Below are 53,030 nucleotides of genomic sequence, written 5' to 3'. Positions count from 1 at the left end.
GTGGAAAACAGTATGGAGATTCCTCAGAAAACTAAAACAGAATTACCATTTGATCCAGCAGTCCTACTTCTGGGCACCTATCCAGAAAAGCCATGACTTGAAAAGATACATGTACTCCAGTGTTCATTGCAGCACTCTATACAATAGCCAAGACATGGAAGCAACCTAAATGTCCATTAACAGAGGAGTGGATCAAGAAGATGGGATATTACTCAGCCATAGAAAGGAAAGGAATACTGGCATTTTTAGCAACATGGATGGACCTAGAAATGATTGTGCTAGGTGAAGTCAGTCAGATGGCGAGACACCAACATAAAATGCCACTTATATGTGGAATCTAAAAAAAGGATACAGTGAACTTCTTTGCAGAACACATACTGACTCACAGACTTTGAAAAACTTATGGTTTCCAAAGGAGACAGGTTGGGGGGTGGGGGATTGGGCTGGGGGTTTGGGATGGAAATGCTATAAAATTGGGTTGTGAAGATCATTGTACAACTATAAATGTAATAAAATTAATAGAGGTAAAAAATAAAAATAAAAGATTTGGTGCAAAAGTAAAAATAAAAATTGAAATTAAAAGATAAAACATAAAAATATTTTCCAGCCAATGGAGTTCCTTCTGTAGTGCCATGGAATTGGCAGCATCTTGGAAGCACTGGGGCACAAATTCTAGCCCTGCAGGCTGTGGCTTGGGTCACAACTGCCACTCAGTTCTGATCCCTGGCCCAGGAACTCCATATGATGAGGGGTGGCCAAAAAAGAAAGAAAAAATCCAGCCAAGTTGAAATCAAAATATGAAACCCAACAAAATTATAATTTTCTGATATTGTCTAACATTCAATCCAAGCTGAGCTGTTGAAGGGAGCATCCCATCTTCTGGGTTTATCTGACTGCTTCTTTGTTGTAGTGTTCTAGTTGGTTCTTCTATGCCCTTTATTTCCTAGAAATGGTTAATTAGGTGTTTTGGGTTTGATTCAACTCAAATTAAACATTTCAAGCAAGAAGATACCCTCAGTGATGTTGGCATGTTGCCTCACATCAGAAGACATGTTCTCCTATCAGTGATGGATTAGGTATTGGCCCCTTCATTGTGTTTTTTCCATCTGTGACCAAAGAGAAGTCTGTGTGGTTGCTGTATTATAGCACTATACAAATGTCAAGTGATGTGTATTATATTTTATTTTTGGCTGCGCCCAGGGCATGCAAAAGTTCCCAGGTCAGAGATTGAACCCAAGCCACAGCAGCAACAATGCCAGGTCCTTAACCACTAGGCTGCCATGGAACTCCCAAGTGATGTATTTTAAAGTCACAAAATTGATCAGAAAAAGAAAAGGCAGGTATGGGGTGGACGGAGGTTCCATCTCTGCTTTTATGTTCTGTTGTTGTATAAACCATTTAACACTCAAGTCCTCAGTTTTCCTATCTGTAAAATAAAGGGTTTGAAATAAAAGATCTCTAAGATTCCTTCTAGCTTTACACTTCTTTTTTAAAAGGAGGCTTAGGAGTTCTGTGACAGTGGGTTATGGATCTGGCGTTGTCACTGCATCAGCTTGGGTCAGCTGTGGTGCAGGTTCAGTGCCTGGCCCGGGGACTTCCATATGCCGCAGACATAGCAAAAAGAAAAAAGAAAAGAAAAGGAGTACTATTAATAATGGTCCTGGGAATCAACAAAATCCAGGACATTTTTAGGACAAAAGACAACATTCAGTTATCCCATCTGTAAGAGGTGCCAACACCTCGCAAAAAATATAGAAAGAAAGAAAAAATTTGCTTAGGAAAGTTGCAGCTTTATTTACCCAATGCTTGGATGTACAAAAATAAAATAAAAGTTTAATTGTAGTAAAATACATATTACAGAAAATTTATTATCTTGACAATTTTAAAGTGTAAGTTCAATAGGGTTGTGTATATTCACATTGTTGTGGAGTCATCACCCTGTCCATTACCAGAACTCTTTTATCTTGCAAATCTGAAACTCTGTACCCAGTAAACAACTCCACTTTTTCCCTTCCTCTCAGCCCTTGGTAACCACCATTCTACTTTCTGTTTTTACGCATTTGATTACTTTATATATCTCATATGAGTGAAATCATATAGTATTTGTCTTTTTGTGACTGGCTTATTTCAGTTATCATTATGCCTTCCAGGTTCATCCATATTACAGCATGTGTCAGAATTTCCTTCCTTTTTAAGGCTGAATAATATTCCGTTGTATGTCTATACCACATTTTGCTTAACCATTCATCTATCAGTGAACACTCGGGTTACTTCTGCCTTGACTTGTGAATAATGCTGCTAAGAACATGGGCTTATAGATATCTCTTAGAGACCCTACTTTCAATGATTTTTCCTGTATATCCAGAGTGGTTTTTGCTGAATCATATGGTAATTCTATTTTTAATTTTTTGACAAACTGCCTAACTTTTACATTTTCCATTCCCACTTACAGAGTACAAAAATTTCCATAGCTTCACACTCTTGTCAACTCTTGTTTTCTGTTTATTTGATAAAGCCATATTTTTTTTTTTGTCTTTTTTTGTTATTTCTTTGGGCCGCTCCCACGGCATATGGAGGTTCCCAGGCTAGGGGTCGAATTGGAGCTGTAGCCACTGGCCTATGCCAGAGCCATAGCAACGCAGGATCTGAGCCGTGTCTGCAACCTACACCACAGCTCATGGCAATGCCGGATCGTTAACCCACTGAGCAAGGGCAGGGACCGAACCCGCAACCTCATGGTTCCTAGTCGGATTTGTTAACCACTGCGCCACGACGGGAACTCCAAGCCATCTTAATGGATGGGAGATGTTACTTCACTGTGGTTTTGATTGGCATTTCCCCGATGATTAGTAATGTAGAATATTTTTTTCTTATGCCTGTTAGCCAATTGTTTATCTCCTTTGGAGGAATGTCTGTTCATGTCCTTGGCCTGTTTTTCAATCGAGTTATTTAGTTTTTTGTTGTAGATTTACATGAGTTCTTTGTATATTTTGAATAGTAACTCTGTATCAGATACATGGTTTGCAGATATTTTCTTCTATTCAGTGGTTTTCCTTCTTGTTCTGTTGATTGTGTCTTTTGATACACATACACTGAAATCTATAAAACTTAAACTACAATTTTTCCTCTCACCTTTGGCCCAAAGCTGCAGCCTGAGCATCTTAACTTCTCTCCCTTAAAAACGTGGCATTCCTATTTCACAGCTTCTCTGATGGCTCACATCTCAGAATAGGATTCTAAGTTGTTAGAGCTAACATAGACCTTAGAGGTCTCACCCAACCTCATTTTACTAGTGGGCAGACTGGGGCCCATTGTAGCAACAGACTTGGATCGAAAATGTGGGTCTTCTCCCTCTCACTCCAGGGCTCTTTCCCTTTCACCAGCGCTGTGATTCAACTCTCCAAGTCTGACCAGTTGCTTCAGTAAACTCCCTAGGAAACAAAACCAATTACAAGAAAAGATAACTGAGCTATTATGAGGGAATTTTATTCCATTGACGCTCTGCTGTGGGGAAGTATGTATGTATTTGTTATATGCAATCTGTTAAATAGTCAAAAGACTTTTTACATTCGAAAAGCAATTATGCATATTCTGGAATCGTGAGTGCCGTTTTTCTGATAGGCTGGGAGCTAGATTAAAGACCAGGAAAATGGGGCGGAGCACAGTGGGCTTCTCTGGGTGAAGTGTAACTCACCGTAGTTCCAAGAAATCAGCACTAAGCCTGTAGAGAGGACAGCCATTATTTCCTACCTGCCCAGCCTCCATCCCTCTTCTTCTGATCAAAGCACTGATTTTCTTTGGGATGCCACTCCTCCTCCACATTTAATTCATAGAGTCTGAATGGAACATCAAGGGTAAGCAAATGACCTGGTCCACCAACATCCATATGTTGCACCCCCCAGACAACAGTGACTGGTGAGGGGAGAAGCACTTGACCCTGAGTTGTACCAAGGAGACTCAGTCCTTAGACTTCTGTGGGGCTGTTTTGAAAGAGGCTCTCTTTCTCCTGGGACTGCTAAAGTGAGATTTCTGCCTAGAACTGCCCATAGTCATCCTAGATGCTACTATGCTAAAGTCTGCATGATGGTGGAGGCACATGGAAGAAGATGGGAGTGACAGCTGGAGAGATAGTTTTTATTTTTTTAAATTTGTTTATTTATTTATTTTGGTTTTTAGGGCTGCACCTGTGGCATATATAAGTTTCAGGGCTAGGCTTCAAATTGGAGCTACAGCTGCTGGCCTACGCCACAGCCACAGCAACAAAGGATCTGAGCCGTGTCTGCGACCTATACCACAGCTCACAGCAACCCTGGATCCTTAACCCACTGAGCGAGGCCAGGGATCGAACCCACAACCTCATGGTTCTTAGTTGGATTCGTTAACCACTGAGCCACGACAGGAACGCCTAATTTTTTAATTTTTTAAATTTTTTAGGGCCATACCTGCGGCGGCATATGTATGGAGGTTCCTAGGCTAAAGGTCGAATTGGAGCTGTAGCCACTGCTCTATACCACAGCCACAGCAATGCCAGATCCGAGCTGCATCTTCCACCTGCACCATAGCTCATGGCAAGACTGGATCCTTAACCCACTGAGCAAGGCCAGCGATCCAACCTGTGTCTTCATGCATGCTAGTCAGATTCGTTTCTGCTGAGCCACAATGAGAACTCCTGATATTAATTTTTTTAGGTGATAAAAAGTCAAGCTGGCAGGAACAATTCTGTAAGGAAAGTGTGTGAAACCATGTTAGTGGTAAGAAAACTGACTGTTAGGTTTAGGTTTCAGTGTAAGCAAATGTCTGGTAACACAGGAAACCATAACTTAAATTCTGTTTATAATTTGACAAGTTGCAAGACAAAGAATGAGAGGCATTAAAGGCTCTTTAAAAACATATTGTGCCAAGATGCTACCATTGCCACAACATATTAGGAAAGTATAGCAGGAAAAAGAAAACAATTAGCATGATTCATTCCACCCTTGTGTAGAACTACAGCGTGCTGGGTTTATTCCATTTGACCTTCAGGATCCACTCTCTGCTCTTGTCCGGACAGCAGATCTGTACTGACTCCATTAACTGTTCTTGTGTCTTTTGTCTTCTGGGTGGGATGCCTAACTGGGAGCCAGGACAAGAGATTAGAGGCAGAGAGGAGAGAGCCGCTGGGGTATTTATTTCCGAGTCCCTCCTATCAGGGTTTCTTCAGGGCAGCTGCTTCCCTAGGACAAAGGCCCTCTCCATGTCACTTTTGGACCTTTCCACCTTCTAGATTCTGATCACCATGGCCTCTCCTCAGTCCTAGGGACCTTAACAGCCCTTCATGGCAAGTCCTGAGTTTCCTCTTCTACCATGACCACATCTTTGTCCTAGCCCTTCTCTTTAACCCTCCTCAGATTGCCTGATGTGCATGTGCCAAGTCTTTGGGATCCTGTCTGGTACACTGTTGGAGACCACTGAACAGCTGAACTCTGCAGATGGCAAATATCTGCTCAGTTCTAAAGTACAGGGTCTCCTTCAAAGACAAAATAAGGGAGTTACGCATAAACTATGCTCTTCTATAAGCAGCTGCACTATGCCCTAGAGGGATGCACCAGTGCTAATAGTTTGCTTTGTTATTCACTAAGAGCAGCTTTGTCATTGCGTGTGCCTGTTCCTGCTCACTAATCAACATAGGGCACCGTCCTTAATAAAAGTCGTGCAGGCTAAAGCCCAGCGCCTTTGTTCCGCGGAACAGAGTACTTCTGGGTCCCCCACTTTCTAAATGTAGAAGAGTCTTATGTGTTTGGTTATACTGCACCATCCCTCTTTCAGGATTCCCCGTTGCCCTGCAGCACTGGACGCAGCGGTACATATAACATGTTCACTCTTGGAAAATTACATTTGGTTGTGATTGCTGAGCCTCAAGAGAAATACAAGCAAAGTAGGAAAAGTCTGAAGGAGGGGAACCAAAGCGGTCCAGGGGCTAGGAGTGAGCATTAGAACCATCTTGCTGGGGCAAATCAAAGCCTGATGCCTGGGTGAAAGATCTTTAAATGAATGCCTTTCAAATTAGATTATGGAATAAGCTATTGGTACTGGGAACCCGTCCTAACCTGGAGATATACTTTATTTTATTTTATTTTTTCACATCTGTAGCTGTATAATGATATACTTTAAATGAATAAAATGATGTATTACTTAATGTGGAGGATTGTACACTTGTCAAATTCATTACTTAAGTGATGGTATAATTTGAAAGTAAAAAGTCAATTCCAAAAATGGCTTAAATAAAGAAATTAAGGAATTTTAAGTCACTAAGGGAAACTTAAATTTTGAGGTTAACATTGACAGATGAGAAATGGAAATTGGCTGGCTGAAAGAGAGCTGACCAGGACATTCTTTTGTGTAATAATAAAATAAAACATGAACATAAATAAAACTTAGATTAGCTTTCCATTTTCCACTCCAGCTAACCTTTCTGAAAACAAACACCTTCAATAGTAGTATTACCTCTTGTTTTTGAATTCCAAACTGGAGTCTGTGGACCCAAGGGGTCTGTAAATAGGATTCCATTTCAATATATTTATCTCCTTTATAATCCTATGTATTTTTTTTTTAACATTTAAAAACATGATTCTGAGAAGTCCACAGCCTTTTTCAGACCATCAGAGGGGTGTGTGGCATAAGGAAGATTTAAGATTCCCTTGTGGGGGAGTTCCCGTTGTGCAGCGAAAACAAATCAAACTAGGAACCATGAGGTTGCAGGTTCAATCCCTGGCCTTGCTCAGGCGGTTAAGGATCCGGCATTGCCGTGAGCTGTGGTGTAGGTCACAGACTTGGCTCTTAGATATGGCGTTGCAGTGGCTGTGTTGTAGCCAGGAGGCTACAGCTCCAATTTGACCCTTAGCCTGGGAAACTCCATATGCCTCGGATGTGGCCCTAAAAAGCAAAACAACAACAACAACAACAAAGATTCCCTTGTGGACCCACCAGCAATCTGGGGTTCCCAAGGTGTTGCAGAGAACAGCATTGCCTTGCTTCATCATTGCAAGGATCCCGGTTACCAGGGCACTTCCCAGCCCTTGGAGAGGCAGGAAACCTCTCCATTTTGGTCTGGATGCAAAGGGCACAGAGCACTGAGTTGGTGCAGAATCTGGTAAGGAACACGCGGATAAGGAGTCTGGGCAGGCATGATGAAGCTGGGATGAGAGGCGGTATCTTTTAGGCAGAGCATTGGCAGCCACACCCCTTCCTTGGTTGCTGCTAACATAGACTCTCTCCTTGACTCCATTCCCTGATCTCATCCTGCAGCACTGGACACACGTCTGGACCGTCAGACCCGTGCTTGGGTTTCTTCATCTTTGCCCAGCTCTTTGGAAGGCTACACAGCCCTGAGCCAGCTTTCTTGGCTGGTCATTGCTTTGTCCTCAGCATGTAACCCTTCATGAAGCAGACTGACGACCCTGAGACTTTGGATCCCTCAGCTGGTGCTCATTGTCATGTGGCCCAGGGGCCAAAGCCTCTGCCAGTTTGAGGGCCACATCATATAGTTGTGCTGGATCCCTGCAAAAGAACACTGAGCAGAGGGGAGGAGTGGAGGCTGAAATCTCACCTCTGTTTTACTTGTGGCTTGTGCATCTCTTCTAATCACACAAAGATGTTGTACAGCAGAAGCCCTGAACCAGAACTACTGGTGGTACCACCATCTAATATTGAATCCTTCCCCAGATGTTTCATTGTGCAATTTAACCTTCATAGAATCATGGTCTTAGGCTTAGGGGGTGCTGAAGTTATAAATAGTTAATTGGTCTATCCTCAAACCCAAATACCATATCCAAATCCCTTCCTAATAAAGCATATGTTTGGGTTCTTCCATTACTCCTGTAGCAATCTCTCTCTCTCTATCTGTCCTTTCTGACTTATTGCCTGTAACATCCTCTTGGATTAACCAAGAAAGAAATCTAAGCCATCTTTAATCGTTTATCTGACTCATAATAAATATCACTGGTAGACACAATCAACAGAAAATAAAACTGACAACTGCTTGTACTGAAATACTTAAAAAATTTGTTTTTAGCTAAAGATTAAACAATAAAAACCTTCTTGACTAAATTAGGCCTGTAAAACTTGAGTCAGAACATTTGGACTTGATAGAAACAATGTCCATTGGATTTCCCATCATGGCTCAGTGGAAACGAATCTGACTAGTATCCATGAGGACGCAGGTTCGATCCCTGGCCTTGCTCAGTTGCCGTGAGCTGTGGTGTAGGTCACAGACACAGCTCGGATCTGGTGTTGCTGTGGCTATGGTGTAGGCCGGCCACTGCAGCTCTGATTTGGCCCCTAGCCTAGGAAACTCCATATGCTGCGAGTGCAGCACTAAAAAGGCAAAAAAAAAAAAAAAAGAACGTCCATAAAAGAAAATCCACAGTGGGTGTGTCAGCATTTTCAGTTACAAGAAACAGAAAGTTCAACCAAACTGACTAAATAGGTAGAGCGAGAGGGGATTTAATGACTGTAAAGTCTGTAAGCAGTTCTTTCAGATGTAGTTTGATCAAGGCTTGGGTTTCATTTCCATGGAGGCCTGCAGCTACTGCCCCTGTATGGTGGCTTAGCCCTGGGCCAGGCTCCCCTCATGGCAACAAAATGGCTGCCATGCCTCCTAGCTTCACATCTTCATATGACACGAGTCAATGAAAGAGAACTGCTTTCCCAGAACACCCCACCAAAAGTCTTTTTCTATCCTCCCTGGCCTGAATTAAGTCACACCCTACCCCCTGTAATAATAACAGTTCATTGGAATTGGGATTTTGCTGATGAGCCATGACCTAAACCATGGTCCCTGTTTAATCCAGAGGTAGAGTTAGCTTTCTTCAAATCCCCTGGATTGCCTGGTGGATATGTGGTTCCTAGACAAAAGTTGGTGTAGTCTTCAGGAATAAGGAAATGGATGGAGGCTGGAAGGACAAGCACAATGTCACTGAACATGGCAGAAACATTAGTAAAATTTGATATAGATCCTACAGAAGAGAAACTGAGAAATGAAATTTTAAAATGTAGGTGAAAAAGAACTGGTACTGGAGTTCCCATCATGGCACAGTGGTTAATGAATCTGACTAGGAACCATAAGATTGTAGGTTCAATCCCTGGCCTTGCTCAGTGAGTTAAGGATCCTGCATTGCCGTGAGCTGCGGTGCAGGTCACAGACGCTGCTTGAATCCTACGATGCTGTGGCTCTGGCGTAGGCCGGCAGCAATAGCTCTAATTGGGCCCCTAGCCTGGGAACCTCCATGTGCCGGGGGAATGGCCCTAGAAAAGGCAAAAAGAAAAAAAAGAAAAGAAAAGAAAAGAATTGATCCTGGTAAAAATATTTCAGTTGAATCAAGATAAAAGTGGATAAAAATGGAACTATTTCAAATAAGTGTCATAGAAAGATGATCAGGGACCTAAATTGATTTAGTGGTGTGTATTCCAGAACGCGCCTTCCTGCTGAGAATTCATCAGTATTAGTATCATTCATTTGAAATGTCAGTATTGCAAACCTCCCTGGGGACCAAATGGCAGGGATGGAAATGTTCTCTAGCCCTAGTGACTGCTGTCTCTTTGAGGTACCCATGAGCCATCTCAGTAATAATGCATTTTGAGTCTGGTACTAGCCATAAATACACTGGCTTATGATGTGTGGAAGTGAATTTTCTCACTGTTTTGAAATGGCAGTAAGTGCCTGTCTCCAGAGGTCTGTCCCTTAGACAGTGCCTCAAGGATAATTCATCTGCATGTCTCCCCACACTCTGGCAAATAATGTGGCTGGTCACATTCTTGGAATTCAAAGAGAAACGCTGGGGTTGTCTTCTGCAATTTTTCCCTCCCACCTCGGCTTAACTTTTCCCCTGGGCGTTTCTGTTCTAAGAACATTCCCTGTGACAGAGAAAACAGAAGCAAAATACAAACTGAGTTCTGCTTTCTCTTTGTCACCCACCAACATGACAACTTTGACCACAAAAAAATGTATCCCCTTTTTGCTTTGAATATGACTTTATGAAGCCCTTTACAGGCCTCAATTCATGTGAGGCTTTCACTTTCTCAAAAGCAAATTAGACATCTGTTCCACCTCTTAGTGTCCGTCAGTGGTTCTGCTCCATCCCCATCCATCTTTGGCTCACTTTTTCTTACCATCAAATAAACAAACACATATGTAACTATGATTTCTTTGAGTCCCTTCCGCTTTTTTACAGACTTGAGATTTCACAGGTAAAGCAAATGTTCTTAAGAAGAAAACCAGATTCTTGAGCATCTCTCTAAAGTCTCAAGCCATGTTTTTTGTTTTGTTTTGTTTTGTTTTTTAACGGTGAAAATCTGGAGAACACATCTAACAGTGTCCTGCCGTGTCTCTTACGATCGAAAACTTTGAAAAGACACAGTTGCTCTCTCCCAAGGCTCCTGTCACTTCCACTCTGCCACCCAATTCCTCCTTTTGGCCAAATTTAGGTTCAGAGTGGCAGTTCCCCTTATTACTTCCTCTCCTCTCTGGAAGACGAAATTGCCCACCAGCAATAATACTCGTTAAGCTCTATTGAGCCCTTGCTGTGTGAAAGGCGCCTTTCCCGTGAGGAGGCTGAGGCCCAGAGAAGCTAAGTATCTTGCTCAAGTTCGTCCTCCTGGCAGGTGGTGCAGCATGAACACCGGTGCCAGAGTCTGACGCCAGAGCCCATGTTCTGTCTCGGGTTACAAGAGCTTGCTTCCCGGTCTGGTTTGAGCTGCGTAGACCTCCAGCCGGCCGGGCCTGAGGAAGATCTCCCGTCAGCATCTCCCCTCCTCCCCGGCGCCTTTGTGACGCGGAGAGGCTGTGGTCCATTTCCTGCATCTGGTTGTGGGAGCTGTCTGTGGTAATTCCCACCGCAACATCCTTTCTGGATTTCTCCTCTCCTTCCACCCTCAGCTTTCAATCCTTGTGACCTGCAACCCAACACCCTCTTGGCTGTTGGGTTCCTTGGTTTACCCTCCTAAGGTTCCTTGGTTACCTCCCAGTATCTCTTCATCCGCTCCGCTCACAAGTAACACGGAGAGGCTTTTCTTAAACCCCTGCCCCCGCCACGGGCCATTTCGCATTCATTGCAGACTTGGCTGGGAGAAAGGGGATGGCGGCACACCTCTGGGGGCCGCTTGAGACTGGTGATGGGTTTCCAAGCAGAATGACTCTTTCCTCTGGATCCTCCTCTAAACAGTTCTGCTCTTTTTATTTTTTCTAAAGTTGGATCCGTTTGGGGAATTCCGTGCCTTTTGGGTTTTTTAAGTCTTTTTTTTTTTTCAATTAAATTTCTTTTTCTTTTTTTTGGCGGGGGGGGGCCTTTGTTTGTCTTTTCAGCGCCGCACCAACAGCTTATGGAGGTTCCCAGGCTAGGGGTCTAATCGGAGCTGTAGCTGCCGGCCTACGCCACAGCCACAGCCATGCCAGACCTGAGCCACGTCTGCGATCTACACCACAGCTCACGGCAACACCGGATCCTTAACCCATTGAGTGAGGCCAGGGATTGAACCCACAACCCACAATCCTGGTTCCTAGTTGGATTTGTTTCTGCTGTGCCACGACAGACACTCCTTTTTTTTTTTCAATTAAATTTCTGCCCAAGTCTGCTTTCCTTCCCACAATCACTGAGAGTACATCTGACGAGTAATTGTAAAAAAATGATAACCACCGTGAAAACAACTAACAAATCACTGAGCTCTTAATGTACATCATCAGGCCCTGTTCTAAGGGCTTATAGTATTAACTTATTTAGTTTGCTCAGAATAATTCTACAAAGGAGGTGCTATTATTCTTTTTTCTTGTTTTTGGCTGCCCTGTGGCATATGGAGTTCCTGGGCCAGGAATCAGATCCAAGCTGAAGTTGCGACCTATGTTGCAGCTGCAGCAAGGCCGGATCCTTAAGCCATTGTGCTGGGAGGGGATTCAACCTGGGTGCTGGCGCTGCAGAGACACAGCTAATTCCATTGAGCCACAGCAGGAAATCCAAGTAGGTATTATTAATATCAGCATTTTACAAATAGGCAAACAGGCATGGAGAGGCCACACAACTAACTGAGCAGCTCATTTCTACTGATAATCATCCAATTCGTGTCTAACATAGAACAAAGCCTATATAAATCTGTTTCTTTTACAAACTTTCTGTTAATTATTTTCCGCCAATCCGTAAGATTGAAGAAATCCTAAAATGGAAAAAGTAACATGTCAGGGGTTCTCTGGTGGCCTAGCAGATTAAGGCTCTGGCATTGTCACTGCTGTGGCTCAGGTCACTGATGTGGCATGGGTTCAATCCATGGCCCAGGAATTCCCACATGCCATGGCTGTGACAAAAAAGAAAAAAATTAAAAAGAACCTAAAATAAATGTTGCATCTGTCATTTTTCAAAAAAAAAAGAAAAATTATCATTTCACTGAAACAGTCTTAAATTCCAAATTGAATCCATAAACCACTATACACTTAGAAAGTATTATTTTCTTGTAAATAATTCCAATTATCATATTCATTAAATTTGTATAGAATTATAATTTCAGAATAGTTTAGACAGTAATTATAATCCAAAATACAAATGTCTATCACATATTTATCATAAGTAAATTCTCTCAATTCTTCTAGTTTGATTTGATATTATTTCACCTATACAATGCATTGCTTATTAATGTTTTCACCAACATTTTGACATGTTTCAAATATTTCAGTTCTTACTATACTATTACCAAGTTTTGGGCTAACATTTAACTCCTGTTCTTTTATGCGTTTCCAAGTCTAACTACTCCTAAAGTAGACTTACCAAAAACCTCACCTCAGAATATCAGACACTACTTTCTCTAAATTCACTTCTCTCATTTCACTTGAGTGAAATCCTTCTAGGGTAGCAGACTGTTGTTTTTGAGCTGTGCCACTTGAACTGCAGTCCTAGTTTCCCTGAGTCCAGCAGCTTTGGTCACAGTTGGAATAATGTCTTACTCCAGCAGGACTTGCTACTGTCACTGCTTTCTGCTCTTTCCAGGAAAAAGTTTATTTCACCTTTCCAATTCCCAGTACCTCCATTATTCCCCTTCCTCTCATCTTTTGCCCATCACCTTTTACGACTTCAAGAGTTGTTGTTGTTTTTGTGTTTTTCTTTTTCCCATTTGAAGAATGAGTCAGGTACAACTATAAATGTAATAAATTCATTGAGTAATTAAAAAAAATGAAAGTCAAAAAAAAAAAAAAAAAAGAATGAGTCTAACCTAACCCTAACCCTAACCCTAACCCTAACCCTAACCCTTCTGAGTCAGAAGTCTTGACTGCAAGCAACAGAAACTGATTGTGGCTCACTTGAGCAGGAGAGGAATTCTTGGAAGGATGGCAGATGAATGTGGATGTGATGGCTGGAGGTCCACATGTGCAAATTAGCACCAGGGGGAGGTGGGCAGCTGTAACCACAGCCATGGTCATGCTATGGGAACAGCTTGGTTGGAAGGCTGCAGAACTCTGTCTCTGGCACTACTGCCACTACTGCTCCAGACATCAGGGGCTGCTGCTGCCACCTCGGGAACAGTCAGCTTCTTTGCATCACTGACTCCAGTCCCATGGTTCACAGCATAGATTCAGATGGTTGGGCCTGGATCTTGCACTCATATCCAAGAAACAGTGCTCTGTTTACTACCAAGACCATACAAAAGAAGAGGTTTCCTAAACAGGAAGGGAGTTTGGATACTAAGCACCCCTCAATGACAGCCCAGGAAATATTGACTATTATAGAACCAAGGCCTAGGTACATAATCCTCTTTTCCCTAAACAAAAGAAGAGAGTCACTTTTGCTCTCAAAGAGATGAGGATCCCTTTCTCTTTAACAGGCAATACCAGCTGCCCAGAGTTTTCTGAAATATACTAATATACAATTAACTTGTGTATTTAAATTATATACATGTACAAAATTTATATATTTATTATATACTTATATGTTTTCATAGTGTGCTTACAATATAATAGTTGTGCAATATATAATCATCATATGATTAATGTATATTAAGGATCTTCTCAGCAACCATCTCTAGTATAGGATAAAGGGTAATTGTAATTTAAACAAGGAATCTATAACATCAAAATCTTCAAAATATTTAAAACATTTAAACAGGTGTGAAAGGGAGAGTTGAATAACATTGAAATATTTTTACTTTGAAAAGCTACGTATATATACATGAAATACTCAACTCTATACAAATTCAAGAGAGTTTGGTCAAAACTTCATGTTGTAGTTCCTGCTGTGGCTCAGTGGATTAAGGGTCTGTGTAGGGCATAGTTGCAGCTCAGTTTCAGTCCCTGCCCTGGGGACTTCCATATGCCATGCATGAAGCCAAAAAAGGAAAAAAAAAAAAAAATCAACCAAAACTATGTCACTCTGTCACTCAGCATAATGTTTTCAAGCACTAAAATGTTGGTAGTTGCTCTTATATCTCATCTTATTTAGGGGTAGGAAACAAGATGTTTTACATAAGATATGACTTACATACCAAACACATATAAATGTATGATTCAATGCCTTTTTAAAAGTGTGTTCACAGAGTTGTGCAGCCATCACACAATCAATTTTAGAACATTGTTATCCATTTCAAAAGGAAACACCATACCTATTAGTAGTCTCTGCCCAACTTTCCCCAGATCCCCAGGCCTAGGTAACCACTAATCTTTATTTCTATAGATTTGCCTATTCTGGTCATTTCCTATAAAGACAATCATATCTGCTCTTTCATAATTGACTTTTTTCACTTAATGTTTACAAGGTTCACTTGTGTTGTAGCAAGTGAACAAATTGGTGCTTCATTCTTTTTTATGGCTGAATAGCATTCCATTATGTATGGATATACCACATTTTGTGTATCCATCGTCTCTCAGTGGATATTTGTGTCTTCTCCACTTTTTGGCTATCATGAGTAACCGTGCTATGAACGTTTGTACAGAAGTTTTTTTTGTGGACATATGTTTCAATTTTGAGAGGGTAGCTAGGAATGAAAGTGCTGAGTCATATGATAACGCCATGTTTAACTTTTTGAGGAACTGCCAACCTTTCTGAAGTTTCTGCCCCAGTTTACATGCCTTTCAGTGGTGTATAAGGGTCCCAATTTCTCTCTATCTTCTGGGTACTTGTTATCTGTCTTTTTAATTTTAGCTATCTTTGTGGGTGTGAAGTGGTATCTCATTGTGGTTATGAGTTTTCCCTGATGACAAACGAAGTTGAGTATCTTTGTATGTGCTTATAGGCCATTTGTCTATCTTCTGAAGAAATGTGTTCATATCCATTGACCATTTTTTAATTGGGTTATTGTCTTTTTATTATTGAACTGTAAGAATGTTTTATATTGTTAGTCTGTTCTCGATGACTTAGAGCCTTCTTGTGGGCATCAATGACTGAGATTCACTGTGATACGCAGGAGGATATGGACCCACGAAAGTCCATCTTCCCTGTTTAAAGGCAAAAGGATGCTATCGGAGAGAACTAAAAAGCAGTTATAGAGCATGTCCATATATATATATATGTATGTATATGTATATCTTTTTTTTTTTTTTTTTGTCTTTTTGCTATTTCTTGGGCCACTCCCACGGCATATGGAGGTTCCCAGGCTAGGGGTCCAATCGGAGCTGTAGCCACCGGCCTACACCAGAGCCACAGCAACACGGGATCCGAGCCACGTCTGCAATCTACACCACAGCTCACGGCAACGCCGGATCCTTAACCCACTGAGCAAGGGCAGGGACCGAACCCGCAACCTCATGGTTCCTAGTCGGATTCGTTAACCACTGCGCCACGACGGGAACTCCTTTTTTTTTTTTTTTTTTTGATGTATATCTTTTTTCTTCCTCTCTCTGCCGTCACTCCTTCAAAATATTTATGATTGATTACTCTAGGTAGAGGCACAGGGTGTCTCAGCTTATCCCATGAATGAGGTGCCTGGACTGTGAGATAGCTTTCTGCTGTGTGTTGGGTGATTTAGTTACCAGGAATCTGATTTCTGGAAGAATTAGTGGTATTTTATATAAGTAGAGTTTGTACATAGAATTGGGGCAAGTTTTGAGGAAGTGAGTCTTTAGTGAAATCCCCAATAAGATAGTGACAATAACTTGGCAGAGAAGAGTAGCTTCCTTGTAGGAGGGAATTTGCAAGAGGTGTATGGGAATTGCCTCCTTGGTGGGAATGATCTTGGTAACTGTGGCAAGAAGCCATGAAGAGGACAAGTCTCCCTCAGAATGGCGAAGGGTCTAAATTCAGCCGTGGGCTCATTGCCAGGCTGATAATAATTGGTCTGATAGGTCAATCTTCCTCTGGTTTAATAGTGTGTGAGGGAAAAAAAAAAAAAAAAAAAAAAGATCGCTCCTCCTTGTTTCCCTCTTACCAGCCTCCCCTGACTCTGTCGACCCGCCCTGTGCCTGGCTTGTGGCTAAACTGCCCAACTGCCAGTTAAAACCCACACTTCCCAGCATGCCTTGCACCACCCAGAAGCCCAGTCCCCACCATTCATTCTGCTCCCCACCTGAAAGCAGCTCTAGCAAATAACCTTCCAGATTCAGGGCCTCTCGCTCTCCGGGGGCCTCTCCCCACTACCTCCCTCGACTGTGGCTGAGCCTGCTACCGCTTGACAGCAAACCACACTTGACAGAGCAACAGGAAGGAGCACGGGGCCCACTGCCCTCAGCCTCTATGCGATCAACAAGGTTGTGCTCCTTCTCCACAGCCAGTGCTTCGGAGTCTTCCACCCTTCTGGCCTCCCTCCCAGGGTCTCGGGAGTCCCAGGGGACCCCTCTGTTGGTCTTACCCTTAACATGTAGAGCTTCTGGGAATAGGTGGATGTGAAATGAATTGAGGGGCTTTTGACCTGTGCCTTCCGGCAGTGTGCACCTTGCCCCACTGCCAAGGCCTCTCTGGGCTCGGGCAACAACCCCTCCTCCCCCACACACCCGCTCCAGTGCTGAGGACCCTGCTTCTGCCGCGGACCTCCAGCCTGCCGTCTTCCCTGTATTCCCACCACCACCTTTTTGTTTCTTTTGCTTCCCCAAGCAGCCAGAACCTTGCCTTGTGGTTATGCTTTTCATTCTACTGCCATTCTAGAATGCCCCAGTTGTTGGGAAACACGGCCAGGCTGTGGGACAAGCCAGCTTCAACTCCTGCTATAAGTCCACGATTCTGAAATCCCAAAAGCTCTGAAAACCAAAGGCTTTTTCAGTGTGTTTGACATAAACTCAGTTGGCTGCAAAACCTGGCGTGAACTGACAAAGAGCCTATTTTGTTCACTTTATCTTTTGCCCATTCAATGTGAATATTTATGTTTATTGCCAAAATATTATTAATATCTTGTTTTGGGGGTATAGTTCTAAATCCCATTGGAGGAAATATGTAGTATACGGTATAGGTACCATGTGACCATGAAAAATTGTGATTTTTTGTTCATTCGTTTGTTTTGCTTTTGTCTTTTTTAGGGCCCCACTCATGGCATATGGAGGTTCCCAGGCTAGGGGTCTAATTAGAGCTGTAGCTGCTGGCCACAGCCACAGCCACAGCCACAGCAGATCCGAGCCACGTCTGCGACCCACACCACAGCTCATGCAACACCGGATCCTTAACCCACTGAGCGAGGCCAGGGATTGAACCTGCAACCTCATGGTTCCTACTCAGATTTGTTTCCACTGCGCCACAATGGGAACTCTGAAAAATTGTGATTTTTGAAATATTTCTGGTCCTCAAATTTTAGGATAAGAAATTTTGGACCTGTACTATAATGCCACACAAAAGAGAACTGGATAGGCGTTCCCTGGTGGCTCCGTTGGTTAAGGATCCAGTGTTGTCACTGCTGTGGCTCTGGTTACTACTACAGTGTGGGTTCAGTCCCTGGCCCGAGAACTTCCGCATGGTTTGGGCGCAGCCAAAAAAAAAGAAAAAAAGAACGGGGTAATTAACTCTACCCATCCAAGTGACAGAATCACATAGAGCTAATCAAAATCATCCATGAAAATTTAGGAATATAGGAAATGTATTGTTGTCAATTATGGATTAAACTTACAAAAGAGCAGGTGGGATTCGACACCAACATTATTTTTAAAGAAGCATATTGGACATGCGTAAAAAAGCTTGGCCTGCAATACACCGTAATGTTCATGGTGAGTCGTCTCTATATTGTGGGTCGGTGGTCAATTTTCTTCTTTTTAGCCTTTTCAGCATCTCTGTGATACTTTTATAAGCAGAAACTTAAACAAACAAACAAAACAAAACAAAAAAAACACAGTAACTGTTACTAGAAACACGTCGGGACTAACACTTTCTTTTGTGTGGCCTTGGGCAAAAGCTGTAATCAATCTGAGCCGGACTTTCCCTTCTGTAAATTGAGACCGTTAGTACCTCCTTAATGGAGTTGTTGAGGGACAAGGTATGGACCTAGATGGATGGTGGCTATGACTGTGGGCCTTGTGTCAAGGTGCCTTTCTCCTCCACCAGGCCTGGGTTGCCCACTGCTGTTGCGCAGGAGTGCAGACTGAGTCCTCCACGCGTTGCCCGCTGTTCTACAGGGGGGTCCCTGGAAACAAGGATGACCCCCAGTCCCTTCCAGTCTGTCTTTCCTTCTCCCTGTCACATTGCTGTAATATCTGCTACATGCAGAGGCTTTCCCAATTTGCCAAGGCTCCCCACTGTGAAGACTTCACCCCGTCTCTACTCATCTCTTCCTCACCCATTCTGCCAAGGAAATATATTTATATAGCACATCACATTTTTACCAAAAACAAACAAACAAACAAACAAACAAACAAAAAACGCATTCCTTCTCCTTCTCTTCAGTTATTTTTAATTTTTTTAAATTGAGGTATAGTTGATTTACAATGTTGTGTTTGTTTCAGGTGTACAGTAAAGTGATTCAGTTACGCATATATATTTTGGATTCTTTTCCACTATAGATTATTACAGTATATCCAGTAGAGGTCCCTGGGCTATACAGTAGGTCCTTGCTGCTTATCTATTTTATATACAGTAGGGTGTATATGTTAAACCCAAACTCCTAATTTATCCCTCCCCCACCGTTTCCCCTTTGGTAACCGTAAGTTTATTTTCTATGCATGAATGCATGACCTTCGTTCTTCAAAGAGCATTTGTCCCTCCCTGTGCTTATATTCATACACCTAGTCACTAATTAACTAACACGTGACAACACATGACTCTGCTGAAACTTTTCTTTTGAAGAGCACTCATTCACTCATTCATGTAGTCCACACAAATGTATGAGCACCCAGTATGTGTCAGGTTCTGTTCCGGGCACTGGGATACAGCAGTTAATAAGCAAATTTCTTTCCCTTGAGAGGACAGAGTCTAGTTGGGGAGGCAGACCATTAGCAAATAAAGATAGAATAAGATCGGCCAGTGACGTGAATAAAAAAAAATATTCTGAAGAAAACGGAAAGTAAGGGAAAGGTATTGGGGATGTGTGCCATTGTAGATGGCACTGACATTATACTTCTCTGAGCATCTGCTTCTCTTTGTACATCAGATCTTTTGTCATAGGTTGATACAGCCAGGATTTCCAGGCCTCTTTGAGGAGGTGACATTTGAGCAGCGGCCTCAAGGAAGTTAGGGAGTGAGCTGTTTGGCTGCCTGGGGAAGAGGAAGAGCATTCCAGACCTAGGAAAGAGAAATGGCAAAAGCCCTGAAACCGAAGCCTGCTTGGTTTAAAGGAGCTGCAAGGAGGACTTCACGCTTTGAGTGGGATAAGCAAGGAGGAAAGCAGTAGGCTATGAAATCCGAGGGAACAGGGAGGGGACCAGATCATGCAAGGTCTTGAGTCCATGATGTGGACTTGGATTTATGTTTGTCAGTTATGAAAAATGAGTTCCCATTGACCAATAAGTGACCTTGCCCAAGTCCTCAACCACCCCAATGGCTCTAGAGCAAATGACACTTTAACTTTCATTCATTTAAGAAACCTTTGCTGGGTACCTCCTAGGTGCGAGACTAGGTATTGCTAAGGATACATACAAATGTGGACAGACTATAGTCGCAGCCAGCCAGGACTCACTGCCCCGGGGAAGAGCAGACCTGTGACATGGGACCGAGGATGCCCTTTGGACGGCACTGGACAGAACCACGGACAAAGTCCTGTGAAGATGCCATCATTGCTCCTAGGTCCCTTCTTCTTGACCTGGCCTTATCTCATCATCTCATTCATCATCTCCCTTATCTCTTCTTCAGTCTTTGATTTCATTCCCAGCCCCATCTCTTGAGGATGAAGTTCAGATGCCGCCTCTTCCAGAAAGCTCTCCTGACATCCCCACCATCCGTGCCCTCTTCCTCTTCTGACTCTCCCAGGACAGCATTCCTGTTTCTCCGTGATTCCTTTCCAGTCTGCCCTGAACTAGCCATGGCTGGTTGTGTGCACCCCTCTCCCTCGATGTCCCACTGCTGGCCACACCATGGCACTGACATTATACTTCTCTGAGCATCTGCTTCTCTTTGTACAGCATGAGATCTTTTGTCATAGGTTTGATACAGCCAGGATTTCCAGAGAAAGAAGAGGCATTGTCCCCACAGACATCAGGCCATGAGGGAGGCCATGGGCTCATCCTCCTGGGAGAGCTTTGTGAACTGCTTAAATCCCTACCTACTTGAACAACAAGGAGCAAGAGGAGCAGACCTCAGGATGTGAGACCCACCCCCTGGCCCAGGTGGCTAGAGAAGAGGACCAAACATGCCAGGAAGGACCTTTGGCCAAGCCAGGCTCACTTGCCCTCAGTCTTTGACCCCTGAGCTTTTCCAGGGCTGGCATCAGGAGGGGTTGAGTGGTACCAGTGTGGGTGGTAACTTTTTCTCTTTCCGTTTTTGATTTTTGCTTCTTAAAAAACTACATTCCAAATGAGGGAAATGAAACTACTGAAGACTCTCCCCCAGCAGCCAGCTGACATGGGGCAAGAGAACAATTCCTAAGTTAAGGCCCCAAAGGAAATCCCCTCCCTGTCATGTGCCAAGGCTGGGAGAAGCAGGGGTGGCCCTAGTTCACTGCTCGGGCGGGCCCCAGTGGCCAAGGTGAAGGGCCAGGATGGAGGGGCTGCGCGGTCCATGGCCCGGAACAGAGAACCCGAGGCAGAGCGGGAAACACAGGTGACAGTGAGACGACCAAGATCTCGGGCCTGGCGTGAGCGGCCGCCTCCAGAGGACCCTGTTGCTCTTCTCCCCCAGACCCATCTGTGGAAGGAAGCTGGCCCCCGTTTCTCCCCCTGGATCCTTTGCACACTTTGCCCTGACTCAAATGTGTCTCCCTTCACAGACTCCGCCACAGGTCTCTCCACCCCTCAGTCTTGAATAGTATCTGGTTATCATCTGAAAAAGCAGTGGGAGGGGAGCACAGAAGCCCAAGTTCCTTTGATCTCTTTGGGACACTGAGAAGTTCTACCAGTGACAAACTATTATACAGCTTAGTTTAAGAAAGAAAGGGTGGGTGGAGCCCTTAGAAACAATATCTAGAGAATCATCAACAAGGTAGGTTTATTGCCTTCCTTTCTTCTCTCCTTCTCTTCCCTCCTTCCTTCTTCGAGCAAATATTTACGGAGCCCCTTTCTGTGCATTGGGCGGATGCTTTTTGGAATAACCCATGACACTTCTCTGAAGAAGTTTATCGTGTAGTTGAGGAAACAAGACAGAAATCCTAAAAGTTAGATCACCATGGAAGAGACGTCATGAGACCAGTGGATATTGGGCACCCTTGGGACTGTGTGTTCAGTGGAAGCGATGGAAGCTTCACAGAGGAGGGGAACTCAAAATGTGCCTTCAAGATGGGGTCGGGTGGGAGTGGGAGCTGGGAGGTTGTTGTTCCAAGCAAGGACACCTTAGGAGCCCTGAACCTGCTGAGGAGGGAGTACCGAGTGGGGAGCATTTGTTCTGTGTTCAGGGTTGAGACTCACTGTGGACCATGTGTTGAGCTATGGGAAGTAACAGTGAAGAGAGGCTGGAGACAAAATCTGGCCAAATGAGGCATCTGGACTTTCTCCTCCAGCTGGAAACTGCCCAGCTCCTTGCTGTCACCTCTGATCTCCTCCGAGAACCTGTGTGCTGCTAGACACTGAACTTGTCTTTGTTTTGGTTGAGCTTAGGACAGGGACAAACGCTACCACACATGGAGCAGTTTCAAAGAAATAGGCATATAGGAGTGTCCGTCGTGGCTCAGTGGTTAACGAATCTGACTAGGAACCATGAGGTTGCGGGTTCGATCCTTGGCCTGCTCAGTGGCTTAAGGATTCAGCGTTGCCGTGAGCTGTGGTGTGGGTCGCAGACGAGGCTCGGATCCCGCGTTGCTGTGGCTCTGGCATAGGCTGGCAGCTACAGCTCCAATTCGACCCCTAGCCTGGGAACCTCCATATGCCGCAGGAGCGTCCCAAGAAAATGGCGAAAAGACAAAAAAAAAAAAAATAGGCATATAGTACCCCCAGCGCTCACCACCACATTGAGGGATGTCTTGGCCAAGCCCGCTTGTCCCCTCTGCCTTGAGCAGCATGGTTGGAAGGGGCCCCAGAGCACCCAACCATGCTGGAGAATCCTGAGCAATGCCGTCAGGGTTACAAGCTGCCATGAAAAACCTTCTGTTTCCAGCTGCAAATCAGCATTGGTTTCGACTGGGAGTCTCAGGTCCTCCCTGCTGAGCCAGCTTGCTACTAGCCTAGAAGGAGAACTATTGGTGTTGTCTGCCAACCAACTGGCTTGTCTCCACACATCCTCGGGATCATTGGTTTTCTAAGTTCTTCTGAGAGGTGGCAGCTGCCTTTCTCAAAAGAAATTCTGTAGAGAACCTCAATGTATAAAATATTTAAAAGTGGAATTGCTGGGGATAAGGAGGGGAGGAAAATTCCAGAGTCCCACAAGACAGTCCTTAGGCGCCCTGAATCTGCTGGTTTTAAAAACTGCTGATCCAGGTAAGAGGCAGTGACAAGTCATGAAAGGGCTGTGAGTAGGGAGTGAGATGATTCAAAATACATTTTAGAAAGATGCCCAGGGCCACTAGGTGGTGCCTACTTTGGAGGCAGGGATCCAATCCCAGTTGAAGGAGGCTATGGAAATGATCCAGACATGAGTTGATAAGGTCTAGATCCAGGACAGTAGCAGCAGGATGAAGAGAAGGTTTAAAATCGGCTGGGATGGATAACCAATTGCATACGAGGGCTGGAGTCTCCAAGGGCTGGACTGCTGGGATGGAGGCATGCCATAAATAGTGACAGTCAAATAGGCTAAAGGATGAGTTCAGTTTGGGACACATTGCGTTTCTGCTACGCTGGGACATTAACCAGGACAATTAAAAATATAAGACTCGATTGTCTCTCTTGGGAGAGAATGTTGGAGCTAGAAATGACAATTTGGGAATAATGAACATACTGGTAGACACAAAAGACATGGAAGTAGAAAATGTGCACGCCAGGAGAACAAGGACGAAAAGACAACCTTGGTTTGTGACAATCTATTAGTTTTGTCATTGGTGTTATCATTATTACCATTATGAATGAATATTTTAGGGAGCAGAGGCAACTTACTGGATGTTTGGGGCATGTCCTTCCACTTGCTCCTGTTCTCTTAGGATTGACATGAGGGCAATAATAATGCAATACAGAATCACAGATCCCCAGGCTACAAGAGATGCGAGCCAGCCCTCCAGGACACTTCAGCTCTCCAGATCTGATGGGACAGAGCAGAACTGGAGATCCTGGCTCTGACTCCCCAGTGCTTGTTTGCATTACTCATTCTGCATTCGGCCAACACGGCAAATCTTTTGCTCCTCTACTAGATGGTAAGTTTTCGGAGAACAGGAGCTGTAAGAAAATGCATAAGGAGCTCTTAGCATAGGGCCTGGCACCCCTTTGATGGTGGCTATTATGAATTCAATTATTATTTTGAATTCTTGGCAAGAGCTAGCAGGGAATTTTGTGCACATCAGGTACCCAAAAATTCATCCTTGCTGCCTATGATCAAGACGTTCATGGCACCCTGACAGTCCAGCACAGAGCAATTTCCATTTCTTCTTCTTTTTATAATGGGCTGGAGTCCAATAAAGACTGGCTGGATGACTCTCTGCCAATTGGGAACCTTGTATCCTACCCATTCTCATAATCTGCTCCAGTTTGACCCTTGGGTATAACCTTGAAAAAGAGTTTCTGGGTCAGCAAAGCTCATAGGCAAAGGCCCCCCAGCTCTGCAAGAAAGTCCGGGGAGCCTTGGTTAGCACTGCTGGGAGACCATGAAAATATCTGACCCCTTTCGCAACCAATCCAGCAGGTAGTCCCGAGGCCACTGCCTCCCGCGCGCCCGCCCCCTCCCATCCCCCTCGCCACCCACCCGCGGCGGCAGTTCCCTCTGAGATGCCTGCTCTCGGTGAGTGCTGAGTCGCTGAGCAGCTTGTTCTCCATGTGACTTCAGTTTCCGTCAGTTCCTTCCGCAAGTGCGAAAATAATCTGATGCCCCAGAGAGAGCAGGCAGCCCAGCCCCGCGTTCGGCTGCTCTCGAGGAGGAGGAGGAGGAGGAGGAGGAGGAGGAGGAGGAGGCGGGAGCCCCGGGAGAGGATGCGCCCCGCGGAGCCGCCTGGGCCTGCGGGAGCCGTGAGTATTTCCCGCAGGGCAGCCTCGTGGTCCGGCGGCCGCGGCCCCTCCGGAGGCGGGCGGCTCAGGCGAGGTGGGGAGGCGGGAGGTCAGCACCCGTGGCCCACAGCTCGGGGCTGACGGGGAAGTTGTGGGTTGCTGCATCCAAGCTCCAGCAATTCTGTGCTTGGTTTGAGAGCTCCAGCTCTGGGTGGAGGTGCTAATACCTTCCTCTAGGAGACTTAGAGCTGAAAACGGTGGCGTGGTGTAGCAGAAACACGGAGGGCTTCAGAGTCAGACCTGGGTTTGATCCCTGTGGCTGGTGGGGAGTATGCCTGAGCCTCAGTCTCTTTATCTGTGAAATGGGAACAGTGATGTCCTTGGATGTAGTGAGGCTACGCTGTGAACTTTCAGCCTGTCTCTCCTGCCCCACAACGTGGATCCCACAACCACAGTTTCATAGATGAAGACCCTGAGACACCACCACCAACATGTATTTATGGATATCTTCCATGTGTAGGCGAGTCAGAGTTCAAGGTGTTGGGTGGGAGTAGAGCTGTGAAACAGACAGGCAAAGCCCCCTCCCCACAGGGCGTGTGTCCTTGAGAGGTTCCCTAGGGTTCTGCTGCTTGAATCCCACAGCCTGGAGACTAGACTCCAGGCTTCTCTGACCCCCTTGACCAGCGCTTTTCTGCAGCCCCTCCCAGCGTCTCCAGGTGGGCTGGATTCCGCATATATTCCTCCTGCACCCAGGAGCTGACAGAAGTAAGGAGGCACCCGAGCAGGCTGTGTGCTGCACTCAGGATGCGCTGCCAGGTCACTGCCCGCTGAGGGGGGTGGCCACGTGCCCAACTGTGGCGGGAACTCCAGGAGGCTGAGCCGGGTACTAGGAATGGAGCCCCTGGCTAGGGCTGGCCTGGGGTGGTGCACTTCCAGCGGGAGTGAAGGGATTCCCCTGGAGGTTTCTTTCATGCTGGGTGCAGCCTATTAGGAGTCTGGGCGGTAGAATCATTCAGAGTTTAAAGAGCCAGCCTTCCAAGATCTGTGCCCCCTTCACCTATTACTGGCTGTGCTGTACACACCTTTCTGTGGATGTTGATGGTTTACTTGGCTTTATAGTCCTGAGACTTACTTATTTTCCTCACACACCCCATAGGTGTGTACATGTATGTTTGGGAGTTCCTAGAGGGGGTTATAGAAGCATGGGCCCCGGGGTTGGGGGAGGACCTTGACTCTTTAGGTTAAACGAAAACCAAAACCTGCTTCACAAAAAGGTGTTTTCATCTAATGGGTGCTCTCGTGGGAACTTCATGAAAACCCTGATCCCACAGAGTCCTTAAACTCTGCACCCAAGAGCAGGAGCCTTCTTCCAAACAGCCAGCTCCTGGTGTCTTTGTCCTGGGGGCTCATGTTAGGAGTGCATTGACCTGGCTGTCTCTAGTCTTTTGAGTCTTTCAAAGAGTGCTGCTGGTACCGATCATAACCTGTGTTCTGGCTGCAGTGTGCATCCATATCACAAAAGGTGAGCTAGACTCTTGGATGGAGCTGTAGATGTACCTCACATCATGCTGAGATTCACACTGTAACCACATCCATTAGAGGAGGGTGGACTTTCACCCATGACTGGAAAAACTTATCATTCTTAGGACACGCTTGTGTGTTCAGATATGCTCACTGATGTATCTACACATTGGTGACAAGTAATTTTCTTTATTATGCTCATTCCTCCCCCCACCAAACTATTCTTCTCAGTCTCATCATCAAACAGATGTCATGTGTTCAATATGTAGTGGTTTCTGAGGTAGGTTAGATGATGATCTCTGAAAGCTCAGAGAGGTGAGAAGGAGGGGAAAGGACATTGATATTTAGATCTTATCAAGCCTCACAAGCAACTATCAACTTGAGTTTAAGGGTCTTTTAATTGCAAATCACAAAAACCCAACTCAGCTTGGTTTCAGTGGAAGGGGGAAAATAAAGAGGATTTATTCTTTCAAATAACCAAAAAGTCAGTGGGAAATAGCTTCAGGCATGGCTGGATCTGGGTGCTCAAACATTACCTGGAATCCATCCATCTCCATTTCATAATTTTGCTTTCCTTTATGTAGGCTTCATTATCAGGCAGATCCTAAAGTTGTTGGCAAAGCTGGCTGCTGGAAACTCTAAGCTTAATTCCCATCAGTTTGGCATCTGAAGCAGGAAGAGAAAGGCTCTTTTCTAATAGCTCTAACAAAAATCCTTAGATTGATACTCATGGGCGTGGCATCTGTGATGTACCCATTATAAAGCAAGCACTGTGGTTAAGGAATTAGGAGGCTCTGATGAGCCCAGCTGTATTCATTAGCCTCCTCTTGGATCCATGGACTCTTTAAGAAAGGAAGGGGGTTGTTTGCACAACAATATAAATGTACTTAACACTAATCATTTCTATACTCAAACTTGGTTAAGGTGGTAAATTTTACATTAGTGTATTTTACCACAAATACAAATTTTTTTAAAAAACAAGAGGCGTTTCCATTGTGGCTCAGTGGAAAAGAACCTGACTAGCACCCATGAGGATGCGGGGTCAATCCCTGGCCTCGCTCAGTGGGTCAAGGATCTGGCATTGCCATGAGCCATGGTGTAGGTCGCAGACGCTGCTCAGATCTGGCGTTACTGTGGTTGTGGCTGTGGCGTAGGCTGGCACCTTCAGCTCCAATTCGAGCCCTAGCCTGGGAATTTCCATATGCCGCAGATGCAGCCCTAAAAAATAAAATAAAATAAAAGGAAGAAAGAAAAGAAAGGAAGGGGTGGTTTCCTCAGAGGGGAATTGAAGAGCTGTTACCAGAAGGAGGAATAAATGTGGGTAGGAAAAACCAACTGATTTCCAGCAAGAATGGAGTCAGGGGCTTCGACCAAACCGCAGGTGTTGTCTCACTTTAATGCATGAGTAATTTCAGACTGAAGAAAGGGAATAAAGGAGGAAGTTCTTGAGGCAGTTCTCACCAGCAAGGTGTGCATGAGGAGCAGGGCTGGAGCCAGTGATGGGCTCCACGTGGCCACAAAAGCCCTGCCAGGATACAGGGACTCCCCACCTCCGGCCTCAACCCACAAGGTCACCTTGGTCAGGTGCTGTGCTGTGTGCCCAAAGACATTTTCTGTTGCTTTTTCCAAGAGAGAAAAGAATCCGGAGGGGATTTTTCTTCACAAGGTAGCCCTTGGGACTGTATCTTTCCATCCAGGCTCTCTCAAGCAGGACCTAAGCATGGAGGCAGCCCAGCACCCACAAACCTCATCCTGGGGTGCACATCACACTCTCCAACAACCTCATGTTGCTCTGTTTTAGATGCCAGGCTGGACACGGCGCCTCCTAACCTTCCCTGTTTTTGCTCCTCGTCTGGCCCTGCCTTGATACCATGGGTCTCCCCTGCCTTTCTAGGGTCTGCTGTCAGTGGTCCCACCAAACACCAAGGCTGAGCGCTCTCCCTCAGCCTGTAGGGTCAGTGGCAAGTGGGTCTTTCCGTACCTGGCTCTGGGCCACCTCCTTCAACTTCGGACCCGTTAATGGTCTCCCTCTCACCGCCCAGCGATCCCCTGAGACTTCCTCATGGCCACTCTCTGGTTCTGGTTCTTATTCAGGTGCCTAAACCGAAGCTTCCACTTTAGCTGATATTACTGTCTCATTTCCTTCTAAATCTCCATTTCTCCCCAAACTTTCTAGCTCTTTTTGCAGAATCTCTAAAGGCCCTCATCTTTGTCACGGGTAAACCCCATGGCATTGACAAGGTACCTCCTCCCCAGAGAAGACCATAGCCCCACAAACACTCATGGGAGCGATTCAGAATATCAGACAGTGCATGGTACAGGCACTGACCAATCAGAATGGACATTGTCCTGAAAAGTCGAGTCCTGGAGGATCTTGCTGGGTCAGATGTTACCTCCTTGGTTGCTGGATCATGGGAGTTCCGAGCAAAGGGGCAGGCAGCAGCTGGGGTGGGGTGGGGGCTCATGGGATACTTAGTCACCAACAAATACTTTCCTGTGCAACCCAACCAAACATTCGCCCAACATACATTCCTCCTAGACAGGTGCACATCCAGCCCCTCTGATCCAGGCCAGAGCTCAGCCCTGGTTTTGGCTTCACTGTCCACAAGCTACTTACTTAAGCAATTCACTTTGGCCTTTTTGATCTAGGATTTCATATCTCTAAAGTGGCAATAATAACCAGGGACTCTAGCATAGATATTTATACACCAATGTTCATAGAAGTATTATTCACAGTGATCAAAAGGTAGAACAATCCAGGAGTTCCTGTCATGGCTCAGTGGTTAACGAATCCGACTAGGAACCATGAGGTTGTGGGTTCGATCCCTGACCTTGCTCAGTGGGTTAACGATCCGGCGTTGCCGTGAGCTGTGGTATAGGTTGCACACGTGGCTTGGATCTGGTGTTGCCATGGCTGTGGTGTAGGCCGGCAGCTGTAGCTCTGATTCAACCCCTATCCTGGGAACCTCCATATGCCGCAGGTATGGCCCTCAAAAAAACAAACAAACAAAAAAAACCGAACAAAAAAATGGAGATGGTTCCTGCTGTGTAGAGCTGTTGCAAGTATTAAATGAGATCAAACATCTCTGTTAGAAGCCTTTGCAACCTAAAGCACTATTAGTATTTTCACTATTAACCAGTAGCATTAAGTTATAATCCAGTTTTTTGCTTTATCCAAAAATTCCCTAAAAAATTATTGTTATTTTGGGGAAAGGATTTTTTAAAAAGTTACATTACTTCCTTTCCTCTGTGAACTCAAAAAAGTGTAAGAGAGGGGTAATAGTTAGCCTTAGAAGAGATAGCCTCCCTTGCCAGTACAATTTGACAGACTTTGAAAAGGGCAAAATTATGTCCCCCTCTGTCTTGGCACTGCACCATGAAAATTTTATTATTTCTCCATCACTCCTTATATAAATACCTATTAAAGAGCAATGCATTAAAGAGGATATCAGTGGAGGATAATGTGAGTAAAACAACCAAGGTGGGTGGTTGGGTGGGGGTGATATATTTCTACTCTGGGCAGTGGCCTTGGTCATCACCTATAACCCTTTCCTATAATCCTATAACCCCGAAAAGCTTGGATGGCCTCTCCTCCGAATGTCCTGAGGCCCACACTCTGCGGCTCATATGGAAGGAAGAAGGTACTGCAGCTCCTCTGTTGTATTTATTTTAACAGCAGCTCCATGTTTGCACAGAGGAACTCCGCCTCCCCTTTAACCTGACGCTACCTTGCCTTCCTAATGAAATCTGCAGCATTTCTTTATCGACAAAGCTTTTCCATGCACATTCTCATTCCATCTTGACACGACCCTGAGAGGCAGCTATTACTCTCACCCAGGGCCACCACAGGAGTGAAGTGATCAGAGAGAACAAACCTGTGATACTGAACAGAAATGACAAGTTTGAAACGAGTGCATTGTTAGTTGGGTGCCTATCCACAGAGAGCACCTCTATACACAGGTGACACCAACAGCCAAGTAAGAGCAAGGTGTTATTGCCCCAGTGGGAACAGATTTGCATTTTTTTAAGACCTGGCCAGAGGCAGCCTGCGGCTGTGGAGCAGGACAAAGTGAATTGCCTTCTGTTGGTTCTAAAGGGCTGACCGACCCTGACCACATGGGGCAGCTGGTTGAGTCATCTGTGGCCCCGAGGAGACAAGTCAGCAGGGTAGTACTCAGGCAGAGCTCCACTCCCTGGCTGCCTGGGGATTCACTCCATAGGAAGAACCCAAGGGAAGACCAGCCACTGGGGTCTCCAGCCTCCCTCCAGACGGAGGCAGAGGCTCAGCCATTTCCTGACGCAGACTTCTCCCAGGAGCCTTCCTGAAGCTTGGCTGACCAGGTGTGCTAGGTTCAGGGTGGGAACAAGAGATGTGGATTTTAAACCAGTGCTTGGAAATCATTGTGCTGCGTGTTCCCTCTGGCACCTTATCCCTGTCATTTCACCTCTCTGGCCTGAGTGTTCTCACCTCCAGAACACTGGTGGGTAGTCCCTTTAGAATGCTACACTTCATCTCAAAAGGAAGGATCAGTTACTAATTTGAATGTAAGTGCAATTGCCGTAAGAGCCTTGAGCCACAGACCTGTCCTTTCTCACATAAAATCTTTTTTTTAGTCTTTTATTACTTAATGAATTTTGTTTACATTTATAGGTGTATAACAATCATCACAACCAAATTTTATAGCACGTCCATCCCAAACCCTCAGTATATCCCCCCCAACCTGTCTCATTTAGAAACCATACATTTTTCAAAGTCTATGAGTCAGTATCTGTTCTGCAAAGTTCATTGTGTTCTTTTTTCAGATTCCACATGTCAGTGATAGCATTTGATGTTGGTATCTCATTGTCTGACTGACTTCACTTAGCACGATAATTTCTAGGTCCATCCATGTTGCTAAAAATGCCAGTATTTTGTTCCTTTTAATGGCTGAGTAATATTCCATTGTGTATATGTACTGCATCTTCTTTACCCAATGGAGTACATGTGTCTTTGCAAGTCATGGCTTTCTCTGGATAGATGCCCAGGAGTGGGATTGCTGGGTCAAATGGTAGTTCTATGTTTAGTTTTCTGAGGCATCTCCATACTGTTTTCCACAGTGGTTGCACCAATTTACAATCCCACCAACAGTGTAGTAGGGTTCCTTTTTCTCCACACCCTCTCTAGCACTTATTGTTTGTAGACTTTTTGATGATGGCCATTCTGGCTGTCTCATCGTGGTTTTGATTTGCATTTCTCTAATTATGAGTGATGTTGAACATCTTTTCATGTGTTTCTTGGCCATCCATATGTCTTCTTTGGAGAATTGTCTGTTTAGATCTTCTGCCCATTTTTCGATGGGGTTGTTTGTTTTTTTGGTATGGAGTGATAGGAGGTGTTTATAAATTTTGGAGATTAATCCCTTGTCAGTCGATTCATTTGCAAAGATTTTCTCCCATTCTGTGGGTTGTCTTTTCATTTTGTTTAGGGTTTCCTTTGCAGTGCAGAAACTTTTAAGTTTGATTAGGTCCCATTTGTTTATTTTTCTTTTTATTGTCAATACTCTAAGAGATGAATCTAAGAAGATGTTGCCGTCATTTATGTCGGAGAGTGTTTGGCCTATGTTTTATAGTATCTGGTCTTGTATCTAGGTCTTTAATCCATTCTGAGGTTATTTTTGTGTATGGTGTTAGGAAGTGTTCTAATGTCATTCTCTTCCATGTGGCCGTCCAGTATTCCCAGCACCACTTATTGAACAGGCTGTCTTTTCTCCATTGTATATTCTTGCCTCCTTTGTCATAGATTAGTTGGCTGTAGGTGTGTGGATTTAATTCTGGGCTTTAATCCTGTTCCACTGATCTATATTTCTGTCTTTGTGCCAGTACCATATGGTTTTGATGACTGTAGCTTTGTAGTATAGTTTGAAGTCAGGGAGCCTGATTCCTCCAGCTCCATTTTTCTTTCTCAGGATGGCTTTGGCTATTCTGGGTCTTTTGTGCTTCCAAACAAATTTTGAAATATTTTGTTCAAGTTCTGTGAAAAATGTCCTTGGTAATTTGATAGGGATTGCATTGAATCTGCAGATTACCTTGGGTAGTATAGTCATTTTGATAATATTGACTCTTCCAATAATCCAAGAGCATGGTATATCTTTCTGTCTATTTGTGTCATCTTTGATTTCTTTCATCAGTGTCTTATAGTTTTCAGAGTATAGGTCTATTTCTCTTTAGGTTACTCCTAGGTAATTTATTCTTTTCACATAAATTCTTAGGATCCCATATCAAAGTCATGTTCCAACAAATTCAAATGATATCACTCTTCACTTATTTGTCTGGGCTGAGGGGGAATCCATGTCCTAGGAGCAAATGGAAAGGGGCCCAGTAGAACAACCAGCTGCTCTCAAGACAGTGAGCTGCCACCTTGGGCGTGTTTGAGCATAGGCAGGTAGACTGCCTGCCAAGGATGAGGATCCTGTAATGATGACAAAAACTGTTTTTTGGGAGTTCCCACTGTGGCTCAGTGGTTAACAAACCTGATTGGTATCCATGAGGATATGGGTTCCATCCCTGGCCTTGCTCAGTGGGTTAAGGATCCAGCATTGCTATGAGCTGTAGTGTAGGTTGCAGAAATGGTTTGGATTCCACATTGCCATGGCTGCGAAATAGGCTGGCAGCTGCAGCTCCGATTTGACCCCTGGCCTGGGAACTTCCATATGCTGCAGGTGTGGCCCCGAAAAGGAAAAACAAAAACAAAAACAAAAAAACACACTTTGGACATTTCTTGAAAGAAGATATAGAAATGGTCAAGAAACAAACACATGAAAAATGCTCAATCTTACTAGTAATCAGGAAAATGCAAATCAAAATGACAAAGAGATAGCACTTCACACCCACTAGGATGGCTGTAATAAAAACCCCAAACAAGTGACACATGTTGGTAAGGAAGAGGAGAAAATGGAACCTTAGTAATGTTGTAGACATCATATCCTTTACCTCTAAATAATTCAGTGTTTATTTTTTAAGAACAAGGACAGCCTTACATAACCATGGTGCAGTGATCAAAATCTGAAAAATGAACATTGATATAATACGACTATTTCAAAAGTTGTCTGTATTAAAATTTTATTGAGTACACCAGTAAGGTTCCTACAGGATTTTTGATCATTTGGTTAAGGAGGTGTTTGCCAGTTTTTCCACCATAAAGCCATTATTTTCATCTTTGTAAAATAACAAATAAGTTGTATTAATGAGATACTTTAAGACTATATTAATATCTTGTTTCCCAACAAATTTTCACTCTTTAGTTTTATCAGTCCTTGTGGTTCTTGCCTGTAGGGTGCACTTTGGAAAATACATTGTTGCATTCAGATTTCAGCTACTTTCTCTAATTTTCAGGTAGCATCATAACACTTGAGTGTGCTTTTTTGAAATATGTTCAATTTTGTCTTTGTGTGTAAGCATATTAACAAGCACAAGTGCTATTTTAGTTAGGTTCTTTTTGTTGCTAAGATGCAGCATTTGGGCCAGACTGGGGCAGGGGGGCGGGGTGGTGTTGGTGAGGTAGTATCGTGAAAAAGCATGGGGCTTGGAAATGGACCTGGCCATTTCCAAGAAGCACCAGGAACCCGGAGAGGCAGCCTTGAACCCATTCTCTCCACCCTCCCTCCCAGCCTGCACATCCCCCCTCTTGTCATTCTTCCTAGTCAATCTTCTCTGATCTCGGCTCTCTCTTGACTGGCACCTGCTTTTCTGTCCATTTGCTTTGTTGTCAAGCTCCTACTGCTTCCACAGGGCAAGATCCCTCAAGAATTCAACCCCACCTTCTCTGTGCCTCTTGGCTCTAATTTCCACTACAAATTACCTAATTCTCTTCCTTGTTTCTTTGCTGGGATCACTCATAGTGTGCCAGCCGCCTGTAAGAATTGACCTCTCCTGGTCAGGTGCCTCTTCAAGGTTTTGTTGGTTTGATGGAGGTGCAGGTGTGGTGCGGTCATGAGCTGCCCCTCCAGAGGGACAGTGGGGGTGGTGGATGGAGCAATTGACCTGGACAGTGGAAGTTACAGTAGCACATCAACCATGTGTCCTGAACCATCATCAGGCCACGTGATCTACCATGTCTGTGCGGCATTCAGTTATGAGAGATGCTGTGTGGCTCTTAAGTTTGAATGTCCAAATGTTAGAATATTCAGGATATATATTTTTTTTCATGCTTTTATTTCATTTTTTACTAAGGTATAGTTGACTTCCAACATTCTGTTGGTTTCAGGCGCACAACATAGTAATTTGATATTTTTATAGATTATCCTTCATAAAAGTCACTATAATGATTGACTCTATTCCCTGCCCTGTATGTTATATGTCTGCCCTGTATGTTAACTTGTTTATGGTGTACCCAATAGTCTTCAAATCTCCTACCTCTATTTTGCCCCTCCCCTCATCTCTCTCCTCCCTAGTAACCGCTAGTTTGCTCTCTGCATCTGTGAGTCTGTTTCTGTTTTGTTATAATTGTTTGCTTAATTTTGTATAGTCCACATATAAGTGAAAACATCTAGTCTGATGTATTTCACTAAGCATTATACCTTCCAGGTTCATATTCAGGGTATTGTTAAAGGTTTATATGTAATGCTTTTTCTTTTTTTTTTTTTTTTTTTTTTTTTTTGCTTTTTAGGGCCACACCTGCAGCATATAGAGGTTCCCAGGCTAGGGTCCAATCAGAGCTGCAGCCACTGGTCTACACCACAGCCACAGCAACACTTTGGGGTCCGAGCCACGTCTGCAACCTACACTACAGCTCACAGCAATGCCGGATCCTTAACCCACTGAGCAAGACCAGGGATCGAACCCTTGTCTTTGTAGATACTACTGTGGTTCGTTACTGCTGAGCCATGACAGGCACTCCTATAATGCATTTTAAATTTAATAAATGTTTCCTGAGTATCTTTCTGAGTAGAATGTTTGAAAAACATACATACCTGGAAATTTGGGAACCAAAGATTACCATAATCCCTCTCCCTTTATGAACTCCAGCGTTTATTTTATTTTTCCCATTTTTTTATTTTGAAAAATTTCAAATTTACAGGAAAGTTAAAAAGTACAATGCTAAATTTTCCAGTTGGTAATAATTTGCTTTAAATTTCTCTCTCTCTCTGTTGACGCGTTTGAAAGAAATTGCAGACATCATGAAATTTCACCCCTAAATACTTGAGCATGCATTTCCTAAAAATAAGAGCATTTTCACGTATAACCACAACATCATTATCATAACTAAGAAAATGAGCAATAACCTGGTAATATCGTTTGTACATAATATCATCTGAAAACATATCATTTAGTGCACATGTAAATTTCCCAGTTGTCTCAAAATTTTCTTTTAGAGATTTTTTAAAAATCCAAAATCCACTCAAAGTCCGTGAATTGGATTTGGTTATTATGTTTCTTAGTCACTTATAATCAGATCTCCTCCCTCCCCTGCCTTTCTTTGTGTTTTATGACTGACTTTTTTGAAGAGCCCAAGCCAGTTGTCTTGTAGGACATCTTACAGTCCAGATTTTTTTTTTCAGGGCTGCACCCATGGCATATGGAGGTTCCCAGGCTAGGAGTTGAATCGGAGCTGTAGCTGCTGGCCTATGCCACAGCCACAGCAATGCCAGATCCGAGTTGCGTCTGCAACTTACACCACAGCTCATGGCAACGCTGGATCTTTAACCCACTGAGAAGGCCAGGGATCGAACCTGCGTCCTCATGGACGCTAGTCAGATTCATTTCTGCTGAGCCCCAATGGGAACTCCTGTTTCTTTCTGATTGTTTTGTCATGACAGGGTTCTAGGCAAACATTTTCGGCAAGGGGTACTACCAAGATGGGCCTCTGTTTCCCAAGGCACACACCTGGAGACTCAGGGTGCAGGTGGTCTTACTGTGGGAGATGCTTAAGTGTGAACATTTGATGACAGTTGGAGATCACTTTATTTGTTTGTTAAAGAACCAGAGTCTAGAGCTGTTTGCGTGAGGCTTTCCAATACTTCTTGGTAGTAGGAATGATTTGAAGTGGTCACAGACAGGGGTTTCTATTCTTTATTATTCTCTGTGGTCTGTGACCAGCTGCCCTTCCCTTTCTTCCAGGATCCACAGGATCCGGCATGGGATTTGCTCTTTTATTTTTAAACAAAGGCAGACTCCCTTTCTGTGGGGCCCTTTGCCTAGCACCTGTGGTTTTTCTGTTCAGGGATGTCACCATCACACCCGCACTTATGCAAACTGCTCCTAGAGATTGTCTCCCTTATCTACCTCTTCCCCAAGCTGGTCTATAAATATTTGTTTCTAAAACCAAATACCTCAGAGAGTTCTCCACTTTCACGTACAGAGCTCTCTCTTTAAAGCTTTTTCAGCTTAGTGGATTATTTTGCAGGAGAAAATTCTCGATTACATGCTGATATATGTACAACACCCTTAGCACTTGCTGATAGCACCTTTTTTTAGCAAAGAGGATGCATCCCCACATCTGGAGGCAGCTGCTATAGTAGTAGCAGCAGCAGATGGAGAAGGTAGGGGGATGAGAGAGGGGAGAGAGTGGGGAGAGTGAAAAGCTGATGTTCAGGTGCCCCCAAGTACTAGAAATCCAGCTTCCTTTCCTGAAAATGAATGAAAATACACCAACAAAGCAAAACCAAGACTCAAGTCAGAGTTATTCCTTGGTAGTCCCAGACTTTGTTTATGAGGACACCTTTTTATGGACACCGGTACCTGGAGATCGGCTCTTACCTGGTGGTTGTGTTTTATTATCAGTTGATTAAGACATTACATAACAACAGAAAGCTGTTTGAAATAAATAACCCTTAAAAGAATAAGTTTTATTTTATTTTATAAATAAATTTAATTGGCATACAGGTGACTTAACAACCTCATGTTAGTTTCAGGTGTTCAGCAACGTGAATCAGCCATCCATATACATATACCCATCCTTTTTCAGATTCTTTCCCCATGGAGGCTATCACAGAATATTGAATAGATTTCCCAGAGCTATATAGTAAGTCCTTGTTACCAATTGTTTATTAGTAGTGTGTACATGGAAATTATATTTTATTAATACAGGCAAATCTAATCCATTTGAAAAAAAATAGCATACATTTGTGTTTTCAGAGGGCGTGGCACAAATTTAAATTTTGACTCTTGTGATGATAGGGACATGGACATTTCAGGACTTCAAGAAGCAGAGATCCGTCCAAAGCTTTCACTCATCCTTTCTTTCCTGTCCATTGCAAAAGCAAGTTTCCCCTCTATGTCCCCCAGCCAGGAGCCTGCCTGTGGCTGTCTTCTTCCAGCCAAGCTATCCTGAGCCCAGAATTGATGTGGTCATGGGGATGGGGGTGGAAGCCCGGCCCCACCTTACAGCTGCATCACTGCTGGCAGGATCAGGACAGGATCAGGACGCTCCTTCCAAATGATGTTCCCATCCCATCAGGACGCTCCTTCCAAAATGATGTTCCCATCCCATCATTATTTCACACAGCCCATGGGGCCCTCCAGTCAATCCTCTTTTACCTCACTTGGCTCAGTGAAGCAGGAGCTTCTCCCTATTGTTTCATGGAAACAGAAAAGGCAAATAAGCATGGTTTCTAAAACAAAGAGGAATTTTTGCAGCTGATAGGCATTATTCCTCACTGTCAGTGTTCTCTTGTTTCAGAATACCATCTTGATTCATGCTGTTTTATGAAACAAATTGTTTTCACCACTTATATATTATGACCAGATCTGGAGAGAGAAAAGTCAGGCAAAATGCCATATTGTCTTTTTGCCTAGAAAGGAACTTTTTTTTTTTTTTTTTTTTTTTTTTTTTGCTTTTTAGGGCCAAACCTGGGGCATATAGGGGTCTAATTGAGCTGCAGCTGCCGGCTTGTGCCACAGCCACAGCCCAACTTGGGATCTGAGCTGCGTCTGTGACCTACACCACAGCTCATAGCAATGCTGGATCCTTAATTCACTGAGTGAGGCCAGGGTTCGAACCCGCATCCTCATGGATACTAGCCACAATGGGAACTCCCATAAGGAGCATTTTTTATAGGGATGGATGTGGCGTTGAATCACAGGTTTCCATGATAACCAATTAGAAAGCAGAGAATCGAGATGAATGGTTACATAGGGGATACCGTTAAGCATGTGAGGTCCTCCCAATTCAAGGACTTCTTAGAAACCAGGAAGGACATCTTGTGCTGACACAAACAGAATAGCCAGAAGATAAAGCATAAATGCAACAGTAAGAGGGCCTCACTTTAACATGAAGCCGGATTTATAATCTTAACATCTCCGAGTCAGATGTGTTACAGACAGAACAGAATCTTGTCTCCTGCCTGCACCTGGGTCAGTGGTGTCCTGTCCCTTTAAAACTTTCCCCTAATTAGAAGCTCATGGTTTCTGGCTTTTGTCATAATCATGATAACTATGACTGGATAAAAGATATGTAGAGGTTAGAGACGTTGTTAACTGAATAAACACACATAGGATTTGTAGGCTCTAGATAGAAGAGAATGGGACTTACCATTTTCTGCTTTCATGCTTGGAAGGAACTCTTTGACTTTGTTACCTGGTTTAAGAGGAACAGGTTCAAGCTGATTATGTTAGTATCACCTGCTTCTCATGCCAGGCTCTCAGGTCTTATGTATTTTCCCAAGGGTCACCCAGAGCAGGAGGAGACATGGTACTTAGTCAGAGCATTCTTGGAACGTGGGTTGATTTGCTGTTCCTGTGTGTGAATTCTGTGGCTCCCCCAGTAGTTCACAGCCCATGAAAGGAGCACCCTTGATCCAAGCCCCTGGATAATGAGGGGAGGTTCCAGGTTACCTTATTTAATTTTTTTTTTAATGGCCGCCCCTGCAGCATATGGAAGTTCCTGGGTGAGGGACTGAATCTGAGCCACAGCTGTGACCTATGCCACGGCTTTAGCAATGGTGGCTCCCTGAACCCACTGCACCACAGCAGAAACTCCCCTTATTTAAATTATCATCGTCATACTATCAGGTGTGCCCTCCATCATAATTGTTCTCCATTCGGTTCCCTTTCTCCACCAAAACTGTGTCTAAGATGAGCAATATTTGGCTTAAAAAAAAATGGATGTATTTTTCAGAAGATATCAGAGAGTAAAGTGAGGTGGTTACTCTTTTAAAAGCATAGATGCTCTCACACAGCTGGATACACTGCTGAGTGGCCCTCCCCCAACCAAGGGTAAGTGGATGGAGAGACGCAGTCCTGGGCACCCAGGAGAGGGTTTGTGGGATTTGCCAGTGAGATTTGGCATCCCAGTTGTTTATCTTGTACTCTTTGCCGGGCCGTGACTCTGAGGAAGGCTTCTGCAGCTACACCCTCCAGGAAGAGTGTTTCTCAACCTAAACGGTTATTATTTTGAAAGTCTTTTATTGCTTCTGAGCGTCATTACGTCCTTTTCACTTAGTATTGTTCCAGGCTCATTCTCACTTACATCATTGTGTCAGTCAGGCTCCAACCAGGAAACAGAAATACACTGATTATTTAAAACAGAGGAAATTTAATGCCGGAAATTGGCTACACATGATGGAAGAGGCGGAGGAGCCAACCAGAGAACAGAGCGTTAACCCAGAGATCAGCAGCTTCAGGAAGTTGCCACCTTCCCTAGGCAGGGGGAGGATACAGGGAGGAAGTCACCAGAGCCTGGGAGTCAACAGAAGAAGCCCAAGGACTTCTCTGTCCAAGGCAGAGAGGGAGGGAGCGAAATGCCATGGCTTTTCTTTTTTCTTCTGCCTTCTAAGGTACCTCTCAGTAGTGCCTGCCTGCCATTGACCAAACCAGCTGGAGGCCAGCTGACACCTGAGCCTTTGGAAGTCAGCCCCCTGCTGCTGACAGCAGAGCTGGGGGTGGGCGGCAGGATGTGTGTGTGTGTGTAAACCAGGGCTCTGAGGACAAACAGCTCTCAACCAGCATATTCACATGTAACTGGGATTAGCCTTCTCCCCCCGCCCCGCCCCACCCCATTCAAATAAATTTGTTCTGGAATTTATTAATGCAAAATTTTTAATCCAGCCTTCTCATAGAACTTTCACACATTTAGTTGGTATAAGGATATATTCATCCTTCCACCCAAATTATTCATTCTTTTTCCTTTTGGGGGGTAGCTGTTGAATTATCTCAGAGACAACACATAGGAGTAACAACTTCTCAACCAGCCCATTGGTATTTGGAACTCATAAATCATATTATGTTATTAAATACCCTCAGCATTGAAGCACGTTCGTGTATACTATTTGATTCTCATAAAAAGTCTGAGTAGTTAGTATTATCTCCATTTTATGACAGGATTATCTGCATCTCAGAGACTTTATGTGAATTGCTCATGGACAGATAACAAATAACAAATACTGGAGCCATAATTCAAATCCTGATCTGTCTGGTTCCAAATCCCATAAACTTCCCCTGCTGCCTCAGGAGAGACGGAGTTGCCCAGAGGGCACAAGAGTCTTTTGGGGTGCTTGACTGAGTTGAGGTGAAAGGAGAAAATATGCTTTAAATGTGCAAAAATTTTCTTGTTGGCACAGAAATTATACTCTGGGCATAACTAACACCAGGCATATCTAGCATTGCAGTCTGAAGCGGTAGATAACTTTTCCCTGAAAAAACTGCACCCCTGCCCTGAACATATACGGCTCAGTGTCAATACCCAGGTCTGGCTATTCTGGAAGGCTCAGTATCACCGTAGCGTGTACCGTCCCAAGCCTGACTGAGGGCATGACAGTTAACAGGAGGGAATAAGTCCATGGTTCCCATCTCCCTGTTTTTCCTCAGTAAAATACGAGACATTCAGTAAAATTTGAATGTCAGACAATGAAGTTTTTAGTATGAAGTATGTCCCAAATATTGCATGGGACATATTTACACTAAAAAGTTGTTTATCTGACATTCAAATGGTATCTTGTAATTTGCTAAGTTGGGCAACCTTATCTCAAAGTGGGCAATGATCCCACCTTGTGTGTGTGTCTGTGTGTGTGTGTGTGTGTGTGTGTGTGTTGGGAGTCTACTGAGGAGCCCATATGGCTGTGTTTTTCCCATCTGTGCCCTGTCCATGCCATGAGGTAATAATTCCTGCACAGGTGCAGAATCCGAAGGGGGGCCTGGGAAGGGGACTCCCAGAATCTGGCAGGTACTGATGAACTCTGAATTGGGGGTTCCCTCTGTGGTAAGGAGAGCTGACCTGACCTGAAGGCTAAAGTTGGCTTCCCTGGTTTCACTTAGCTTTTCTGTTGGTCGGTTTTCACTGGTAAGTGTTCACATCTGACCAGAAAGTTAAAATTAGCCTTAGAGATGTGTAAACTTATTCGAAGAAAAGGCAAGAGGAAGGGGCCCAAGGTGGTGAGAGGCATCAGACAGAAAGGTCTCTGCGTCCCTTGGAATCAGGGAGGAGGTTTATATTAGTGCTGGTACTGCTGGCCCAGGAGAAGACTTGAGAGCAGACTGAGTGGTCCCTCCCAGGTGGATGTCAATGAGAGGATGGAGCAGGTGAAATGTGGACCAGAAACTTGCTTCTGATTCTGAGCTGGAAGGGGCTGCCACTGGGCTAGAAACTCTCCCAACAAGAGGGTGGTCAATTCAACAGCACCTCGTGGGAGAGGAATTACCCTGCCTATTCATCCTGGAGGGGGCCACCCGGGGGCTACTCCCAGCCCTGCCACTAAGTCAATCTGGACCCTTGAGTGAGCCGTTGCTATCACTGAGCCTTTAAAAATGGGCAGGTGGCGGACATATTACGTTTCCATTGTTGTTCCTCTTAGTTGTGAAGTTCTCTTGGTGTGTGTATAATTTTAAGTCTTCTCCTGACTCCCGTTCTGTGCTCACTGGTGAGTATTCAGATCTGACCAGAAAGTTAAAATTAGCCAGGTAAGAAAGCTAGTAACCACGCTTCACCAATAATCCTTGTTATATCTGAAGACTGCTTTTTCATTTTTTCCTCAGCAGGCAAAATATCAAAATCCTTTTTTTTCAAAAGGCTATATTCAAATAAGTTAAATCAATAGGTCTACTCTTTTCTAAAAGCCTCATGTGAAAGAACAATTAGTAACTCAGGGAGTTCCCACTGTGGCTCAGCAAGTTAAGGACCCGGTGTTGTCTCTGTGAGGGTGCAGGTTCAATCCCTGGCCTGGCTCAGTGGGTTAAGGCTATGGCGTTGCCATAAGCTGCAGTGTAGGTCACAGATGCAGCTTGGATCCATTGTTGCCGTGGCTGTAGTATAGGCCTGCAGCTGCAGCTCCGATGTGACCCTGGACCCAGGAACTTCCAGATGCTGCAGGTGCAGCCCTAGAAAAAGGAAAAAGAAAAAAAAAAAAAGAAAGAAAGAAAGAAAAAAAACCCAAGTAGGAACTCTGTGAGACCAGAGGCTACAATTAGTATTTCAGTCCCTGTTTATTGCTTATCCATCCATTCATTCATTCAGCAAATACTTATTGAGCTCAGGCGATGCATTAGGCAGATTCAAGCTTTGGGAGGAACATTTCAACAAAACTACGAAACACGGCAAACTCTAGTTGACCTGAGGCCTGGTTCCTCAAATCATTTGCTTCTCTCTTCTGTTGCTGGACTCTTGGGAGTTTCAGGTTCAGCCACCTGCCCATCAAATGGTAGAGGCAAAATGAAAATGAGTTCGTGTTGACAGCTGCAGTGAAAGGTTAGATGTGTTGGCTAACTTGAGGTATTTGAATAATCTGTGGGTTTCCACCTCTTATAGCTGTGGGCCTCTAAGACTGGACCTAAATGGGAACTGGTTCTTTCTCCTGGGAGTGCACAGCAGCCCTCTGAGATGTCCTTCTCTTACCTGGGTCTTCCTTGCCCTCTGTCCATAGTGCTGCCCTTGAGATGGAGTTACTGCCTCTCTGGCTTTGCCTGGGTGTTCACTTCTTGGCAGTGGAATGGAGGAACCCAAGCAGAATGGTCATGGCGGCTTCCCAAGGGGACTGCAAGTTGGTGAGTTTTCCTGGGAACTCCTCGTGTTTTGCTGCTCCTGTCCTGATGTGGTTGGGTCCGTTTGGAGAGTTGATGGATGGTCAAACCAAGGAGGGGAGCAAATGACTAAGTCTGAATCACTTTGTACCTCCTTAGGGCAATGCCACGTGCAACTTGCTCTTTAATCAAAGGTAAAGATAATGCTGGGAAAGGTCCTGCTCCACCTTTTTCATACCTGCTAAGGACAGGCAGACCTCAAAGACAGGCTGAGGTCAGCCACCTGGAACAAGAACACTTGGTGAAAAATCTGGAAGATGAAGCTCCTCTGACGGTATTGGACTCTGTGCAGGGCATTTTAAAGTTGGAGAAGCCCCGCCTCAGGGTCTGTGTGTGAGCCATAGCAGATGCCTAGGCAGCTGTATTGACAAGCTTGCTGCCCACGCCGCCCCACACAGCAGCATCCCTGACCATACTCAGGCTCACGACAATCCAGGGAGAGATACCTAAGTATTTATGGTTCACCCTCTCCAGGGCTTTCAGCCCATATGTGGAAGCAGACTTGGCTCATAACAACAGAGAACTCTAGAAATTTTCTCCTTTGCCTGTAACTCAGTGGTATCAAAAGTCTGCTTGAGAAACATACATTTAATAAACATTTCCTTGACCCCTGTTTATAGACTAGGCACTGAGAAGACAAATTGGATGTCAGGGTTAATGTGTGCTTTCAAAGATGTGTTCTTAGGAGTTTCCATCGTGGCTCAGCAGAAACGAATCTGACTAGTATCCATGAGGACGCAGTTTCCATCCCTGACCTCGTTTCAGTGGGTTAAGGATCTGGCATTGCTGTGAGCTGCGGCATAGGTTGCAGATGTGGCTGAGATCTGGCATTGCTGTGGCTCTGGCGTAGGCCGGTGACTACAACTCTGATTCAGCCCTTAGCCTGGGAACCTCCATATGTGCAGGTGTGGCCCTAAAAAGACACCCCCCCAAAAAAAGTGTTCTTAAAGCTGATGAATCTTAAAAACCCAGCTGCTCATGATTCTAACCACTTTTAATAACCTCTACAGTGAAGGGTAGGGGCTGTGACCTGACCAGGTTTAAACCCCAGCCCCACCATTTACTAGCTCGTGACATTGGGTCAATGTGTACCTCAGTTTCCTCATCTGTAAAATATGTAGGTAGTAATAGTACCAACCAATAATACCATGACCCTGGGCTGTTATGATGGGGTTTTTTTTGTTTTTTTGTTTTTTTGCTTTTTTTTAAAGATTTTTTTCCCATTATAATTGAGTTACAGTGTTCTGTCAATTTCTGCTGCACAGCAAAGTGATCCAGTCATCCACATATATGTATACATTCCTCTTCTCACGTTATCCTCCATCATGTTCCATCGCAGGTGACAAGATAGAGTTCCCTGTGCTATAGAGCAGGATGTTCCGATGATTAAATGAGTTACTGTGTATAAAGCACTCAGGACAGTGCCTTGTATGTAGTAAGTGCTGTGAGTTTCATCTGTTGTTATTATTGTCCTTGTTCATCTCTGCCACACAGACTTCTGTTATTCCGTAATAGAGACAGTGAAAGATTAACTTCACAGTAGCTAATTCAGGGGTTTCCAGGCTCAGGAAGAAGAGGGAATAAGACAGGAGTTCTCTAGCACCTTTTAAGGTTCAGGCTAGTCTCCCTGCCTGATCCTCTGCAGCCTGGTGGGCAGGAGCAGGGACTCGGCTGCCAGTGAGATCAAAGAGTGGATTTCCTGCTCTGTTGAATTGAGGGTTGAGAGCTTGGAAGTCCAGGTAAACCTCCCATACTCCCTGGTGCCTTCACTGTGTTATCATGAAGTGGACAGAGTAAGCTTTCTCTGGGCTCTCAGGGCCATGTGATCTTTCTGCAGCACTTCAGTGGGGCTGCAGGAATTGCAGAGATGTGTCACTCCCCTCACCTCCGCCCCCCACTGCAGCAACTCTGGTCAAACAGGGTCTCATAGCTTGAGGAAAGCCCCTAACCACAATATTCTCCAGAGTCCCCTTGCGGGGGAGGCCCAACACTTACTCAAATAAAGAAATACATCTTGTTTCTGCATGAGGAGATTCAATTTTGTAGAGATGTCGGTTCTCCCCCAAATTACTTTGTGTTTGTAATGCAAGCCCAATCAAAACTCCAAAGATTTTTCAGGGAGGCAGGGAGATGTAGAAGGAACCAAACAAATTCAGTCTACTATGCATCTGGAAATTAGATATAACTCAAATATTCAACAATAGGAGATTAATTAATAGAGCATGCTAATTACCGTTCTACATTTATTAAACATTTACATGGAAGGTTCTGTGTTAAAGTACTTAAACAATTGCATTGAATCCTCAAAAAAAACTCATAAGAAAATTACAAGTATGATTTCCATTTTATAAGTGGGTAGTGAAGGTACCAGCCCAACGTCACCGATTTGATAAAAAGCAGAATCAAGATGGGCTGACCCCAGAGATCTGGCTCTTAACCACTCTGCTATTCATGCAATGAACTAATATATAGTTGCTAAAAAGAAAGTGATCAGGGAGCTCCCATTGTGGCTCAGCAGTTCATGAACCCAACTAGGATCCAAGAGGATGAGGGTTCGATCCCTGGCCTTGCTCAGTGGGTTAAGGATCCGGCATTGCCATGAGCTGTGGTGTACATTGCAGATGCAGCTCGGATCTGGTGTGGCTGTGGTGTGGGCCAGCAGCTTCAGCTCTGATTCGACCCCTAGCCTGGGAACTTCCATATGCCGCAGGTGCAGCCTTAAAAAGCAACACCAACAACAAAAAGAATGTGATCAAATTTATTTTTATCACCAAGGCAAAATGTCTATCACATACTATTGGGGAGGGGAGGGGCAGGGGAAGAGATTAGTGAACAGTTTGCAGAGTGCATGTCATTTTAGAAAGATGTTTTTAAGGTGGATAATGTCTTTAGACAAGAGCCCAGAGGAGATGTAACAAAAAGTTAGCAGCCGTTTCTTTGAAGGAGAAGCTGAGGTGACTGAATAGTTTAATTTCTGTATTTTAAACTGTTATCAATTTTTAATTATGAGAACGTTTATTTCAACAATCAGAGAAAGAACTTGGAGCTCCAAGAAGTAAATTCCTTGCCCAGAGTCCACAGCTAATAAGTGGCAGAGCCGAGACTCAGACTTGAGTCTGTCATCCCTCCAAAGTTGTGCTTCTTTCTCTGTCTCAGGACTTTTCTCCCCTGTCCCACTACTCTGCTTGCCCTCCCACCCCCGGAGGGCAATTTTAATTTTAAGCAGTCACTGACCTTGTCCTACTAACCAGTCTGTCGAGAGGAAGGCCATTGCTCTTCTATCACTTAAAAGCTTTTTCCTGGACACCTAAGGGATATCCTGTGGCTGATTGTTTTTGCTAATCTTGTAAAAATTTGGCTGCGTATCCTGAGGCTTGTGTGATTTCTGCAATGAGACCAGACCCATCTGTCCTGCCTCCTCACTCTACGCAATTCATACGGCATTCAGGAAAAGCACGGAATTGGGCAATAAGAGCTCTGGGCTCTGGTCCCAGCTCTGCCATTGGCTTTTCCCTTGTCCTCTTTGGACCCCACTTTACTCCCCTGTAGAATTCAGGGTGGCGAGGAGCTTTCAAGTCCTTTCTTTCCCCAAGGTGTTGATTTTTTTTTTAATCTTATTAAGTAATTTTTTTAATTGAAGTATGGTTGACTTATGATGTTGTGTTCATTTCTGCTGTACGGCAAAATGATTCCATTTTATATACCTATTTTTTAAAAAATATTATTTTCCATTATGGTTTATCACAGGATATTGAGTATAATTCCCTGTACCATATAGTAGGACCTTGTTGTTTATCCATTCTGTATATAGCAGTTTGCATCTGCTAATCCCAAACTCACACTCTGTCCCTCCCCAACCCCGCTCCCCCTTGGCAACCACAAGTCTGTTCTCTATGTCTATATGTCTGCCTCTGTTTTATTGATAAGTTCATTTGTGTCATATTTTAGATTCCACATATAAGTGATATCATACGGTATTTGTCTTTCTCTTTCTGACTTACTTTGCTTAGTATGATAATCTCTGGTTCTATCCATGTTGCTGCAAATGGTCAAGTCGTTTTGAGCTGTACTATTGATCCATCGAGAACATAGAGGAGCTTCCCAGGCAAAGTTCCTTTGGGTGAAATGAAGATGCTACAGCGTTCTTCTGGTTCTTGGGCAGTGGCCCTGTTAAACATGCAGGTGTCATCCTCATAACAATTACAATACAATAGTGACCATTTGCATTAATAGTGTCCCCCGTGTGCGAGGCACCATGCAGCCTCTTGCCTAATCTCACCACCACCCTCCAAAGTAGGTGCAAACTTTATCTCCATTTTCCCGAAGAAATAACAGATTTAGGCTAAATTTTTTGCCCAAGGTCCCACAAGGAATAAATGGCACAGGTGGGATTCAAACGCAGGTAGAGACCTGGTCCTCAGTACCTTTCTTTAGTTAAAACCAAACCGCAGGTGAAATAGCACTCCGCACCCGGGTGCAGGTGCTCAGACCTCCTCCAACGTGCTGTGTGTTTCGAGTGAGTCCTGGAGCATTGAGTCAACAGTCAGATGAGCGAACTAAGTTTCTGTATGTAAACCCCTGCCTCCGAGGCCCCTGCCCTGCTGACCAGTGTGTTTTTGGACCTAGCTGGATGGAGTTGCTGACTGTCGAGGGCAGAATCTTGTTTCGGTGCCCAGCAATCTCCCGCCCTCCTCCCAGATGCTCCTCCTGGATGCCAACCCTCTCAAGACCCTGTGGAACCACTCCCTGCAGCATTACCCTCTCCTGGAGAGCCTCAGCCTGCACAGCTGCCACCTGGAGCACATCGGCAGCGGCGCCTTCCAGGAGCAGGCCCGCCTGCGCAGCCTGGCGCTGCCGGACAACTCCCTCTCCGAGAGCTATAAGGAGACTGCAGCGGCTCTCTGCCGCCTGCGGGGCCTGCGGAGGCTGGACTTGTCGGGGAACGCCCTGACGGAAGACATGGTGGCCCTCATGCTCCAGAACCTCTCTTCGCTGGAGTCTGTGTCCCTGGCTAGGAACACCATCATGAGGCTCGATGACTCCGTCTTCGAGGGCCTGGGGCACCTCAGGGAGCTGGATTTGCAGAGGAACTACATCTTTGAGATTGAGGGCGGTGCTTTTGACAGCCTACCTGAGCTGAGGCACCTCAACCTGGCCTATAACAACCTCCCTTGCATCGTGGACTTCGGCCTCACCCAGCTCCGGTCCCTCAATGTCAGCTACAACAGCCTGGAGTGGTTCCTGGCCGCGGGGGGCGAGGCCTCCTTTGAGCTGGAGACGCTGGACCTCTCTCACAATCAGCTGCTGTTCTTCCCCCTCCTGCCCCAGTGCAGCAAGCTGCGCACCCTCCTGCTGCGGGACAACCACATGGGCTTCTACAGGGACCTGTACAACAGCTCATCGCCGCAGGAGATGGTGGCCCAGTTCCTCCTCGTGGACGGCAACGTGACCAACATCACCACCGTCAGCCTCTGGGAAGAGTTTGCTTCCAGTGACCTCTCGGAACTCCGCTTCCTGGATATGAGTCAGAACCAGTTCCAGTACCTCCCCGACGGCTTCCTGAAGAAAATGCCTGCTCTCTCCTACCTGAACCTCAACCAGAATTGCCTGGTGACGCTCCACATCCGGGAGCACGAGCCGCCGGGGGCGCTCGCCGAGCTGGACCTGAGCCAGAACCAGCTGTCGGCAGTGCACGTGGCTCCAGGGCTCCGCAGCGGCCTGAGGAGCCTCCGGTCCTTCAACCTGAGCTCCAACCAGCTCCTGGGTGTCCCCGCCGGCCTTTTCGCTGATGCCAGCAACCTCACTACAATTGACATGAGCCACAATCAGATCTCAGTTTGTCCCAGGCCGGCAGGCGTAGACCCCGGGGACACCCCCAGCTGTGTGGACTTCAGAAGCTTGGCATCTTTGAGGCGCCTGTCTCTGGAGGGCTGTGGGCTGAGGGCACTACAAGACTGCTCGTTCCAGGGCACCGCCCTCACCCACTTAGACCTGTCTGGGAACTGGGGGGTTCTGAATGGGAGCCTCGCCCCTCTCAGGGTTCTCGCCCCCACCCTCCAGGTCCTATCTCTCAGGAACGTGGGCCTCAGTTCCAGCTCCACCACGGAGCTGGACTTCTCTGAGTTTGGGAATCTGAGAGTCTTGGACCTGTCGGGAAATGCCTTGACCACTTTCCCACGGTTCAGGGGCAGCCTGTCCCTGCAGACCCTGGATCTCCGCAGAAACTTGCTCACAGCCCTTCCTCAGAGGGCTGTGTCGGAGCAGCTCTCGGGAAGTCTGCGGACCATCTACCTCAGTCAGAATCCCTATGACTGCTGTGGGGTGGAGGGCTGGGAGGCCCTGCAGCGCCTGCACACCGTGGCCGACTTGGCCATGGTCACTTGCAACCTCTCCTCCAAGGTCCTGCGCCTGACGGAGCTGCCCAGAGGCGTCCCTCTGGACTGTAAGTGGGAGCGGGTAGACATGGGCCTGCTGTACCTCGTGCTCATTCTTCCCAGCTGCCTCACCCTGCTGGTGGCCTGCACTGTCATCTTCCTCACTTTCAGGAAGCCTTTGCTTCAGGTCATCAAGAGCCGGTGCCACTGGTCCTCCATCTACTGATCTGGCAGCGTGCCCACGTTAGAAATCTGGTCTGTGCACGTAAGGACGCTTTCTCTGCCAGATTTCAAGACCCCCCCACTGCCAAGGATAAGCCTGCTGAATCGAGGTTTAAATTAAAGGTCGAAATGTTTCCATCCCTTAGCGATCCCAAATTCTTCCTCCCATCATTGTGATATATCCGTATCATCCTGGTAAAATATTTATTGACATTCTATGAAAATAAAAACCGTGTCCTATAAATATTTTTTAAATCAAACGCAACTTGTGTTTTTTCCTCTCCTTGGTGTTTTGTGGGGGGTTTTGGTAGTTTCCCATAGATTCTTCTTCAGGGTCCTTCCCTTGGTGACATCCACAAAGCTGGTGAGAAAGGGAGGCACTTCAGTGCTACTTTACAGCAAAAACAACTCCCAGAGCATAGATCCTGTGGAGGGCAAGAGTCAGTGCCCCGTGGGGTCCCCAGGGACAAGTCAGAGCCGAGCTGGGGAGTCTGAGATGGGAACCCTCACCTCCTATCCTGGCTGGCATCACCGCTGCGGCCACCATGGGCCTGCGGCAGGGTCCTCTCTGGGTGCCCCAAGGTCACACCTGGAGTCTCTGGCAGGCAAAAGGCTCCATGGAAAAGTTGAGAGAACTGTAACTGGGCCCTGAGGTCATTCATGCAGTAACTGGACACCAGGCATAGTCCTTGTTCTGAGAGAAAGTAAAGAGGGATGAAGAAAGGAGTGAATTCTGCTACCTTGTAAACTACTCCTACTTTCCACCAAAACACACAAATGACTTCTTAGCAGGTTGCTTACTGCATTCCGAGTTTCCTTTCTCCCTCCCTCCCCTCAGTGAACAATTGCTGTGCTCCCCTCTGGGAAAAAAGACTATAAAGACACAGCCCTTGCCTTTTTGGTAGATGAGAATTTACCCTGTCCTGGCCCTTTTTATCCCAGCGGGTTAAATCATAAAGAGACTAACTGCAGTGGGGGTGGGGGTGGGATGGGGAGAGGATAGAAATCCCACAAACTGATTACTGGTACCATGAAGACGAAACGTCAGCAGAAATGTTTAGGCAAATCAAAGAGAGAAAATCCGTGGTCTTACTTTGACCAAGCAGAAACTTGCCTTGAATGCTCTGTAAACCATTTCAGCAAGCTTCCACGCTCAGCAGCATCAGTGTCAGCCCGTGTTAGCAATTGCTCCTATGATACCATCATCTTTCCTGTCCACGTGGCTCTCTCCATCCTGCACTGGCCCAACCTCGTGCCTTGGATATCTGTCCCTCAGGGTGCCTTGAAGCCTCTGTCCAATGTCCTTCTGGGCAAGCTCCAGATTTCCCTGATTCCCTGCCCCGCATCAACGAAAACGCTTTCCTTGGGTTCCGATGTTTCCCAAGGTGACAACTAGCTGATGAGACCAATGAACCTGTCTGTGGCTGGTACACGTCAGGCTTCCCTTGAGTTCACGTGTCACCCCTTGTGTCAGTTGGTGTTCTTGGTTTCTTGCAACTAAGGATGACTCTGTCTCCTTTAAGAGTGTGGGGCTTTAGTGAAAGGATACTGGGAAGCCCTAGACTCTCTGGAAAGGTGGAGGAACAGACTTTAAAAATGGGCAGGAATAGGAAATACGACACAGCACTGGGGACCGCAGCCCACATCATGCCATAAACAATGATGGCGAGAACGTGACTTCAGCCACTCCCTACTGCTGGACACCACCAGTTTGCCACTGATAGTTCTGGACAGGGCCACTGCCACAGGACCCCTGTCACCACTGCCACCCACTGCCAAAATAAATGCTCTCCTAAACTCTGTGATCTTGTGTCACCAGCTCCTGATGCACAGTGTGGAGTAAGCAACCCTGGTTGGTTGACCTTAGCGCCTGTGCCCCTGCCCTGCAGTCGAAAACGAGCTCTGCTTCCTATAAATACTCATAAGGGGTGAAGTTCTCAAAACAGGAAAGGAAGTTAGAGGTTGAGAAGAGAAAAAAGAGAGGCAAACGTGCACCACACCCTTTTAAGCAGTTTGTGCATTTTAGCGGAGGACTTTTCTCTTTTTTAATTTTATGGCCACACCCTCAGCATATGGAAGTTCCTGGGCCAGAGACTGAATCTGAGCCACAGCTGTGACCTACTACACCACGGTTGTGGCAATGCCAGATCCTGCTCCAGGCACAGCCCGGGGATGGAATCCATACCTCCACAGTGACCTGAGCCACTGCAGTCAGATTCTTAACCCACTATGCCACAAAAGGAACTCCTAGCAGAGGACCTCTTGAGGCAAATTCTTAGCATAAAGAAATGACTCAAATGATGAAAACTTCAGCCAGACCCTCAGCCCAGCAAGGGAGATAGTTTGTGGTCAGGTAGGCCTTTTGAAACCCCTCCACTCATACCGTATCACTTACCACCACTCTATCTGTTCTTAGGGCCTAGCCTTGCAGCATGACAATTTTTTTTTTTCTTACTGCCCCATAGCATGTGGAGTTCTAGCCTAAGCCAGGGATCTGATTCGAGCTGTAGCTGCAACCTATGCCACAGCTACAGCAACACTGGATCCTTTAACCCACTGTGCTGGGCCAGGGATCGAACCTGCATCCTGATGCTGCAGAGACACCACCTGGAGTTCCCAGGAAGGCAAACTGAGAAGACAGGAGGACAGAGCCATACCCCTGCCTGTGGCAGGAACTTCTGAAGGCCATAAGCTTTTCTTAGTCAGCTAGTCCATCGCTAGGGTCCAAAGACTACTTTCCAAATTTCTTTCCATGTGGTAGGAAGGATGGTAAGAGCAGGTGGATCTCCGCCTCCAGTCCTGAGCTGTGGTTTCTCCAGAAAACTCTGTACATTTGTCCTGCTTTGCCCATCCCTACCTCTGCCTGCAGAGGGAGAGTACCCTGATGTCCACAGAGCCTGTTCCCAGAGTCCCCTGGGGGACCAGCATGGTGTCTGCCTAAGGCCTCCCAAAGAGCCAAATTGAGCACCAAGCAGTTCCTCCTCACCGAGTGGGAGGTGGGGGCCACCCCACGATGCCACAAGTCAGAATATTCAGACAGGAGACTATTCAGAATCCAAGATAAATAATGTCAGAATTTCCACTGTTAATGTAAATAGCAATCACTCAGATTTTGTAAATCCAGTCACAAAACAAAAACCTAAGTTTTTTTCTGGAAGCACAAAAGAAGTTATTAGGGGTTCACTGATTTTCTCAAAGGCCCCAGTTGCAAGAAACTGGATAAACCATAATCCTTGGTTCATATCACTCTCATCTTTGGTCATCATTGATCATTGATCCACTTTATTTATTTAAAGTGCCAGATATCTTCCATTTGCCCCCCAAATCCATTCTCTGCCCTTCTCTGTCCTACCCCAGCAGGC

The 53,030-nt window shown here is 45.2% G+C and overlaps 1 protein-coding gene and 1 long non-coding RNA gene across 2 annotated transcripts; one reads left to right on the top strand and one right to left on the bottom strand.

Moving 5' to 3' along the window:
• On the bottom strand, positions 18,834 to 24,456 carry LOC106505772. Its single transcript, XR_001300503.2, has 3 exons — positions 24,327 to 24,456; positions 23,528 to 23,803; positions 18,834 to 19,637 (listed from the first exon to the last, which is right to left on the bottom strand). It is a non-coding gene; the product is annotated as an uncharacterized LOC106505772 (long non-coding RNA).
• NRROS (negative regulator of reactive oxygen species) lies at positions 24,351 to 49,928 on the top strand. The gene is made up of 3 exons (XM_003358762.4): positions 24,351 to 24,586; positions 42,916 to 43,036; positions 47,699 to 49,928. Exons 2-3 carry the CDS (start codon positions 42,929 to 42,931, stop codon positions 49,670 to 49,672), a joined length of 2,082 nt encoding a protein of 693 aa, XP_003358810.1. The 5' UTR covers positions 24,351 to 24,586; positions 42,916 to 42,928; the 3' UTR covers positions 49,673 to 49,928.

Source organism: Sus scrofa, chromosome 13 (assembly GCF_000003025.6).
Source record: "Sus scrofa isolate TJ Tabasco breed Duroc chromosome 13, Sscrofa11.1, whole genome shotgun sequence".
Classification (NCBI taxonomy): Eukaryota; Metazoa; Chordata; class Mammalia; order Artiodactyla; family Suidae; genus Sus; species Sus scrofa.
Note: the sequence above shows the minus strand (reverse complement) of the source record. Positions and strands in the feature narration are given on the sequence as shown.

What these genes read in the sequence shown, in the direction of transcription:
- NRROS (XM_003358762.4), top strand. Translation starts at nt 42,929, where the DNA reads ATGGAGTTACTGCCTCTCTGGCTTTGCCTGGGTGTTCACTTCTTGGCA. An exon ending in CCCAAGGGGACTGCAAGTTG is followed by an intron (nt 43,037 to 47,698) that starts GTGAGTTTTCCT and finishes TTTTGGACCTAG; the next exon opens with CTGGATGGAGTTGCTGACTG.